The 66,689-nt window shown below is 43.7% G+C and overlaps 1 protein-coding gene across 5 annotated transcripts; it reads right to left on the bottom strand.

Annotated features, from left to right (window-relative positions):
- Nucleotides 1-15,485: 15,485 nt before the first annotated feature.
- On the bottom strand, nt 15,486-58,326 carry Gxylt1 (glucoside xylosyltransferase 1). Of its 5 annotated transcripts, none has more exons than XM_076556642.1 (9): nt 58,074-58,326; nt 52,542-52,685; nt 46,994-47,086; nt 40,360-40,531; nt 36,772-36,897; nt 30,947-31,108; nt 26,129-26,252; nt 25,608-25,780; nt 15,486-20,816 (listed from the first exon to the last, which is right to left on the bottom strand). In XM_076556642.1, the coding sequence occupies exons 1-9, from the start codon at nt 58,283-58,285 to the stop codon at nt 20,655-20,657; spliced, it is 1,368 nt and encodes a 455-aa protein (XP_076412757.1). In that variant the 5' UTR covers nt 58,286-58,326; the 3' UTR covers nt 15,486-20,654. The 5 variants fall into 5 exon arrangements, with proteins under 5 accessions (XP_076412757.1, XP_076412756.1, XP_076412758.1 ...); XM_076556641.1 differs by having other exon boundaries at nt 30,947-31,198; nt 58,074-58,324; XM_076556643.1 differs by lacking the exon at nt 46,994-47,086 and having other exon boundaries at nt 30,947-31,198; nt 58,074-58,323.
- Nucleotides 58,327-66,689: the final 8,363 nt, after the last annotated feature.

Genomic DNA, 66,689 nt, shown 5'->3' on the forward strand with positions numbered 1-66,689 from the left:
CGCGGGACGGAGTGCACAGGTCCTGTTCACAGAGGGGTCAGCACTACATGACCATGGCAACATTTATAAAGGAAAACATTGAATTGAGGTGGCGGCTTACAGTCAGAGGTTCAGTTCATTGTCATCATGGCAGGGAGCATGATGGTGTGTAGGCAGACATGGTGCTGGCTACTTCTTGATCAGAAGGCAACAGGACTCAGATACTGGGCAGTATCTTGAGTACAGGAAACCTCAAAACCCACCCCCACAGTGACACACTTCCTCCAACGAGGCCATAGCTACTCCAACAAGGCCACACCTCCTAATAGTGCCACTCCCTATGAGCTCATGGGGCCAATTACATTCAAACTACCACAGGCACTCAAAGTTCAGTGGGTCTCAGATTGCTGATTCCATTATCTTGGGAGTGGCCGGGTACTTGGGGATAATAAAGAAGTTGTGACCTTGCATAAGGAAGGGATTCTGAATTTTAAATGTTCTCACATTCAGTCCAACAGGAGGCTGGAGAGGGGCTGTCTGCTCAAGAGCAAGGACATATGCCTGTCCTGTCCCAGGTCTGTTGTGCCTTAAAATATAAAAATGTCTCATCTGGATCTGTAAGCAGTAGGAAGAGAGACGCTGGGCCTGGCCTGGGCTTTTGAAAACCTCAAAACCCACCTCCACTGACACCTTCCCCCAACAAGGACACATCTCCTAAGACTTTCAAATAGCGCCACCTCCCTGGTGACCACACACTCAAATGTATGAGCCTCTGGGGGCCGTTCTCATTCAGACCACCGCACATGCCATTGTGATTAACAACTTAGTCTCCAAAATTCTAAAACAAAATGTCCACAGATAAATTATCAGGCAAACAAGACCTCCTAACCCCAGACTGTAAAATACAACTTGGGTCAACAGGACTCCAGGGGCAAAAGTCAGCAGGTATAAAAAACAGGCCCTCAGAGACTTCCGCTGCTGGAAACATCAGCTTAAAAAAAGAATGCACAAAAGAAACGTGCACCAGTAATTTGAAATAGAACACAGAGGGGTATAGAGAGGGGTTTGGAGAGAGGAAAGGGAAGGGGGAAATTATGAAATTATAATCTCAAAGTAAAGAAAAATATTTTTAAAGAAGAAATATACAGTGGCTCCAAAGTGAAAAATCTGGAAATGAGTTTACGGCAATGGAGTAACACGCACGCACGCACGCACGCACGCACCACTGAAAATAAAATTGAAACTGAAGTAACATACAAATACTTCTGAAGGACTTCTGAAATTTGTCATTTCCAAACTGGATCTTACAGAATGAAATTTAGATACCACGAATTTTAGGAAAATTAAGGATTTTAGAATTACTTTTATTAGCAACAAAACAGCCGACACTCTACAGTTGTCAATAAGAACACCCAGGTAGACACCAGGCCCTAAGAGCTGTTTATGTTTAGACAACATGGCACCAACTTGGGTATCCTGTAGCGGTCAGCTAAAATGTGACTGACACCGAGCATCAGGGGACTATGAATCAGCACGAAATGGTTGACACTGGGTGTCCAGGGATCCCCCAAGGTAAACAGTGATGCAACTATTATATGTAACTCTTCCTGGCAGAATGTCACTTTTATGTGGGTCCTGTATAAATATGGCCTTGGGGCCAAAGACCTGGACCTTTGCTATCAGCAGTCTGTTTGTATGTCTATCTTTAGGCCTGTGAGCCTTCCTCCATGAGTCAGTATGCCAGTTTGCATGGATGTCTATGCTTGCCTGTGTTTGATCCTGTGTCCCTGTGTGCCTGAGTGCCTGCCTATGTCTGCCTGTCTTGGCTGCTTTTGCCTGGAGTGAATAAAGAATGTCTTATTCACCCATGGCTCCTCCCAGCCTCCTGTGACCCTTCTCCTTCCCCGCCATTGGAGTGTGGACCTCACACACATTCTGGAAAGAGCTTCTGTTACAGGAAAATTAGAATGGTCCTCAAATTTCTGTTGCAAACGGCACAAGTCATCAAGAAATAAGACTAATTTGGCTCACAGTTGATTCAGCCTCAGGGAGCCCCAGCTGGTAATGGGTATCTTGTTGGCAGAGTCCCAGGCAGTGCCCAGGCTCCCGTGGCAAGTGGCAGGGAGTATAGGAATGTGTACTTGTTTGGTTACAGACCTACTGGGATTCAACCACAGGAGCCCAACACTGACAATGTCTTCTGATCCCAGGCACTTCCCAAATTCCCTCTGAGCATCATCACTGGATAACTGGGTTAACGGTCTGCTCTCTAGATACCGCACAGCAGAGATGGGATTGTAACTTGAGTTTCAGAAAAGAGAAGCACAGAGGAGGAAATCCCTGAGGGAGTCTGTGCCAGCACCACATGGCAGTCTGCACAGCAGGACTCTCCTGCATTCAGGCAGAAAGTGCCTGGTTTGCATCCTGGCAGCCAGTGAGATCTGGGCCACAAGAGAATGAGGAGCTTAATCCTGAGTACTCCCAGGCAGGGACCTCCGTGCTGAGGACTGCAGAACCAGGCAGCATGTGCCCTCTGCTGGAGGATTGCCTCTGCTTCTCGGGGACAGCCAAAAGAAACTGCATTCTCAGCCAGAGAGGGCCGGAGGGCTTGTCCTTTCTTCTCATCCCTTCCCTGTGTTTGAGGAAGAAAACAGAAGAGTGGCGAGCCCTACCAGCACTGAGGGAGAATTTTCTTCAGGTATGAGAATGGAGTTTGTAACTGTTCTAAAGTGAGAAATAATAATAATAATAATAAAAAATGATGAGAGCTTCCCAAGGTATTGTTTGGAGGGCAGAAAATGGGATTTAGAATAAATTATTAAAAAACCACCTTATGCCTCCAACTTATTCTGCATCTCTATAATGCAGTTACACGCTTGTGCAAACCGGAAGCACACTGGACACCAGCTTCAACGACCAGGTGACGATTATCAGGCTTGCACTGGAAAACCAACTCTATTCAAAGACTGAAGTGTACCATCTAATCCGGGAGTTGAGGAATTCCAGCTGACAATGGTCATGCAAAAAACAAACAAACAAAAAAAACCCCACCACATAGCCAATGAGGGAGTGCAGAGCGTACAGCACAGACTATGACATGGGGGGGCGGGGGCGCGCCTGGGCTGCTGAAGGTTGCTCCACAGACACACAAGACGTGCACTCGCTGTGCCTGGACAGACACACACCAGGTGCACGGATGGACAGCCAGCCACAGAGTGAACTTTGAAGATGGAAGGGATCGTGCAAGGAGGGTATAGAGGTGACAGCCCCGGCGTCAAGGTCTACCTGGCACTGAGGTAGTCATGTAAAGGAGCAAAAGTCACCTGCTTGGAAGAGTCAGAGGTCAGGGTTCAGAGGCTGTCCCCCACCAGCCAAAGGAACTTGGACCACATTGCAAAGGCACTGAGAAAACCCTAGGGCTTTTCCAAAGTTGCTTCTGAGATGATTGATGATTGTCAACGTAAGGCTCAGAGAGAGAAGCATTTAAAAAAGAAAAAAAGTATCTTTTCCGAGAGGGCAAGAGTATCATACTTCAGAAGTGGCTAACCAAACACCTAAAAGGGCTTAAACAAAAAAAGCTACACCCTTCCCCAGACGACCAAACCCCTTCCCCAGACGACCAAGCTGATGTCCGTCTGTCCACAAGGGAAAGCAACTGCTTTCTCCCACGGTTGAGACAGTCCAGGGCTGAGGCATTCATTCCTTCACAGCAGGGCAACTAGGAGGTGGAAGACGCTTCGCAGCAGACAGTCTGGGTTTGCTAGCAGGGCCCCCCCAGTGTGAGCGACCTGGCTACGTCTGTTTTCCTCTGGTTGTCATAGGTGACGTGCTGGGTCACATGGGGCAAAGTAGGCTGTCACTTTTGCTTCTGCATGATCAAAGCAGGATGGAGGCCAATACACGAGACATGTGTGTGTGTGGGGGGGGGGGTGTCGTTGTGGGTCAGTCAGCTGATCAAAGGTATATCACACAGCAGCAAGGGTGTCACACGGAGATGCTATCAGCCCCGCCAGCCCTTCTCAAGCTGATATTCCTCCTCTGATAACTGCCAGTTAATTAATCCAACCGTGGGTGTGTTCTGCAGTTACTATCAACAAGACAAATGATAGCAGCTTCATGGGTAGGAGCTATAATTCAATTATTCTTAATTAGGCAGTGCTTATCTAGGGAAGGGTCCTCCTGCAAGATCTTTCACACACACACACACACACACACACACACACACACACACACACACACACACGTAGGGGGGACATCTGTGTCACTGTTAGTGATCTGGCTTCTTTGTTATGAATTCCAAAACATGGTTTACTCTTCATTTGCTACCTTTGGGGCTCCATCGTGAACTTAGAATGCACAATGGGTACCCCATTACTATGTCCTTTACCTGAATACAGAAAGAGAAAAGTGAAGATAGAAATATGCAACTGGATAATGTCACAGTACTTCAGCCATTCAAGGCTTCCGGCTATTTCTGCTACCTGGCTGCACCTGCTCCACACCGATGGAAGGAACACTTTCAGAACCATGGCAGTGTTTGGTCTTTACCTGTTTTCCACCCCGCCTGAGATTTTCACCTAAGCTGATTGGAGAATAATTTATTTTTAAAATATATAGTGACACCATGGCAGAAGGGAATCACTCCTCCAACTGGAGTGGAGAGCTGAAGTCAAGTGTGCACATTATATAAATTTTATCACGGCATCCTCTCGTTTTTTTGCTGTTCCTTTGGCATTCTGGGAACAGGGTCTCACTGTATAGCCCACACAGGCTCCATGATACTATGGTGATATTTTATTTGTGCTGAAATGTGATTTTATTTGAATGTTATAAATAAAGTTGCCTGTGGGTCAGAGCTAATAGCAAGCCGTAGCAGAAGTCGGGCGGTGGTGGAGCACACCTTTAATCTGATCATATGGCAGGCAGAGTCTGTGTGTTCAAGGACATAGTCAGCTTGGAGACACACGTCTTTAATTTCAATACCAACCATAGAGACTTGGAGGTCTGTATAGACAGGGAGTGATGAGGACGTCATGTGGTTGGGTTTACAACCAATGAGAAGGCAGAACAGAGAGTAAATAAAAAGACAGACACACAGGAAGTAGGTCTCTTTCTCAGGGAAGGACTTCAGTGGCAGCGAGGGGTAAGAAGGCGGGCTTGGTCTCAGCTCTTGGCTACTGCTCTTTGACCTCTGGGGCTTTTAACTGCATTTGGCTCTGTGTTTCTTATTTAATAAAACCATTCAGAATTACATCTAGACACCACTGCTTCTGCCTTGAGTGCTGGGAAGACAGGCGTGTGCCAGTGTGCTGGACCAGCCGGCTCCATCCTAACCACTTCTGAGTGTTAAACACAGTCACGCCACCTTGCCGACAACCCCCAGTGCTCTTCTCTGTGGGCAGAACTGAGGGTTCACACCCACTGAGCATCATTACTGGCTCCACTCCACGAGTCCATGAGTTCCTCCAGTGTCTCCTCACGTCACTGCCAACACGACACTGCCTGTGTCTCCTCTCTCAGCATCCGCATGCACCCCTGCTCTCCCTTACCATCACCGTCGCCCTCTGCACCTCCCTGTGCACAGCTTCCGCTTCAGCCCCGATGGTGGCCAGGGGCCACCGTTCTTTCTCTTCCCCCGACGTCTTTTAGATTCCCAGCTTTACCTTTATTCTTTAGCATCCTTTGTGTTGTGAAGTTCCATTATTGTGTTTTGTTTGTGAGCTCTTGCTATGTAATGTGGGCTGTCTCCCCCTCCCAAGGACTGAGATTACAGGTGTGTGCCCCACACTTGGTTCAGTCTGGATTTTAAACAAAGGTCTTTGGCGTTTCCCAAAGGCCGTGCTAACTACTGCAAAACAGCAGTGCTGTGGATAGATGCAGCAGAAAAGACTTGGGAGACACTTGTTAGACCTAAGTGAAATGAACGTCTTGAAACTGCACCTTAGGGCTGGAGAGAGGGCTCAGTGATTATATACATGCTGCTCTTTGCATAAGACCTGGGTTCAGTTCCCAGTACCTGTCATTCATTTTTTTAAATCTCAACACAAAAGTGACCTAACATTCACAATAGGAGTACCAAGCACACACTATCTAGCTGTTTAAAGGCACTTGGGCTGGGCAGCTCCTGTGTGCCCCCTACCCAACTCCACCCTCCTCCAAACTCCTCCCCAGGTGTGAGGTCTGGGATCAGACAGCAAGGGCTCCATCATGGGCTCCCTGCCAGGCTCCTCCTAGCTGCTAGATGATGCTAAGTTCTGGAACCCTCTACCTCCGAGTAGGTTAGGATTGGGTAATGACTGCCCACTGCTGTGAGATCCCAAGTTGTTTCCTTAACCCTGACTATTTGGAAATACTTGTTTCATTAAATACCCCATTTCAGCATCTGCCTCCATCACCCTGACACTCTCCCACTCTTTCAAAGGTTCTAGTCAAACAACCAGCACAAAGCTAACTTAAGGGATAATTTCTAGGCAATTCTGCACAGTGCATTCATGGCACCCCTAATTTTTCTGATTTCGTGTTCCTGCATCCTTTCCTTTTTTCAGTGAGAGGTATTTATGCTCAGCAGGTGCTGTTATTGCCAGTTAATCTCTGCACCATTTCCAAGGACCTAACTCTACTGTTCTTTCCAGAAAGAGGCTAGCACTGTTGCTGACCTGGCCTTGGTCCTCAGTTTCTCCTGCCCACCCAGTCTTATTGGATATACTGTGGTTCTTTAATGCCAGCACTGTCACAATGAAGTTCAATATTCCAGACACTGGGTATATTATGGCTGAAGTGTGGTCTGTGCTTCCTAGATGATCACAATGCTAAGCAAAATACAAATGAGTAGTTAAGTAAGCTGCGATGGGATATCTTCAGTCACAATCTCAATCAAGCTGCCACCCCCAGCCTCCATTTTCTGGCCTTAGAGTTTGAGCATCAATATCCTTTATTGTCCTCCACATATACCCGAGAGGTCCCCAGTGGGCCACTTCCCAGGTGTCTGGGAACAGGGTTTTTGCTCTTCTGCTTTGGTCTCCTGGGGCTCTTGTGCTGCAGTCCTGGATGGCAGTGATGTTCCTAAGATCAGCACAGTATTGTCACTCCTGTACCTAGAGGAACTGCATCCCCCCTTAACTTTGCAGTAGTACCTCAGGAAAAAAAACCTAATAGATGTATTAACTTTATTTACTTATGTGTGAGACAGAAGGGTGTAAGTTTCTGCATGTTTGTTCATCTATATGGGTGCAGACATGCACGGCATGAGTGGCATGTGTAGAGGTCAGAGAACAAGCTTCTGGTTCCACTCCTCACCTTTCCATCTTCAAACAGGGTCTCTGCATCGCTGAGTAAGCCAGGCCATTTGGGTCACAAGCCTCTAGATCCGTGGATCTCAACCTTCCCAATGCTGCGACTCTTTATGTGGTGGGGACCCCCAGCCATAAAATTACTTCCGTTGCTACTTCGTAACTGTAATTTTGCTAGTTATGGATCGTAATATAAATATCTGTATCTTCCAATGGTCTTAGGCAACCCCTGTAAAGGGTCCTTTAACCCCCAAAGGGGTCGAGACCCACAGGTTGGGAAACACTGCTGCACTTGCCATTTCCCCATAAGGGCAAGCTTGAATTAGACTTGCAGCACTGCATCTGGCTTTAGTGGGTGCTGAATATCTGAACACAAGCCATCAAGCTTCGTTTATCCACTGAGCCATCCCCTGAGGCCCAAATATGGCAAATTTCAATGAGCTTACTTGGGACTGTGGTAAGTTACAATTCAGCAACTCCAGTATGCTGCCTTGCTGTCTTTCACGTGACTAACTGCCGCAGTTCATCACAAGCACGGAACAGGGAGACCCCAGTGTAGCTGCTGAATGATCAAGAAAAGTGAGAGATCCACCAATCACTGCTTCTAAATGGGAGAAGATGCAGACATCAAGAGTTATACTAAAAAAAAAAAAAAAAAAAAAAAATCATACTGATAATGTCCAGCATTTTAAAGTCTACAGACACTCTCTCTCTCCCTCTCTCCCTCACTCCCTCCCCCTCTCCTCTCCTCTCCTCTCCTCTCCTCTCCTCTCCTCTCCTCTCCTCTCCTCTCCTCTCCTCTCCTCTCCTCTCCTCTCCTCTCCTCTCCTCTCCTCTCCTCTCCTCCTAGCTTCCTTCACTCACATTCTTTCTCCAACTTTGCTAACATGGAAAACAAATTCCACCCCATACTCTGAGGAGGGATTTTCAGTCAGATACAGTGACGACCTGAGACAGAATCCCCTGCAGGTTCTATTTGGTCCTGGCTTTCCATTCCACATCCAACTCTTCTGCTTCGGTCCCCTCTGAATGCCACAACTCCTGAGGAGGCAGCAGCACACAGACAGTGGTGTCCTAAGATCTGGCCGCAAGCTCCTCCTTTCTGGTGGGACGTGACGGGACTTCTCATGTTTCCCAGGAAGTTCCAAACTGTCCACCCACGCCAGCTCTTCAGGACAGCTAGTTAGTAGCTAGCTTTCTTGGTCCTCCCACTCACCACTATTGGAGAAATTATTTTGGCCACTCCACGTAGTTAAAAGGATATTTATTTAATGGCGTAACTCACAAATTAAGTGAAAGGTAGGTCACGGGGGTCTGGGGAAGGTGTATCGCAGTCCAGCAGTGTTCTCCGGAGCTCTGCACAGTCCACCTTCACCGTTCAGCGTCCCGGCACAAAGAGAGCGCAGAGAGAGAGCGTGGGCCCATCCAGCTCTCTGTCTCCAGGCGCCTCCCCTGGCCCCGCCTTGTAGGCATGACAGTTGCCAGAGTCTCAATGGGGGCTGGAACTTCCAGATCCAAGCTGGAATGGCTACCCACTACACACCACTTCCAAAGAGTCCTCTTATAATTGGCAGAACCTCCTTCTTACAATCAGTCCCCACCCTGTTACCCTCCTGGTGGCTACTTTCAGGACTGAACCCTAACAGATAAGCTGTAGAGGAAACACTTTTACTCTGCCCTCCTGTCAACCGACAAAAGACAAGTCATGGGGGAAGGACAAATCCTGTTGCAAATTCCTACCTCTCGTGTCCTTGGAGGCCTTCATGTAGGAGGATATAGACTGGATAGGCAGAAAGGCCAGAGTTTCTATGGTATTTCAAGAATGATGAATTGAGAGGGGCTATCCCAAGGTGGTAAATTGTGGGAAGGGAACTATGAAGTAATGAGAGAAGGATTCACCACGTTGATTTTTTTCCTGGTCATCTCTAGGTTATGAGTCTTCTCATGTACTTAAGACAGCCAGTATAGTTTTTCCCAGTCCCATAATTTACCTGCAAATTTAATTCTTTATAGCTGAGTATTATTCCATTGTGGGCATGTATCACATTTCCTTACCCACTCATCAGCTGATCGATATCCAGGCTGGTTCCATTTCCTAGCTGCTCTGAAGAGTAGCCATGCCACAAAGACAACTGTTACACGTCCTCTGGAATATGTGGACGCCAGACTCAAACCTTCCGTTTTCTGTGTTAACTTAGAGTAGGTGTAGAAGACAGGAAACCAGAAAGGACTGTGGGTGGTGGGGGAGATGCAAAACGGAAGTAGAAAGGGGAATGCTGGGAGAAGGGCTCAAACGGGTCACAGTGACGGGGAGGGGGAGGGACCAAAGCAAGGCTTAATCATGAAGTATGCATCAAAGAAGGTACTTGGGAATTTATGATATTGCAACCCAAATAAAATATATAAGATGAAGAATAGAACACATGTGATATAAAAGGCAGAGTGTGGGGGACATAGGGATCAAAGGTTTACAAATAGGGGGGCCAATAGGGTAAGAAAAATGAGGGTAGGAGGTAGATTAAGCAAACCTAAGAACGTATGAAGAAGCCTCGTGAAACTCATTAGTTTGTAAGATAATTTGTATTTGTGTGTGGGTGTGTGCCATTTTTTAAAGGAGTTTGAACAAAGATGCCCAACCTACATTAGTGAGCCATGCTGCTCCCAGATGTGGGTAATTAAAAAAAAATCAGTGTCAGGCATAGGTTACTCTACAAGTTAGTGGTCAGGGAGGTCCCAGAAACACCCAACCCAATACTGGTTATTGCCAATGTACTTGGGCACCCATCATAAGTACATGGTAAGACCCTACTTCTGAATATATCACACACTTTGGTTGCACTTTGATTCAATCCTGAACTGACTAGGTAGCTCTCTCCTTGACAGTGGCAGGAGTCTGGGGGGAAAAAACTACCAATAGGCTTGTCCAGTGCCAGACCCTGCATAATACTGACCCATCAGGCAGTATGTGCCACTGGTACGATAGTGGCAAGACTGTTTGTGGGGGGTAACCAGTCACTCTCTTGATTGGATTTGAGGTCTGCTTTACAGCAAGGAATCCATGCCTAGTACTGTACACATGGTCAAAGCCCATTGCTAGGGAAGCCATGGGCTCTAGGGGAAACTTTCTATTCTTTTCTAAATGACCACTGTGGTCTGAATGAGAATGGCTCCCATAGGCTCATAGATGTGAACATTTGCTTCCCCAGTTAGTGGAACTGTTTGGGAAGGATTAGAGTTGTGGCCTTATTGGAGGAGTGCCACTGTGGACAGCCTTTTGATGTTTCAAAAGCCCTGCCATTCCCAGTGTCTCCCTCTGCCTCCTGCTTGTAGATCAGATGTCAGCTACTGCTCCAGTGCCACGCCTGCCCACTGCCATGCTCCCTGCTATTACTGCCATGGACGATACTAATACTCTGGAACTGTGAGCCCTCAAATTAAACGCTCTTTTGTAAGTTGTCTTACCCATAGTGTTTACCACAGCAACAGGAGAGTAACTAAGACAAGTTGTTTACCTCTTCTAAATATTTATGTTTATATCCACAGTAATGAACTGCTCCTGGCCTTGGTTAAAGAATCATCTTACTGCGTGGATAGCTGTTAATACAGACTTGTTACTGTTCAAAGTCCCAAGAATAAGTGGCCGTGAGTCCTCAGCTGCACACACTCCCTCCAAGGTTCACGGAAAGCTGCAGGACAGGCAGAAATAATGTACAGGCTGGAACACAGGGAGCTGTGCTGTGAACTGCTGTCTTCTAGACAGGACATGAATGCTGTAGTCATGAAATCACAGCAGCAGTAATTACCTCCACCAGACCGTCACAAGATCAAGCCAATTAAAGGGGCTGGGGTCCCCAAGGCTGGACCCCAGAGGAGATGTTGACAGTTGATAGCTGCTGGGGAGCATATTTTATGATTTGGGGCTAATAACAGCATTATATTCATCAGGGAATTCTAATAAAACTTTTGACTAAAAAGCAAAGAAACAGAGTAGCTAGGGAAATGTGATTCACTTATACTAATCATAAATTATCAAGATAAAGAGAGGGAGGTGGGAGAGAAGGATAGAGAAAGATAGAGGGAGAGAGAGAGAGAATACAAACTCAAACTCTAAGGTTTAATAGCATCCAAGAGACCACTGAGCATTTGACTACTAGCTTAAAAATTTGGTGATATAGAACTTCTACCAAACCAGATAAATATTTCTCATATTGGCTATCTACTCTTAAAAACCCTTAATAGAGAGGGTGAAGAGGCAGCTTCAGTGGTTAAGAGTGTTCACTTACTTACACTTTTAATCTCAGCACTCAGGAGGCAGAAGCAGGTGGATCTCTGTGAGTTCAAGGCCAGCCTGGTCTACAGAGGGAGTTCCAGGACAGCTGGAGGCTACACAGAGCAACTGTCTCAAAGAAACAACAACAAAAAAGAGTGCTTACTGCTCTATTGTGAAGACCAGATCCCAGCACCTACACTGGGAAACTGATATACACAGATGTGCACGCGCGCGCGCGCACACACACACACACACACACACACACACACACACACACACACACACACACACACTGTGTATAATTTTAGGTAGACATGATTCCTTGAGGCTTTCTCAACCCTGCAGTCACTTCTATCTCTTTCTGTACTGACATCCCTCCCTCCCCCCACTATTGTTTCTCACTTCATATCACTTATACCCAGCTGTTCCCCTCCCAATGCTTGACCCCCTCTCCCCACCCTACGGTCCCTTTATATTTTCCTGGTTTCTCAGTAACTCCACGTTGTATACTCACATTTGAAGATTTGAAATTAGGAAACTCAGACGAGGGAGAACACATACTTGCCTTTATTTCCTTCAATATGATCTTCTCTAGTTCCAGCCACTTACCCACAAATTTCAAGTATTCCATTGTGTACATCTATCACATTTTCATCATCCATTTATCTGTTGACATTTAGGTAGTTTCCACTTCCTGGTTATTACGAATAGGGCAGCAAATGAACATGGCTGAGCACATACCTACGGAGCATGTCAAGTCCTTGGGGCATATGCTTAGGAGTGATAGAGCCGGGCCATATGGTATATTCTTACTCCTTTTTCTCTTTTGAGGATTCTCCACACTGATTCCACAGTGGCTGCACAAATGTGCACTCCGACCAACAATGAATGAGAGTTATTTTCTTCACAATCTCACCAGTATTTGTGGACAGTTGTTTGAGTGATCTTAGCCATTCTGACTAGGGTGAGATGAACTCTCAAAGTTTTTTTAACTTGCATTTCCCTAATTGCTAAGGATGATGAACACCGTTTGAAGTATTTCTAGCCCATTTTTTTTTAACTGGGTCACTTGTTTCCTTGACTGCTTTCTGAGCTATTTGTATATTCTGGATATTAATCCTCTGTCAAACATGTAACTGGCAAGGATTCGCTCCCATGCCGTGGGCTACTTTTCACTTGCTTGTTTTGTTAGTTGTACAGAAGCTTTCTTAGTTTTAGAAGGTCCCAGTTGTAAACTGTTGGCCTTAATTCCTGAGCAAATAAACGGGACAGTGAGAAGGCTAAGCAGGTAAAGGCACTTATCACTATACCTGACAACCTGTCAGGGTTTGAACCTGAGACCCACACAGTGGAGAGAATAGACTCTAGCGAGGTGTTCTCGAATTTCCGCACATGATGGTGACATGTGTGTGTGTATGTGTAAGCGTAAAAAAATTTTAAGTGTAAAAAAATGTTTTAAAAAAAGGGAAGGGTAAAAGAATGGAAATAACAGGCCACTTTTACAAAATATGGTTACAGCAACTTATTAAAACTTATCAAGTAAACTTGACTTTCAATGTAGAACAATTTAACATTTACTGGTGCACCTGAAGTAAACTACAGCTCTACGCACAAACTAATGTTCCCTAAATAAGTCAGCTCTAACTAGACAAGTGAGAGAACTGGCTAATTACTACCTCCTCCAGAAAGCTAAATTCAATCCCTAACACTGTGGTGGCCCACCAGTTTGTATACTAATATTAAAGACACTACCTGGAAATGACAGGAAGCTATAAAAATGAGGAAAATCCAAGTCACGAATGTGAAAGACAATGTATGGACACATAGGAGTTTTTATGACCATGTCTGGGTGTCTCACACATGTGCACTGCCCAATTCCAGAGCTAAAGTACATACTTTGTGGGAATTCAATCCCACAACCAAGAAGCAAAGTAAAACATACACCCAGGAGGGCAGGCACCTAGTGTTCTGAATGTACACAAATAACAGAGGGTTTCCAATTTTTTTCCTGCTTTTTATACTAATTCTCTTTTTCAATTTCAAGGGATATTTCACAGCTTACAAAGTAATTAAAAAGGGATGTTACTAACATTTTCATCACCAATTTATTTAAATGTTTTTAGATTTTATGCTTGTTTGCCTGCATGTATTGTCTGTGTACCATGTGCATGCAATAACCATAGGGGACAGAAGAGGGTGTCATAATTCCTGGAACTGTAGTGATGAATGGTGAGCCACCATGTGGGTGCTGGGAATCAAACCCAGGTCCTCTCGAAGAGCAGCCATCTCTCCAGTCACCTTTATCACCAACCTTAAGGAACATTTCAAGTCTTCTCAGAAGTCACCATCAACTTAACAATCTCCCCAACTCCCTTACATTATGACACTTGAGAAAACAGTCAACCGACCTGTGCTGTGTAAGAAATAAAACACAGGAAGCTGAAGGCTTAGATCATATAGATTACAGGCTTGCTAAATCAAACTCTGTCCCTGGCAGAGTCTGGGTACCCTGCTGTGGACCTGGCTTTTAGCATGCCATTAAAATGATAGGAAACACTCACCAGTAAAATAAAATAGGGTGTGTGCCCACCCAGCAGCTACTCCCCAGACCCTAGCCTCCTACCCTAGCGACTTCGCCCAGAGCTCACGGTTGCTCTCAGGGGCCTCTTCAAAGGGAAGCCATTCTTAAATCTAGGGGCAAACAAACCTTCATCGTCTGAGCCAACCAGGTGAGTTTCACTCCCTTTGCCAAGTGTTTTAGAAAAATTGCTGTAACAAGGAGACCAAGGAAAAGCTCCCTCTAATTGTCATCTGCCACCCGGACCATCTGCTGTGGCACTGGAGTCCTGAGAACAGCATCATCGGGTAAGAGTAGCCATGGAGACAAGGTGCTGGGCAATGGATGTCTTGCCTTTGCTGAATTAGCCAATCAGGAACTGACCCTTCAGAGATTACTTCATCAAGCAGCCCAACCTCAAGATTCTAACTGTTGTTCTCTGTAGTGGGTAGCCATTCCAGCTTTGGTCTGGAAGTTCCAACCCCCATTGATGCTTCGGTAACTGTCACGCCTACAAGGCAGGGCCGAGAGAGGACCCTGAGGACCCGAGATCTGGATCCACCGCCTCTCTTGGTTCTGCCAGACTGTGCTATATCTTTCCCAGACCCTGCAACCTACCTATCCCTTCATTTCTAAGTTACACCACTAAATAAACCTCCCTTTTAACTACGTGGAGTGGCCTTAATAATTTCACCAATAGTTCTCATTTATTTTTCCTTTCAGTGCAGGAGGCTGAACATGGAATTTTCTTAATGCTGTGTGTATCTGTGGTATACATGTCCATGCACATTTGCAGACAAAAGGTTCATGTTGGGTACCCTCCCCTGTCATGCTACACTGTTTTGAGACTAGGTCTCAATGTGTAGCCCCAGTGGCCTAGAATTAGAGGTTAGCATCACAGAGACCCACCTGCATCTGTCTCCCAAGTCCTGGAATTAAAGCTGTGTGCCACCATAGCCAGGCTTTTTTTTTTTTTTTTTTTTTTAATTTTTCGAGACAGGGTTTCTCTGTGTAGCTTTGCGCCTTTCCTGGAACTCACTTGGTAGCCCAGGCTGGCCTTGAACTCACAGAGATCCGCCTGCCTCTGCCTCCCGAGTGCTGGGATTAAAGGCGTGCGCCACGCCTGCCCGGCCAGCTTTTAAGACAAGGTCTCCCTGAACCTAGAGTTCACTGGCTAGACTAGCTGGCCAGTGAGCTCCAGGGTCTACCTGTAACCCTCACCGGCACTAGGGTTACAGGTGTGCATCAGCATGCCTGGTTCTCAGGTGATGGGGATCTTAATTTAGGAATGGAACTCCAGTCCTCTGCAAGAATACCAAGTGCCCAACTGCTGAGCCATCTACTCAGCCTGTAAAATGGTTTTGCCTGGTAAAATAATTAAAGACACATGAGAAAATCCAATATTTATTGAGTACATATTTAGTAACAGCAATACAGTTTCTCAAGAAAAACCTGAGCTGAATCTCTCCAAAACAGAATAAGGCATCTTCCAATACTGGTAAACTAGACCCCAAATCTATAATTTTATACTCCCCTTTAAGAATTTCAAGATACAAAAGTAACTGAAAGATATTCACATTATTATAAAACCAAAATAGTTTAAGGTAAAAAGCAGTTTCGAGGCAGTAATGTCTACACAGCAAGGTTCATCATGATGCTGTCTACAAAGCAAGGTTCATCACGATGCTGTCTACACAGCACAGTTCGTCATGATGTCTTCCTGCAGCTTCAGACAACTCTACTCAGCACAGTAATAGACTCATGCAAAATGCCTGGCCAAAGTAAACACCTGCACCCGTGCCCAGGTTCTGAATTCCAGCTCACAGACCTCATACAGTGCTCACAACACTGCTGATCCAGCTCTCAAATGTCAATGGTGATTCATGTACTATGAAGGCATGTTCTGCTCAATTCTGAATGGACAACACAGTCTACAGCAATGCCACAAGCTATGGATTATTTTATATCATTTCGGTATTCCCTGAAAAGATTTTATACAAAAGTTGAAAACAGCTATTATAGTGGGGGAAAAAAAATCCACTGTAACAGTTCAAATGGAAGTATCCCTACTGAGCTATCACAGTGAAACAATTGAGTTTTTAAATGGCATATAGGTCATCACATTCTCTTCATGAACTGTTAGGAGCTGTCATGGTGTGAATATGCTCTCATAGCTCAACTGCATACATAACCTACACAGTTGGTCAAAGGCTCCACACAGTTCTCGAGTTTGGTAGTAAAATAGTTGGTATTTTAATTCACAGTATTACTAAGAGAAATTCTCTACAAAGCTCCTGGTTGTTTGAAACATCAATTTATGGAAAAACCTAAGGAAATCCCAGCAGATACTTGCAATTATTAGCTGGGGTGAGGTGACAGGTTTTCAAAAGTCAACTGTCACTGATATGTAATCAACTGTAGATTGCCCAGGCCACTATGCTATTATACATTTTCTCATAATTCTCTAATTATATATTTGAATAGCACATACTTCTAGCTTTTTTTTTTTTTCTTTTTGAGACAAGATTTCAAGAAAGGCCATACTGGCCTTGAAAGTACCTCACTTTCCCAAGTGTTGGGTAACAGGTCATGTGCTACCATGCCCAGTTTTAATCCTTATAACAGCTTTTAGACAACTGTCTTAAATCTCTATCACTTAGTTTTTTTTAAATCTACTTTCATCTTCAATGAAACAAATATCAGAACAAGTTAGCCAGGATTTCGAAGACAAGAAGGGCTGCTTTGGCAATGGAGAAAAGGATGACTACCCCGATAGTAGTCACCTTAGTCACCTCCATTAAATATTAAAATGTAGTAAGGCAGCTACTACTTAAGACACTTGAAATTACACCTAACAAATGGATACCTGGCCCCACACCTGACATATTGCACATCTATTTTTCTTCTTGAAAAGACAGCTCAATGAGCTTTCTAAAAACATCTCAGAGGCTCCGACTGTGCCTGTATTACTTGTGACAATGTAAGCAACTGAAAAGGAGAATGAGTACTTTGAATTTTTTTGGATTATTTTATGTGTGTTCTTTGCCTGTGTGTATATACATGCACCACATGTGTGTCTGGTGTCCACAGAGGTCAAAAGAGAGTGATGGATGCCTTGGAATTGGAGTTACAGATATTAATGGACTACCATGTGGGTGCTGGGAATATGTGCTCATAACCACTGACATAACTCTGTCTTGACAATGAATGTTCTTTAAGGTTTTGCTCTTACTGTTTCTACCATCTCCCGTCCTCTTGAATCCACTCACAATAGTTCAACTGAGAGTACCCCCACTGAGGATTAACTAGATTGCCCATTCTGCCAGCCAACACCCAAGGCAGGGTGGTGAGTCCCCTACTGGCCTCCCACTTACAGTGCCAGGGAAAACTGCTACACCAGATGTCGACACAACGAAGCAGTTCCCTTCACACAGCCTTCCCTTGGAGATGATGAAGGACCCTGAATAGAAAGTCTGTGTGTTTCCACAGGTCCCAGCTCACAAAATGGGACCCAGGGAGAGAACCAAGGATGTTGGACATTTACTCCTAAAAGACCACTGAGCAAAGTGACCAAGAAACATGTCTGGTATCAACAAACCAAACAAGGTTGGTTCTGCTGTCCCCACCCAAAGAATCCAGGCACCTGTCCTGGCTCTGTCAGTACACGGCAAGCAGTGGCCTCGGCAGGGAGAGCCCATATTTGTACACGTTTCCTCCATCTCTCCTTCTCCACTTCCCCACTGTCATTCCATCTCTCTTCTCACTCAGCCGTTCGTCATTCTTTACCCCTCTCTCTTTCTTTCTTTCTTTCTTCTTAACTATTCATTTGCATCACCCTTCTCTTCTCCACTTTCTCTTCCGTAAAATACGGGCCGCCTTCCACATACCATCAGCAAGTCTACACTGGAGGACAAGGCAAAAGGCATCGGCCTCAGGAGCTGGCCCTCAGTAAACCAGCCTCCGTCAACACACTGGTGTAGCTGCAGAACTGCACCAGCCCTCCAGTCGCCCTCCCAAGCCGCCCTTGCCCTTCTTAGGCACTACACAGGCCCAGCTGCCAATCTTCTTGTCACTGCACTGGAGACAAGAAGTACGGAGTGTCCACGACAAGCGACGACACACCTCTGAGCTCTTCTGCACACGGGAAAACTGCATCTTCTTAAAATATACTTTCTAGAGGTTTTCCAAAATCTTTTTATACAAATGAAGTTCCCATGCATTTTAGCGTCCTTCCTCTATACCACCTCAACCAATCACACTGAAGCCCACGGGGTTGAGTGTCTCCAGGTACTGAAAAAAATAAAATCTTAAGGAACTTACTCATATCAATTCCTATCTTGTCAATAACCCCAACTGCTCCCTCTATCCAAAAAAATGGCACTTTAAATTTAGCAACTGTACCAATAACTGTGACCTCAGCTTCAACCTTAAAGATGGCAAATCATTTCCAGGAGTTCCCAAACTATCTGATCTCAAACCTCCTGAGGAACTCATGAAAAACAGAACCACCATGTCACATGCACATCTAAGACAAGCTGGGAAATTTGTTTAAGGATTGGCTAAGAATGAGACCAAAGGGCAGCTGCCACTTTTGCCAGGTCTGATGTAGTTACTGTAATTACTGAAACATTCACTGCAGGGACCTACAATGATGCCTGAGACTTTAATAGAAGAAAAGGAAATGAATGAAGTAAGCGTGGCAAGATGCTGATAGGTAACAGATTGGAACCATGAGGACCACTGTGTGAGACTCTCAGTTTCTTGTCATTTTTACTGCTTTTGTAGTGCTGGGCCTAAGCTCACTAGGCAAGCACTCTCACTGTGGAGCTATAGCCCTAGTCCACTTTCACATAATACTTAATATCTTCATTTAAAAAATTTATCTCTTTATCTTCATTTAAAAATTAGTCTCTTTGAATTAAAACATTCTTGAAGACTCCTAGTTACAGTATACACAGGCTATTTGTTTTTAGCAAGCTCCCTCAGATTATCAGCCAAACTTCAGAGGAGACCTCTCATTTTTCTACCTAACATGTTAAACATTAATACAGTTCACAGGTTCTTACTTCACCATGACACTCTGCCAAGGAATCACGGCTGCTGCTCTCTCAGCCAATCTGTTTGAGAGTACTGAGCTGCCTAGCAATCCCTCCTCTGGGCACAGAAAGGGGCCAATACTTTTGTTGTTTTTAATCCTTCTCTCAGTCTGTCCCTGGCTGAGTTGGGACAACTGTAATGACCACTTCTTTTGAATAGTCCACTGCAGAGGATGCAGGATCTTCACAAGTGATACAGTTCCTTCATAATTTCCCTTTCTCCAAACAAGTATTAAAACCCAAGAGAAGAAGACAATAACCTAGGAGCGATGGGCAGGATGAGACAATGTGCCCCAGCACAGCACATGCTACCCACTCTGAACCCACAGCTACATTAGCTGTCAAGACAAGAAGGACACGGAGTAATGTTTCTCATCTTCCAGATTTTCAAAAGGCAACTGTCTTCAATGATGTTCAGAACAGGAAATATGCACATTACCCAAAGTGAAGCCACTTTTTCTACAGCTAGATATAAAAATCCACAGCCACCTAATCTAAAGTAAGGCTGTGCATTTGTCTCTTCCAAAGGATCCTGGAATGCACTTTGAGGTAGAAGGAAAGTCTAAATGGACCACTCTTTAATCTCACAGGCTTATACATTTGGTCCGTTGCATTTTCCACCATCCTGTTAGTGTTTCGGTTTAGATCCTCACTTTATTATCAACATAATATAGTTTGCTTCCAGAATGCCCAGTAAAGCTGAAATTTTTCACTTAAAGTGATTTTTAAAATGTCCCCAAATATCTTAGAGCTTAGGTTTGGCAAGACAGTTTAAAACATACAAAACGAAAACACTTAATTTTTTTTTCTACACACACACACACACACACACACACACACACACACACACACCCCACATACAAACACCTCCCCAAGTTTTCACTATTTCTCCCTCTTTCTCATACAGCTAATTTTTAAATGTGCAGCTTACTTAAAAATCTACAAATAATTTTAAACATGATTGTCACAAAATATTGTAGCAGAGAGATGAAATGTATGCGGGTACATAGATTGTCAATGGTTACATTGGTTATATCACATTTCTTGAGAAACAGAACTTCTCTGCTCCTGTAAACTTTTTTCCCACACTTTAAAGTGAGGTTAGTGCTGACATACGATTATTGCTATACTCACAGCTTGAGTGTCTCCACTGTGTTCGAGGTACATTTTCTCCATCCATCCCCCCACTGTTCTTACTTACTTGATTCAAGAGCCAACACAGCTCCACTGGCCACACTGTTCAATGTTTTCATTAACACTGGAATGACACCAAGTAATGTTACAAAACATCAGACCAAACTTGTCTTCTTACTGGACAAGAGTTTAACTTATTCTTCATGGCATGAATATAACACTCTTTTAACTTCTTCAGAAGACGATTTATTTTTCTGGAGAGAGAAACGCCTTCTGAACTCCTTCTCCAGTCCGATTCCTTCACATCTCCTCTGCTGCTCTCCAGCAGATCACCTTTCCTTTGGCGGTGTGTCATATCGGTTTCTTATGCTTTTCGTCAACTGCTTGATAAATACTTTGTACGTTTTTCCACAGTACGTGTGAACTGTCTTCTGTAATTCCAGTTCTAAAGGTTTTAATAAGGAACGGACGGCATCATCTTCAAAAGAACACTAGAAAAACAATACACACAAAAGTTTAACTATTTTCCAAGGAAATGCTTCAATCAGTTAAATGTTAACAACTAACTCCCATCTACTTTTTCACATGGAGTACACACTCAACAAGATATTTTCAGTGAATAGTAGAGAAAGGCGGAGTCAGTGACGGCAAATCTGTGAAGACAGGGAAAACTTGAGAAAGGGGCAATGGGAAGAGCCATTCAGGAGCAGAAGAGAGGCAGAGAAAGTGGTGTCCAATGGCTAACCCTTGCTAACGGCATCTGGGAGGAACTAATAAAAGCTACACTCATTGAAAGAAAAGGGGGCAGACTTTCCATACACTCCACCTCCATTCCTGAAAAGCGAGCCCTCAGTGACAGTGCCAAAGCTGGCCTAGACATGAACAGGCCAGCCACAGAGCAGGAAGAGCGCAATGTTTCACTTTCCAAAGAAACTCAGCACTTATTATAGTTTGGCTGTGTGTCTTCAGAAGATCCACATGTTGGACTGGTCCCTATCATGGTGATATTGGGAAGTGGTGGTATCTTTAGGAGGTGGGGTCTAATGGAAGAAGTGAAATCACTGGGGACATTCCTTACAAGGGGACACAGGACTGCAACCACCCCAGTTCCATTGCTTGCTTCCTCAGCTCTGTTCCCACCATGATGGAATGTTTTACCGCAGGTAATAGGACCAGATGAGTAAAAACTGAAATTTCTGAAACTGTGAGCAAAAATCCAATCTCCCTACACATAAACTGACAAATCTCAGGCATTTCTTACTATAATGCAAAGTTTGTTAACAAACTGCACAAGGGGACCCAAGGATAAACACACATGAGAACTGCTAAATACCACATACTTTTCACAGGGGCTCTAATTGCACATGAATGTCTCTCAAGTAAACCAGGAAACACATCAGTTGAAAACTGATAGTCCTAATAATTTCAAAGTGTGTTTTTGACCAGCTCCCATCTATAATGCACAACATATAAATCTCCAAGTGATACACTTTAACACACTGTAGAAATAAGTAGAAATAACTTAATATGGGGCTGGAGAGATGGCTCAGCGGTTAAGAGCACTGGCTGTTCTTCCAGAGGTCCTGAGTTCAATTCCCAGCAACCACATGGTGGCTCACAACCATCTGTAAGGAGATCTGGTACCCTCTTCTGGCCTGCAAGGATACATGCAGACATTACACTGTAAAATAAATAAATAAAATCTTAAAAAAAAAAAAAAAGAAAGAATATGTATATCTTTATTTAGTGTTTTCAACTGTTTTCTATTTAAAAGATGGATGGGTCTTGAAAATAAAACATTTTACATTAAAGTCTATAAAGTTAATAAAAACCAAAATCATAAGGAAATTTAACTTAAAATCTGAGAAAAAAATTAACCAAGATTACCCCTGAGGGGTGATTTCACCATGGGAAGAAACCAAAGCCCCAGATCAAGCTGGGACTGAACTAGAAGCTACCTCCCTGCTGGCTGAGCTTCAGCGGAGCTCGAAGGTGCTGTGCAGACTGACGGGGAGAAATGTTACCGATTGCTGACCTGCTAGGCAAGACACACCCACCGGGGCAATAGCAGCATGACTATTATGGGGTAACCAACTACGCTCTAAGAGGATCTAAGGTTCCACCACAGGGAAGGATTAACATCTAGTACTGGAAATAAAACCTCTCAGAAGACCACAGGAGGAGAGGTCACAGGTGTAGAAGGAAAGCTACTAATGCTATTTTACTAGATTGAAATAATGGGCTGCCTCTCAAACTGCCTTCCCAGGTGTGGTGGCGTAGGCCTGTAATCTCAGCACTCAGGAGACAGGCAGGCAGATCTCTGTGAGTTCAAGGCCAACCTGGTCTACAGAGTTCCAGGACAGCCAAAGCTACACAGAGAAACCCTGTCTCAAAGAAACAAAACAAAAAAGCCAAAGCCACCACACTGCATGCCAGTCTGTAGGGTGCACAGCTGTGTCCCACAGCCTGCATGCGGGCATCTCTTCTCTCATGTCCTTATCTGACTGCAGGCCTTGCTCTACACTGCAGTGTCTGACTGGTCCTTACCTTTCCTAGGCCTCAGGTCAAGTGTCTTCTCTGAGAAGCCCTTTCCAGACAGTACCCAGACACACAATGTTTAGAAAGGTCTTGCTGTATGTAAGACTGTCTGCTACTAAGAGGTAAATAAATTGTGACCCTATGACAATCACAATTGGGCATTTGAGGCATTTTCAAAGAATACAGTATACCTTAAAAGTACAGAAAACTATTGTTCAAAATACAACAGATCCTGAGTACAAGGTACTGTGGAAGGTTTGAGGTGTCTCTAAACAGCTGTGCTAGCGTGAGGTAAGTGAGCAGAGGTGGAGCACAGGCAGCATGGAAGCCAAGCAGAGGACGACTCAGAGAACGCCTTACAGATGTTCTCATCCGGCTTTAACTGTACACAGCAGTTCTCCTGCTGGGCAGCACTAGTTCACAGATGGGCACAAGTGTCAGGGCTGACTGCAGCAGGCACAGCTGTGCCCACGGCTCGGAGGGCTCGGAGCCTTAGTCTGCTATTCGCGGCAGTCCCTGGTAAGGCCTCTCTCTGAAACTGATGGAAACACCCTCACGATTTTATAAAGCTGCACCCTTGCTGAACTATAGATAAGAAAGATAGAACACAAAGCGGGAGCACTAGAAAAGTCCGAATAACTTCATTAAGGCAAAAAATAGACATATATAAGCTGTAGTTAGTAAAGACCTGACACAAACATAACACTCATTAATTCAGTATTTGAAATCGAATGAAATAGAAAACCTACTTCTAAAATTACATGTAATTAATCAATTTTAAACTATTACTGAAATTTTAAATGGTATAGAAGGCAAAAGAAAAAATATCAAATAAAACTAGGGAGATCTAATTCTCTAATAACAGATTTTTTTAAATGCTCAAAGGAAACAAAATTGCATTTTTATAAGTACTAAAAGTTCTAGAAACCCAAAAGTACCTTTCTTCATTTTTATCTGTTTCTGATAATCCATAGTAAGGCATTATTAAAATGATACTGATTTCTGAAAGCACAAAAGACCTGCGACATTAACGTGAAAGTTAACACTAAAATGTACACTTCTTCCATGCATACATCGTATTTTCATAAACCAGATTACTGACTAACTAAGTTTAGTGAACAAACCTGAGAAAATTCACAAAGAACACATGTAAAGCACAGCCTGTGGTGCCAGGAGTGCGTGTCTACAACTGCACTTGAGGAACACTGGTGTGCTGAACATGTTTCAATTCACATCAGCAAGGCACACACCCACCTTCACCCCACCTCGGCCTCCTATCACCATCAGCCAAGGCCTAGGCTCTCCAGACATAAAGGCACAGCCCAGGCTTGCCCACTCATCTAGCAAACTGCCCCTCATTTTTCAGGGCCCACTTCAAATAACCTTACCAGTCCAAGTACACTCTGTCACAAGTGATTATAGTTCAGTGTTAATATTTCTCCTGCTATCAAAGTTATACAAGCCCAAAACTCAAAGTCACTAGTAAATAATGAGAACCCAGCAAACAGGCCACAAGTGGTGGCACCTTCCAAGGACAGCCAAGATAGAAATTCATTTGTGTCCTATACCCCCTCCCCCACCCCCTCCCCTCCCCCACCCTCCTCTGTTCTCTTCTTCTGGAGAACCCTGACTAATACAGAAGCAAAGCAATAAATGTACCCAACATCCAGAGGACATCCATTAAAGAGAACAAAGCACCTCTGTCAGGCGGCTACCTGCAGAGCTACCCAAGCAAGGATTAAATAAACCTCGACTATTCTGTTAAAGCAGGAAACAAAAAGGTAGTCTAAGAAAATGAGAACATGTCAAAAGTGTACAAGAAGTAGCCAAAGAGGCTCCCAATGGCCAAATCAGAAACACCTGCAGCATCAATTTCCTCCAGGAAATAGAAATAAGAGGAGGGGTAAGAACCCTCCAATGTCCATAGTGATTACACTTAAACCAGTAAGTGGTACAATGCTGGATCCCAGATGTGAACTGTGGACACAGCATCACAGCTGTGGTCAGCTAATGTGACCTGTGGACACAGCATCACAGCTGTGGAGGGTAATGTGAACTGTGGACACACATCACAGCTGTGGAGGACAATGTGAACTGTGGACACACATCACAGCTGTGGAGGACAATGTGAACTGTGGACACACATCACAGCTGTGGAGGACAATGTGAACTGTGGACACAGCATCACAGCTGTGGAGGACAATGTGACCTGTGGACACAGCACCACAGCTGTGGAGGACAATGTGAACTGTGGACACAGCATCACAGCTGTGGAGGACAATGTGAACTGTGGACACAGCATCACAGCTGTGGTCAGCTAATGTGACCTGTGGACACAGCATCACAGCTGTGGTCAGCTAATGTGAACTGTGGACACAGCATCACAGCTGTGGAGGACAATGTGACCTGTGGACACAGCATCACAGCTGTGGAGGAGGCTGAGCTACTGAGGAGGTCTGATAAGATTAGAACACATGGAGGACAGACCTGAGTTAATAACTGTATAATGGTTAATAAAGAAACATCCTTACTAAAAAAAAAACACTGCAGTTTTTAGGGGTCAAGACGATATTATCTACAATTCACATTCATAAACGTACAGAGAGAGAACCATGACAAACCACAAAGCCAACTTTTGGGAGCCCATGACTCCACAATGAAGGATAAGGAAACCCTTTACACTACACTTGCAATCTTCACAATGCTGCAAATCTCAGTGACAACTTCAGGGAAGGCAAGCTTACATTTCTCAGTGCTTCATACACGGCTCTGAAGGCTGGCTGCTTGTCATCATGGTAAACACCTCTGTTTCCATGAAGAATGAAGACCCCTTCCTCCTCTGCTCCTCGGCAGTTGCTCCCATAGATGCAGTGGTCTGGTCGGTAGTTCCACTGGCACGGGAAGACAAAAAGGCTTTCTACAACGAAGAGAGCCAACGACAGGAAAGCGGTAAAACACAATGGAACTGACAGAATTAACACTTGCAAACATTTTGGCTAAAAATTAAACTTGGTACTTAGATTTCTCCAGCCAAATCACCATTCAAGTCTTATTCTGCCTCAAATGAAAATACCGACAAACATTAATATAAGCAAAAATCAAAGAAACGTGTTTCCCACGGTACCAAGAACTGAACTGAGGGCATTGTATACGCTAAGCAAGCACTCCCCCAGGGAGCTAGGCCCAGCCCCGTGGTTCTTGCTTTCGGATTTTCAATGTGATTGTTTTTACAAATGCAAATAATAAAAGGAATTTAGATGGTTACCTGGATTATGGAAGAACATGATATTTAACAGGTCCTGGTCACCCCATGTGATGTTCAGTTTGTATTTTTTAAGCAATGGCATGAGTATGTCACCCCACTGCAGCCGGGCGGTTGTCATGTCATTCTGTCGATAAAGCATTGAAGAATCTTAGCATTCAGGGTTAAGCAGCAGCATGACAGTCCCCGTTCTTCCCTTAGCAGCCATCACGAAGCCACAAAGAGAAAGGGGAGCCCTCTGCTGCAGAAGCGTGTGTCACTGACCCCCCACATCTGAGGGGGGCTGCCAGCGTGAGAAGGGCGGCAGCACGGGAGCAGACAGCAGTGATAACCGAGACAAACGAAAGAGAGGCGTGGAGGACAGCTCACCCCCGTCTTCACTTAAGGTAAGGACCAGGAGAAGTGCTTTCTGTTTTGTTTTGGGGGGACAAGGTTTTGCTATGTAGTGCAGAGCTCATGACCTTCCTGCCTCTGCCTCTGGAATGCGAAGATTACAGACTGCACCATCACACCCATCTTTGAAAGGTGACAGTTTGGTAAGGCAAGGTCGCTGAAGACATCACTGGCGCCCTATCTGGGGTAAGGGGACATCTGTTCACACAGCAGCCCAGCCTTTCACTGAGGCAGTCACCGAGGGTCTTGTCACGCATTCCCCTCAGACGGTGGGGGAACTACTGGACCACAAGGACACAAAATTCATTAAGTTTTCATTCTTTGCTCTTTAATTCCAACCCACTCCAATCTATTTTTGACAAGCTTATTGCTCTTTTTTCCTTTTTCAATACACAATCTTATGTAATCCAGGCTGGCCTCAAACTCGTGGCCTAAAACCTCTTGCTTCTCTGTGCCTCCTAAATGCTGGGGAAGAACAGTTTTCCAGTGTTAAAATTTTACTTGTGTTTTATTTATTAATTTCCAATAATTTCTTTAAACTTCTAATTGTAAAAGAAACAGTGGTCCTGGTTTAAAAAAAATAGGTGCCAGACACTCTACTGAGCACTTCTTACCATCTACCACAAAGACATAAACACTAAACCTGAGTCCATTTTAAGGACACAGTCTTCATCATAAAACGTACACATGTATGTGTGTACATGTGCATGAATACACATATATGTGTGCACATATATAATTAATATGTAAATGTGTGTACATATAACTAATACAGATACATATATGTATGTATGTAAAGCAGATATTCAAAACAGGAAACAGAAATGACTACAAATTATATTAAAAGATTTTCAAGGAGCTGGGGAGATGTCTCAGCATGTAAGAGCACTTGCTGCTCAAGAATGAGAGCCTTAGTTCAGATCCTCAGTATCAATGTACAAAGGCCATGCCCACAGCGCTGCACAGGGGCAGGAAACAGGAAAATCACCCAGCCAAGGGTCAGTGAGATCCTGACTTAGGGAAGAAGGTAGAGAGTGACGGAGCAGGGCGCCTGCTGTCGTAAGAGCCTTCATCTTTAGAGCAGCTGTGATCACTTGCCACAGACTGTCACAATCAGCCTTGTCAATGTCCATCACAGACCAGAAGACAGGGACAGCATCAGCCCTTAGCTGAGATTTCCTCTGCTCACTCCCTCAGCTCTGAGCCATCTACATGCAATTCTGCACCCAACCTTGTGGTCTTGGGAGGTCTTAGCGCATACAGGAGGGGAAAGGTTCCCTGAAGGGGGACTCTGACGTGTGTAGCTATGAGGAAACTGTCATCTGTGCTGGGTGAGACTTGCTGGTGGTACAATTGTTAGGAGTCATTCACTCTGGGAAAAACAAACGAACTCTACAACTATGCTTTGTAAGAAAGCTAAACAAATTCTGGTTCACCAAGTTTGATTTTGGTGACATCACTGTGCAGTGCTTTGTCATCAGAGTCACTTTAAGACAGAGGTGGACATTTATCTCCCCAAGGAAGAGTTCCCAGAACAACAAAAGATAAACCCCGCACTCATCAGTTAGAAAAAAAACAGATCAAAACACCCTCCACAATGTAACACATGGCACGGTATAGAATACATATAAGAAAAGAACTCAATTTAAAGTATTTTTTGTTTTTCTAATAAATAAGATATGTTAAGTAACACACTCATCATTTTCTAATAAAGAAAAGATCTGAGTGTGATAGCACATACTAGTAATCCTAGTATTTGGGAAGTTGAGGTAGGAGGATTACTGGAAATCTGAGGTTACCCCTAAGCCACATAAGGCCATACAGAGACCCTGTCTCAAAAAAGAAAAAGGCTGAAGAGATGGCTCAGCCATTCAAGACCAGGTTCACAACGATAAGAGAAAGAACTGGGTAGATGGCTTAGTGGGTACCAGGCTTGTTACACAAGCATAAAGACCAGACTTGACATCCCCAGGAGGTAGATAAAAGCCAGGCAAGTGTGGCAGCTACCTGTCACCCCAGCACTTGGAAGCACAGAGGATCTCGGGAGCAAGGAAGCCTAGTCATGATTGTGAGCTCTCAGGAAGACACTAAACATCAACTTTAGGCCTTTGAATGCTTGTGCATGCACACATGCAAACATATAACATGTATATATACCACACATGCATACATATGCAAAAAACAACAACAAAAGATTCAACATTGCAAATATGATCAGGACACAAAATCCAAATATATCAACAGCTTAACCAACACAGTATCACTGCTTACCAAGCAGTGAGAGACACATAGAACAAAGAAGTTTTATTGTTTAAATTTTTTAAATGCTACTATAATGTAGCAGATTGGAACTGCACAATCATAATGGCATGAACAGGGTGTAAGCCACACAAATAAACAATTTAAATATGGCCTTTATTATAAACAGGCACTCTTCTGGCTTTAATGTAATAATAACCATGATGCAACATTCATGGATCTGTATGGGACAGTCTGGAAAGTGACTGCAAGTCAAATGATAAAGATCAGAAATTTATGATCTGTGCCAAAGTTATGGAACAGGGGAACCAAGGCAACATCTGCTACAGATAGATGGAAAAACTCTGTAGAAAAATATACATGAGGAAATATATTTAAAAATAAGACCATCTGTTGTAGAATATTATTTTAAGGTGTGTTACTTTTGTTTATGTTGCATTTGTTTAACTATGTGGAGCTGTGTTACTGTGCCCGTCTGAAACACCTGATGGTCTAATAAAGAACTGAACTGCCAATAGCAAGGCAGGAGAAAGGATACGCAGGGCTGGCAGGGAGAGAGAATATACAGAGGAAGAAATCTGAGAGAGAAAAAAGAGAAGTAGCCAGAGAAGGACTCCAGGGGCCAGCCACCCAGCTACACAGCAAGCCACGGAGAAAGAGTAAGATTTACAGAGTAAGAGAACGGGAAAAGTCCAGAGGCAAAAGGTAGATGGGATAATTTAAGTTAAGGAAAGCTAACAAGAAACAAGCCAAGCTAAGGCCGGGGAATTAACAAGTAAGAATAAGCTTCCATGAGTGATTTATTTATTAGGCGGTAAGCAAGCTCCTGTACAATACTAAAGAACAATGGGTTTGTGCCCATCAGCGTAACTGTGTGAACACTCGGACAGTGAATGCAGTCAGTTCCACCCACTCAGTTTTATATATGCTCAATCCACTCATCTCTTTCTTTGTAAAGCCATCAGGCTGGAGGGATGGCTCAGTAGACAAGAGCACATGCTGCTCTTGCAGAGGGTTGGAGTTCAATTCCCAGTAGCTAACAACTACCTATAACTCTAGCTCAAGGGGATCTGAGAACCTTCTGGCCTATACAAACATGGTGTACATACAGTCAGGAACAAACATAAATAAAAATATAAAAAAATCTTTATAAGAAGGAAAAAATTCAAAGTTTAGATATTATTTAACCCCTCATATCCACATCATGGTATGTCTGGCTTCAGACATACCAGAAAGAAGAAGGGCAAGGATGAGACAGGATCTACTCGAGTGGCTGAGAGTAGGCGTTAAGCAAAAAAAGATAAACTAAGAGCAGTCATGAACTTGAGCTATATAGCCCAATTTTAAAAATCAAAATTATTTCCACAGTGTTTTTGCAATACTAAACTCATAATTTTACAAGACTCAAAGGCAGCCAGTGAGAAGTCCCATAATTCTTAGCAGATAATCTTACAGCACCATCTTCTGGCATGGCATCACCAAGCACAGTCTAACAGGAGGAAGAGTCATCCTGTTGTTACACTGGTTCCACATAAGAAAGCTTATGGTCCATGAAGGTAAATATTCAATATGCAAACTAAACAAAACTGTCATCTGCTCTATCAGTTCTGTTTCTCTAGAGAACCCTGACTAATACATCAACAGAGCACTGGTTGCACTCAGTTCTGGGAGACAAACTGAATTAAAAAATCAAGATTGGCCGGGTAGTGGTGTCGCATGCCTTTAACCCCAGCACTTGGGAGGCAGAGGCAGATGGATCTCTGTGAGTTCGAGGCCAGCCTGGTCTGTAGAGCAAGTTCCAGGACAGCTAGGACTATTACACAGAGAAACTCTGTCTCCAAAAATCTGAAAAAATAAAAAATAAATATCAAGATCTTTGTAAAGACTCAGAAAATGGAAAGCTAAAAAGAAAAAGTTTACCTGATGGATATAATAGAATATAGTGTGATACGCACACACCCGCAAAACACAGAAGAGGGACTCAGATCCCCTGGAGCTGGAATTGCAGGCAGTAGTGAGCTGCCTGATATGGATGCTAAAAGCTCCTCACTGTCTAGTATAAGAGTTCCTAATCACTGGGCATCTCTCCAGCCCCCCAGTGTAGTTTAGGTCTTAAATGATTTCAGGAGAAAGGGGAACTGCAATCGACCGCCGTCATCATCCAGTTACCTTAAAGTACTTCCTCCTCATCCGAGTCAAGTTCATCAGCATCACTCCAGAGTTCACGCCCGTCTTCCCATAGTACGGATGCCGAGCAAAGCGATTATACCATCCAATTCGAGGCTCCTCATGCTCTGGTGCCATCGCAGCAATTTGTGTGGAATTAAATTTCTTTAGTAATGACCAAATATCATCGACAGGTCGTAAAAAAAGGATATCAGTGTCAACATACAACAGTGAATCAACTTCTTTCAGGATTAACTATGAGGAGAGATATTTAAATAATTAGTTATAAATATATCTATTTAATAAAAGCATAGTAACAGAAATTATACCTAACAAGCCAATTTACAATGTTTTAAAGTAATTTTTCTGAAATTCGTCATTTTTGATACATGCATATATACTTTGCTAATTTTTTTCACCTTTTTAAAGAAAAGTTAGAAAAACAAACCCTAATTTAAAAAAAAAAAAAAACTTCAACACTTACAGTGAGAATAAAAAGAATATGAAAAGTCAGGAGAAAACCATTTTTCAAGTAACAGAATACACTAAGTTAAGGTAGATTCATACCCTGAGTCTTAACAGCAGGTAAATACAAACACAAATAAGGCAATGTAACTGAAGGTCTCCTAGACCCGTCCCCTCCACTGAACACTGGCACTGCTCACTCCAGGACCACTACCAAGTGCAAGGACAAACTGGGCCCAAGACATCTGCTCCAGTCTCTGCTCCTGTTTCTAGACACACCGTCAACATATCAAAACCACACACTCAGGAAGAACACAGAGAGAAGCAGACTTTTATTTCAAAACTGAGACTGACTCTGTTATACTTGTAAAATTGTAAATCTCCACTTTGTAAAATTGTAAAGCCCTCCATGAAGATTTTTCAAAGATAAGTTTTCGTTTTTCCTTACAAACTTTTAAAATATGACTCTTGCAAATTTAAATTTGTTGCCTATCCTGGTATATCCATAAAACTCAATGATTAGGTTAACCTAGTAGGAGTGTCCAACCTTTTGGCATGTGCAATATGACATCATCCACCAAGTTCACACACTGGAGGACCATGTGATCCAGTTATCAAAAGTGAAAGAAATAGTCTCATAATGTTCTATGCAAGTTTATAACTCCATAATGGCTGTATTCATGGCTAACCCCTATTCATATACGGCTGATGTGCCTGAAACATTTTAGTTAAGACACAATGAGAACAAGATTTGATCCTCCTTCTGCTACTCTGCAAATCTGTTACCTTTCCTGAAATCCCCACTCCTCTCTCAAGCTGCCACAGGCTAGTTTAGTAGCGAATAGAGAGAATACCTGACAGTGATGGCTGAACCTTACTGGGGAAGTCCCCTTCCTCAGAGACCACAGTTAGAGGAAATAAGCAAGGCTGTATCTCCCCACTGTCGGGAAGGGTGGAAACTGTTCTTGGGGGTGCTGATGGCTTTTGTGGGTTTTTGTTTTGTTTTTGAATCTTGTTATAGAGTCCTGGTTGGCCCTGTGCGATAGTTCATCTCGGTTGTCAATATGACTGCATCTGGAATCAACTAACACCAAAGCAGCTAGGCACACCCGAGAGGGATAGTTTTTGATTGGACCACTTGAGGGTGAAAGACTAACCCTAAATCTGAGCCATACCTTCTAGAGGTAGCCTACATAAAAGGACACAGAAGGAAGCTTTTGTGTTTTGTTTGCCTGCACTCACTCTTGTTGGCAAGTTCATCTGCCCTGCTGCTGAGGCATTAATTTACAGGCACTGAAACCTACTTCTTTGGAATTCCAATACAGACTCAAGACCCGCTGAGACATCCAGCCTTCTCGACTGAACAACTACTAGATTCTTGGCATTTCTGTCAGGAGACGGCCATTGTTGGACTTGCCAGGTGACAGGCATAAGCCACTCTAATACATTCCCTTTTAATATACACAGATTTATTATTATTATTATTATTTTGGTTTTCTCTGTGTAGCTTTGCGTACAGATCTTGCTCTGTAGACCAGGCTGGCCTTGAACTCAGAGTTATTCTATCAGTTAGATTCCTCTAGAGAACCCAAACTAACACCCTGGAATTCAATATATAGCCCAGGCTGGACTGAAGATCCCTAGGCTCTTCCTGCCTCAGCCTCCCAAGGAATGCTGGATCACAGAACTGAGTATGCCAGAATACACCATCTGTACAGATGAACATTCGAAGAAAACTACAAAGACACTACTTAGAACTTCAAAACCAGGCCTGGTGCTATGGGCCCTATAACACCCAACTAGCCAAGAAGCTGATGTAAGAGGATACTGAATTCAAGGCCAGCCTGAGTAATTTGGGGGGACTCTATTACAGTAAGTAAAAAGAAGGCTTCAAGTACAGCTCAGTGGTAGGTTACTTACCTCACATGTGTGAGACCTGGATTGTTCCCCAGCACCACAAAAAAAAAAAAAAGAAAAGAAAATGTGTGTGTGTGTGTGTGTGTGTGTGTGTGTGTGTGTGTGTGTGTGTGTGTGTAGAGAGAGAGAGAAACATGAATAAAATCAAACAGCTTCAAGCTCAACACCAACATACACAATCTCATAGTGACTGTGTCTAGGTTCTCCTGGGGTTCCTTGGGCATAGAAGGTATGGATACAGGGTACATTGGTGACTATCTAGGTTCTCCTGGGGTTCCTTGGGCATAGAAGGTATGGATACAGGGCACATTGGTGACTATCTAGGTTCTCCTGGGGTTCTTTGAGAACAGAAGGTACAGACAGGTACAGGGCACATTAGTGACTGTGTCTATGTCTTCCTGGGGTTCCTTGGGCATAGAAGGTACGGGTACAGGGCACATTAGTGCTTTCTTCTACTTTAAAGGAAAGGAATCTCAGCAAAAGTTTGTCATTAGGAGATAAAAGCATCAATTTACTTAAATCTTGTTAAAAAGATCAAGTAACAGTAAGGTATAAGGACAAGTAAAGGTTTCAAATAATTTAGTGCTTAAATTCCATGCAAGACTCTAACCCAAGAGCATGAAAATGATCCAGTAAATTCAGTTAAAACATCAGCAATAAAACTTAGTAAGTACAAGTAGCAGAGAACTCCCTAACCATGCTTTTCTTTCATCAGGCACTATTTTCAGTAATGAACGTGTGTAACCACCTGTCTAATGTCTACGTCTTCCATCAGACAATAAGCTTCATGGAAACAGGAAGCCTGTATCTTTCCAATATATCCCCATGCACCTTGACACTTAAGCTGACCAGGAGAAACTACCCAGACTCACATACAAAATAGCTGTGACAGTGCAGTAACTCCATGTAAGACTCACATAAAGCCAGGAATGGTGGTGTACACCTTCAATCCCAGCACCCAGGAGGCAGGGGCAGCTGGATCCCCAAGTTCAAGACAAGCCAAGTCTACATATTGAGTTCCATATCAACCAGGACTAAATAATGAGACCCTGCCTAATAATAATAATAATAATAATAATAATAATAATAATAATAATAATAATAATGTTCATATTAAAAGCTTACAAAGTCTAAAAAATCTTAGATTTTTCCTCATTTGTGTGTTTTAACAGCAGAAAGGAAAATAGACAAAGATTCTGGGATATAAATTTTTTAAGCATAGCCTCAAAGGTCTCTGTTGAAGCCAATCTGACCACCAGAATCCTAACATGAAACCTAACCTTGTGACCCAACACACAGAAGGCTGAGGCAGGAGGATCACCTCCAGTTTCAGACCAGTCTAAGTTACAGGAGACCATCTCAAAACAAACAAAAACTCAAACAAATGGGCTGAAGAGACGGCTCAATGGTTAAGACTGATTCCTGCTCTCCCAGAGAGCCTGAGTTCAGTTCCCAGCATCCACATCTAGCAACTCACAATCACCTTAACTCCAGCTCCAGGGAACCTAATGTCCTCTTCTGACCTCCAAAGGCACCTACATGTACACACACACATATACATGTGCATAAATAAATATAAAACAATAAACATTCAAGAAATACTCAAATAAAAATAATCACAACTTAAATGTATAGTGGATATGTTTGGGGATGGTAAACTATATTCCTAATTTACTCAGCTGCTTTGACCACTTAACAAGCAGCAGGAACTGAAGGTTCTTCCCTATAAGTTTTCCAGGGACTTACACCTTTTTTTTGGAAACATAGTCTATTATGTAGCTCTGGCTATCCTGTATCTATGCAGGCCAAGCTGGCCTTGAAACCCCAAAGATCCTTCCTGCCTCTGCCTCAAATGCTGGCACTAAAGGTGTGCACCACTCCTGGCAGAACTTACACTGTTAACATCAACATTTGTACTACCATAAGCTTGCTCTATCTATCTATCTATCTATCTATCTATCTATCTATCTATCTATCTATCTATCTATCTATCTATCTATCTATCTATCTATCTATCTATCCCATCCATCCATCCATCCATCCATCCATCCATCCATCCATCCATCCATCCATCCATCCATCTATTTATTTTAAGTGGAGCAGCTAAATGTTGTTTGTTGACTGCTTTTCTTTTCTTTCCTTTTTTTTTTTTTTTTGAGACAGGGTTTCTCTGTAGCTTTGGAGCTCGTCCTGGACTTGCTCTATAGACTAGGTTGGCCTCGAACTCACTGAGATCCACCTGCCTCTGCCTCCCAAGTGCTGGGATTACAAGCGTGCACCACCACCGCCCGGCTGTTGACTGTTTTTCAAAACAGGAGTTCTCTGTGTAGCCCTGGCTGTCCTGGAACTCATTCTGTAGACCAGGCTGGCCTTGAACTTGAAGATGCACTGCCTCTTCCTGAGCGCTGGGATTAGAGGCATGCGTCATCACTGTCCAGCTACTACCATAGGCATCTGATTTATTTTTAAACTGAATATCCCACAAGAATTTTAAACATTAAGAGTTGGAAAAACTACTGTGAATTTTAAATTTTAAGTGAAATCAATTCAAACTTCAGGTATCTTTAGACTTTACCAAGGTCACCGAAGAAGTGCTCTAGTAAGCAAATGGCTCCCGCTGTCTGAGCTCTCCTGCCTTACAGTTGTATGACTCAACTATCACCCAGGAAAGGGAAGCTAACTGGGCCTAAGACAGAAATGTCATCAGTGACTTCCCAAACTGCACATGCAGCCGGAGCCTGCAGGTCACACTCTCTATTGAGACCTGACCAGCATTCCTTCCCAAAGTTAAAACAGCTCACAGCAACTATGTGTAAGAAATGCTGTTTTAACAGAAATTACAAAAAACAAAAACAAAAAAAAACCCTCTGTTTCTCAGTGTTGAGGATCAGCTCTACCACTGAGCTAAATCTGAAGCCCCCAACTTTTCACCTTTTAGGTCCTTATTACAGCCCTGACTTGTTCTATGGAAACTTTTTTCTCATACTGACATGTGTCTTTGTTTACTTAATGAGGTTTATATGTGATTATTCAGAAACTCTTCTGTGGAGGTTTGAATAGGAACGCCTCCACAGGCTCACAGATTTGAATGCTTGGTCCCCAGGGAGTGCACTATTAGGAGGTGTGGCCTTGTTGGAGGAAGTGTGTCACTGGAAGTAGGCTTTGAGTTTCAGATGCTCAAGCCAGGACCAGTGTCTCTCTTCCTGCTGCCGTCAATCCAGATGCAGAACTCTCAGCTCCCTCTCCAGCACCACGTCTGCCGGCACTCCGCCACGCTTCCCATCAAGGCGACAATGGACTAAACCTCTGAACCCGTGAGCCGGTCCCTGTTAAATGTTTTCCTTCATAAGAGTTGCCATGGTCACGGCGTCTCTAAGACATCGTCTGTATAAAATTTAGTTTCAAATTTAAAATAGGAAAAGAAAACACTGGGAGGGACCGCTCACCGGCAAGAAGAGCCTCTGGGAAGCACACGGCTTAAAGAGCTTCTTCCACTCCACGGCGCTGTCGCTCGGGAAGGTGATAGGGTACAGCGTATAGTTAAATCTTTGCAGAAATGACCAGCTGTCAAGCTAAAAACACAAACAGGAATTAAAGTTAAAAACACAAACCAATGTAGATTTGTTTTACTTTCAACTTCTCTGTGACGTCATCAAACAAAAGCCCCAAAACAAAAATGCTAAAACTTACTCCACATTTTAAGTCACACAGTTAAAAGGTTCTTTTCCATTACTTCCTCTGTTCCCATTTCAAATCTGAAAGTCTTAATGGTATGCTACACTTCACTGTAAGATCTAAGGCAGAATGGATGTTTTAAGTCACTGTTCAGGGTCACTGAGATGGATCAGTCCATAGAGCACAGAGTGAGAATCTGGGCTCAGGTCCCTAGCACAGTCCTGGGAGGGGACAAGGGTGAGAATCTGGGCTCAGGTCCCTAGCACAGTGCTGGGAGGGGACAAGAGGGCAACCAGGGCTTGCTCAGTAGCCAGACTGCCTCCCTCCCTGCCAAAAAAAAAAAAAAAAAAACCATTGAATTCCAGGCCGAAAGTGGCTGAGTGCCCACACAGGTGCTTGTCGCTAAGCCCAACAGTCCAAGTTTGATTGCCCTTCCTTTCACTCATGTGAATTTTCTCAATCCTAAACAAATTAAAATCAGAAAAATTAAACACTCAATTACCATAGTATATATTATACAAAAAATGTTCACATTAAGGGTCAGACTAATATAACACTAATTTAGTCCACTTAGGTAACGTTTAGATGTGTCCTGGTATTCCTAAAAAACTATTCTGATACATACTTATCCAGTGCCAATTTTAAAAACCATTAGACACCCAAAATACATTTTAAAAAAATCTACATTGAGTATTGCTCTTTAATGTCCTGAACTCACTTGGAAACACTGCCTTGGTCCAGACTCGGTTAAATATAATCTACCACTGCTGCTTCAACAGCACAGCCTCCCGACAGGCTCAGGCTCCTGTGGCTAAAACAAGACTGAGACCCCAGAGGCAAGTCTCAAATCCCGGGCTCCTGCCTCCGCCTCCTAACTAACTGCAATGATGAGCACAGGGCAACAAGCCCAGCTTTAGAATTTTCAGTTCAAATTACCCAAAGAGCACAGAGAAATGACCAGGGGGAGATGGGGTATAGTTTACACCAACAGAAATGACTGGGGGAGATGGGGTATAGTTTACACCAACAGAAATGACTGGGGGAGATGGGGTATAGTTTACACCAACAGAAATGACCGGGGGAGATAGGGTATAGTTTACACCAACAGAAATGACTGGGGGAGATGGGGTATAGTTTACACCAGACAGAAAATCTCCCTTTGAGTTACAACTGTGCTCAAGTACTTCTGAAAGCATAAGCATCTTCCAACATAGTTTGAGAATGCTTTTGTTGCAACACCCTGCTTTGGCGTCCCTGTTAATTATTTTAAAAAAACAGCCATTTCATTTCTCTTTCAAATTACAGATCCAGATCACTTCAAAGATCTTTGCAGTACTAACTTCAAAATGAAATCTTTGACATTCCTCATTTAATATTGGAATATTTTGCAATTTGGTCCATCAAACATCTGATATTCTTTCATCAAAATCAGAGCCAAATGTTTAACTTGAAAAGATATTACAGTCCTATGTAATCCCTGCACTCAGGAAACTGGGGCAGGGGGATCAAGGAGTTCAAAGCCAGCTTCGATTACACAGTTGAGACCCTGTCTCAGAAGAACAACAAAATACCAACAAAAGAAAATTATAGTTTAAGAAACAATCTATATAACGAGAATAAGATGATAAAGAATGAATAAAAAAAACCCAAAGATGACCAGAAATATTTTAAAGTGTAGGTAAACCTTTTATATCTCTTAGAATTAAGGCTCTTGGCCAAAAACTAAAAAGGTACAAATGGTATTTTTCTTTCAACATGGAAATAAATTAATTTAACTCGGAAAACAGAGAATCTTCACATATAGATATGTTGTAGAATATTATTTTAAGGTGTGTTACTTTTATGTTGCATTAGGTTAACTCTGTGGAGCTGTGTTACTGTGCCTGTCTAAAACACCTGATGGTCTAATAAAGAACTGAATGGCCAATAGCAAGGCAGGAGAAAAGATAGGCAGGGCTGGCAGGCAGAGAGAATATACTGAAGGAGAAATCTGGGAGGAGAAAAAAAAGGAAGAAGCAGTCATAGAAGGAGGAGGACATCAGGGGTCAGCCACCCAGCTACACAGCAAGCCAAAAAGTAAGAAGTAATAAAAGGTATATAGAAATAGACAAAGGTAAAAGTCCAGAGGCAAAAGGTAGACAGGATAATTTAAGTTAAGGAAAGCTGGCAAGAAACAAGCCAAGCTTGTTTCTAAGAGATATAAAAGGTTTACCTACACTTTTTTTTTTTTTTGGTTTTTCGAGACAGGGTTTCTCTGTGTAGCTTTGCGCCTTTCCTGGAACTCGCTTTGGAGACCAGGCTGGCCTCGAACTCACAGAGATCCTCCTGGCTCTGCCTCCCGAGTGCTAGGGTTAAAGGTGTGCGCCACCACCGCCCGGCGGGGTTTTTTTTTTATTCATTCTTTATCATCTTATCCTCGTTATCTAGATTGTTTCTTAACTATAAGCCAAGACATTTTATAAGTAAGGATAAGCCTCCGCATGTAATATATTTGGGAGCTGGAGGGTGGGCCCCCTAAAAGTGCAAAACAACAAACAACAACATAGATCAAACACAGAAATCCATAGCAGCTTGAAAGCTAGACTCAGCAGAGACAGTGAGTGGGGTGAGATGGGATGGGGACACATCACACAAGAATCATTTCCACTCCTCGGAACACACGGCTGGGAGATGCAGGTCATCTTCCTTTGCATACAGGATCTGTCTCCTCTTTGAAATGGACTCCTAATTCCTCACGGGCATTTGTTGTTAAGCAGGTTAGGCTGCCCTGAGCAGATAGTCTTTTCTCAACTCTAACAGCTAGCTATGATCAAATGACTAAACTCAAAGTAAAAGTAGAAGAAAAGTCACAACTATTAATGCACAGTGCCCTTAAAGGAAAAAAGCATTTTTCCTTCTTCATTCTTCCTTCTCCTCAAATTGGATACAATATGGCTGTGATGGTTGGAGTTTAAATGGCCATTTTAAACCATGAGGTAGTCTTATATTGAAAATGGCCTGACCACAGATAGGAAAAAAAAAAAAACAAAGAGCCCCTCCTTATAGATGAAGAACTACCATGTAACAGAGTAAGTAAATAGACTCTTCATAGTAGGCAGAAGACTTGAGGTTGCCTATTCTTCTTCAAAATCCAATCTTTCTTTACATTGTATCTGGATTCCTCAAAAGCACTCTCCCTACGAGGGAAGGGTGCCGAATGGAGAGTTCTACTAGAGCAAACTATAGATAGTCACCTCTGTGATCTCGTCCATGTGTGTCAAGCACTCTCCCTAAGAGGGAAGGGTGCCGAATGGACAGTTCTCCTTGAGCAAACTTTAGATAGTCACCTCTGCGATCGTCACTGGGTGTCAGGTACTTACTCTGTCTTTAAAGCTATCATGCAGTTGGTCTTCAGCAAAAATATGGACCTGCAGTGGCTTGATGCTGAAAATGAGAGCGGACTTCAACATAGTCAGAGTTTCTTCCAGTCTTTCACCACAGGCAACAACAGCAAGGTGCATTTTCTCCGTGGGCTGCGTTTTCAGACTGTACCTATCAACAAAGAAGAGCACATTCCAACAGGTCAACATAGATTTACTACTGAATGATATTTCTACCATGTTTAAAAACAGAGGTTTACAACTTTTTTAAATGTAAAAGAAACATCAATAAATATTACAGTGCTGACTCCATCATCCAATCATTTATGCCTATACTCTCAAGCAGTTTTCCACAAGCAACACACCTCGTGAGGCAACCGCCCCAAGAACACATAACTAACTTCACTCATCATCATACTGGGTGTCAAGAAAGGAAGCCTAAGTAATCGGAAGGCCTTCCATTGAAATATTTTTTGAAACTTCTCCTAATGCCATTTAAAATCCCTTTACATGCTTCCTCCAATCCACAATCACTATGAAGCAAGTCAGCTACAATTTCATCCACACATATTTCAGTATTACATCCCGTCTTAAGCCAAGCTTATCACAAGACATCTGTTCGTGTAACTTTTCTCAGAGGCAAACATTCAGTTCCACTTACCAACTACTCACCAAGATGTGTAAACATTTCTGAAAGGCCCTCACACACACTGATAGGGCTTTTTGGAAGGAAAGATCTCCTGTCACTCCTAACCGAGCAGTGGTGTTCGGGCTGAGGAGCCCTTTCCTCCCTCTGGTGTGGGCATGAGCTCCCCACACTGCTCCACTGAAGGCACTGGACAGAAATGGCGCCTTCTCCCCATCCACTCCCTGAATCCCTGGCCCTCGTATCGTTAAGGCCTTCATTTCCTAACAGGGAAACTGTATGGGTACCACTCACGCCGACAAGGAAACATGAATTCAGTTTATCTCAAAACAGCAGAAGCCACAGAATACAGCGAAGGCAAGCGAGGCACACAATTCTAGAGAATGCTATCTCATCTTCCTGTTAACTGTATTCAGATCCTACTCCTCACAGTGGTTCTAAAACAGTCTCCATCAGAACATCAGCCTGGGGATGGGCAGATGGTTCCGTGGTTAAGAGCACCTATTGCTCTTGCAGAGTACCAAGCAGATGCTGGGACTGGCAATCTTCCTTCCTTAACCTCTCAAGTTCTTAGGAGTAGAAGTCTGAGTCACCAACCAAGAGAAGATTTTATCTTCACCTCAGTATTTTTAACAAGGCCATCCAGAATTTCTGGTTTCCTACATGGTCTCAACTGTCACTGTCCACAAGCTGGTTCACAACCATCTGTAACTCCAGAGCCAGGGCACCTGATACCCTGTTCTGGCTTTTGCAGGCACCAGACATGCATGTGGTACAGACATAGAAGCAGGCAAAACACTCACACACATAAAGTAAGTCTGAGAAAATTAAAACATCACAACCAGGCAAGGTGGTGTAAGCCTGTAATCTTAACACTCAGAAGGCAGAGGCAAGAGAATCCAGTTTGGCTCCATAACAAGACTATCTCTGAAAAATAATGATGATGATGATGATGATGAGACTAATAGGTTCAGGTTGCTTAACTGGTCAACAAGAAGAGTACACCCCAAAGTCAGAAGTCAAGAGCAGCTATGAACTGACCTGTAACAGTCACATGTTGCTCTGCCCAGAACTCTCTGCAGACAATGTTAACTGACCTGTAACAGTCACATGAGCTCTGCCCAGAACTCTCTGCAGACAATATTAACTGACCTGTAACAGTCACATGAGCTCTGCCCAGAACTCTCTGCCGACAATGTTAAGAAACACAATACACCTTAGGAAAAAAGAAAAATGTTCCTCAAGAAAGGAAAAAAAAAAAAATCTGTCTAAAAGCAGCCTCAAGGGCCAGTCATGACTAATACCAGGACCTGAGAAGCAGAGGCAGATGGATCAGTAGTCCAGGGTCACTCATAGCTATACTGCATGTCTGAAGCCAGCCTAGGTTCTGCAAGATCCTGTCTCAAAAGCAACAACAAAGTGAAAACAAAAACAATCTATTCAATCCCCCAAGCACGTTAGTGAGGCCAGTTTAGCTGTGGGTCTACCAGTTCCACTGTGACATCTCTCCACAGCATTCTGCAGACTCCAATACCCAAGCCGACAAGACGCAACACGCACTGAAGATGTCTCCACCCACCAATGACCCCTCCACTCCAAGGACAGAAAGTACAACTGCAGATCAGAAGAGATCTAAAGGAAGCTTCCAGACTGCAGGAACTGATGACTAATTTCCTAAGCATTCACAGGGAATCAGCCATTCCAGTCATTCTGGCCAATTGAATGTTAGGATCTTCATCGTGGGCTGTTAAAATGTGCTTTATCTTAACTAAAATCCCTGCAGAGATAAGGAATCTTACCCAAAAAGAATTCTGAAATCACACCTACTTTCCCGCACGACAAGAAGAAATCTTGAGGTAATTCAAAGAGCACCTGTGAGCTCTTCTAATTCAGTAAAGCATAACTTCCGGAGGGAAGCCCAGCAGCAGCCGCCTGTGAGTAGAGGGACACCTCACAGAACGGCCTCAGGTGGGAGCGCGGCCCAGCAGGAGCCCTCAGCCCACTCACACAGAGAGGCAGCAGCTTAGTCATCCAGAGAGGAGCCCTGGACTACAGAGGGGCTAGACTGTGGTGCAGGCTCCCTCCGGCAGGCTTCCTACCCAGCTTCATTTTTTATCAAAGATCCTTCCAATATCCCTCAAGTAATTCTAGGGGCAGCTAAAATTACTGTGTCGTAAGTAAACAGAAGAAGGTTGTCTGCGATGTAATGGTCGATTTTGATTGTCACCTTGACATGATGGACAATGAAAAGGGAAGGGAGTCTCGATGAGGAAAAACGGTCTAGGGTAGGTTGGCCTGTGGGCATGCGCTGTGAGAGTTTCTTAGCTGGGTTTACCGACCTGGGAAGACCCACCCTAACATGGGCAGCACCAATTCAGGAACTGGGTCCGACTCAGTAACAGGCAGAACAAGCCAAGCACTAACACCAACAAGCAAGTCACTGCTGTCTCTTCCTGACCGGGTGTGTGACGGGTTTCTGCCATCCTGACCTCCCACAACAGACTATAACCTGGAATGTGGAAACCAAACAAACCCTTTCTCCTTTAAATTGTTTATGTAGGGATATTTTATCACAGCGACAGGAAATGGAAGTAACTATGTGAGGAACGACCTCACTTTAGCAATTGCCATCACTGTAGAGTCCTTCCCAAACTCAGTGGCCAAGCACCTGTTAAGGGCCCGAAGCAGGGCAAACAGCCATGCCTTTCCTAACCTGAGCAGCGCCTAGGGGTCTTCCACAGATCCGCTCTCATTCCCAAAGCCCTCTAGTACCTGAGGAGCCCGAGGCTCACAAAGAAAGGGAGAGCTGGGGTGTGTACCTCAGTGCTAAGGCTCCTGCCCAACTCACTCTGAGTTCAGTCTCCAACACCACCAACAAAAAAAAACAAAGTATGACACTAATGACCAACATAATAAAATTAAAAATTGATTCCATGAGTGAACCTAAGTAAAAGGCGAAGGGGAAAAACTCTTCAAACTCTGCCAACAAACACAGAGTAAGAGAATCACCACACTCACTACTTTGCCAAAGAAGGGTATTCCCCACACATACTTCAGAGTGGATTACTCAGATTACTACTGAGCGGAAGTGGAAGGCCAGTGCCGTAACCATGTGATAAAACTTGGCCAACAATGCCCCGTTTATGGTACCAGCTGACTCCTTAGGACAGCATGAGCAAGAGCCTAAACACAGCAAGCCTTGATCCATTCACAGGGACACAGACAGATCCCAACTAAGGGTCATTCTACAAAACAGAAGTATCACGACACAAAAGATGGGCCCGGTGGACTGGCTCAGTGGATAGAAACGCTCGAAGGCAAACCTGACAAGCCGAGTTCAACCCCAAACCACAGTGGAAGGAGAGACCGTAACCTTCTCCTTGGAAGCAGACTGCAGAATCCCCAGAATGTCTCTACTGTATACACAGCCTGCTTCATAAGGTAGACCAGCACCCGAGACTACCCTCTGACCTCTATCATGGCGTGACACATGCACCTGCATGCAGAATCACAGAACATACATCATCACCCACACACAAAACTAACACAGAGCGAAATGACGCGGCATCTGCATTGTCCACTGTCTGTCTGATGTAGGGTCACTGGATGGAGGAGGATTTAGCGCTACGTAAGAAAGTGAGTTTAAGGGCTGGAGAGAGGGCTCAGCAGTTAAGAGCACTTGTTCGCTCTTCCAGGACCAAAGTTCTGTCCTCATCACCCATGTTAGATAGCTCACAACCTCCTGCAACTCCAGATCCAAGGGATCTGACACCCCTTCTGGCCTTTGTGAGCACTAGGCACACTTGTAGACATTTAAAGAGGGGGGGAGGGAGGGAGGGAGGGAGGGAGGGAGGGAGGGAGGGAGGGAGGGAGGGAGGGAGGGAGGGAGAAGAAACTGAGTTTAAGATACTTTACAGAATATTGACATACTGCAAAATGGTTTCTCTCTTTGTATTCACGTAGTATAAACAGATGACAATATTACAAACAGAAAGTATAAAAGAGGGGTATGACTTAACATCTCAAATTTAAGAGCCTGGTGTAATAATAGTACATGCCTGTAGACTCAAGCTAATTGAAAGGCCGAAACATAACAATTACTGGAGCTGATAAGCCACGTATCAGTCTGGGACCTTTTTGACAGGTGGAAATCTATCACACACAGACATACACAGAGAGAAAATCTGCTATCAACTAACCCTTTCCACTTGCTTACAGGATGCACAGTTGAGAACCTGAGACTTTACGCATACTATTACAAATATAAAAGAAGCAGCTTGTATTGCAAGCAATGAACACCTGTTGAAGGGGAAGAATTAAGTCTTCCCCAGGGACGAGCCCTCTAACTGACTCTCCAGCACCAAGTGGTCACTTCTTAAAACATGCACACAAGCTACTCAATGGACGCAACAGGGTGTGTGCGTGTGCGTGTGCGTGTGCGTGTGTGTGTGTGTGTGTGTGCGCGCGCGCACGCGCGCGCACAATAATTAAAGACAAAGAGGCCATAAATTTGAGGTAGAGCAGGGAGGGATAGGAGGGGAGTTACAGAGGGGAGGAAATTATGTAATTATATTTTACTTTTTTTTAATTACGGGGGAAAAAAAGAATGTGGTAACCAGCATGGTCACTGGCAAACAGAACGAGAATTTAAATTAACCATAAAGAAGTGTAGAAACAGAGGAGCCTCAAATGTTGTTGCTCCTGAAATGAGCACGTCGGGTCATTCCCACGAGCTCCAGCACTCCCGTCTCAGGAGAACGACCCTCACCCCTTCCTACCAGCACTTGACTCTTACCCTGAAGGCAGCAACAGCACAGGCTCTGGTCCAACGCCTTCTTCCTCACGCAGGGACTTAAACAGTCAGTAAATAATGGCTTCCCTTTACTCCTCAGTGGGATGGTCTTCCCCTCCTCGTCCCCACAAACCTCTAGGCTAATGCTAACACAGTCTTTCCTCAGCTGTCACATCTCCTACAGAATGTGTTTTTGGTACACTAGCTTTTTGGTTTTATCACATTTTATTTGTTTGGGGCGGGTGTGCACACACAGTCTACACCTGAGGTCAAAGGATCATCTGTAGGAGTCACTTACCTTCCTCCACTCAATGGCAGGCTTGGCAGCAAGTGTCTTTACCAGATGGACCATGTCATCAACCCCAGTATTTAAAATACTGGACGTTTAATAGCCAGTAGTGAAGCCCCTACCTTTAAATTAGGTAACTGACAAATGTATACACACATGTATATACACATACATCAATGCACATGCACTCATACATATACAATGTTCATGTTATCTGTAAACGTCTAGTGGAAGCCTTTTATCATCTTAACATAAATGTGATTGTCAAGTTGACACAGCTTAAGAGTTATCCAAGAGAAGAACTACCTGGATCAGAACGGAGCACGGGCATGTTTGGGAGAGACTGTCGTAATGATTGATGTGGCTGTGTCCAGCCCACTGTGGGCGGTACCATCCTGAGGTAAGTGGGCCTGGGTTCTATAGAAAGGAGAGCTGAGCAAGCCAGCCAGCCAGCAGACAGTATTCCTCCATGGTTCCTGCCTTGAGTTCCTCCCCTGACTTCCCTTAGGAATGGACTGTGACCTGGAAGTGTAAACCAAGCAAACCCTTTCCTCACAAGCTGCATTTCTTCAGATTATTGTTATCACAGACAGAAAGCAAACTAGACCATACCTACTTATCAATTTATTAGTAAAGTTCAATCATAAACTCCCCTAAAATTTACACTTTATCTTAATAACATTAAGAAAAATTTAAAGCATTTACATGTAATATGTATTAAAATTTAGTAATAACTAAAAGATGAGATAAAGAAATAGAAAATCCAACCAGAATATCAATTATTTAGTTATATGATATTGAATTACAGGAAAAGAAACACTGCTATGTTTTATTACAGTGAAAGGTTTGTTCATGTACTATCTAATCTTACCTACGCTGATCTACCAATTAAATAGTAAGGGCCTACCTAAAAGCCGCTTCCCAAAAGCAGTTCATTCCACAAACAGCAGAGGGCAGCATCCAATAGGGATTCCAGTAACACAGAGAGGAACCTTTACACCTGACGGTGAGAAGAGATAACAGGCCTGTGTGAGTGGTTAGACTGGGCACTACCAAGGAATCTACCGAATACCACAGTAACTTTATGTTCAATTTTACAGCAACAAACTGCAAATCCAACTGCTATGGAAAATCAAAGCATTTTTACAAAACTGATTTCTGCTTTACTTAGGGCACAGTGTTAAATAAAACCTTAAGATTAATTAGGTGAGACTATCCTACAACTGGAATTTTTTCTGGTCAGGAACTCTCTGGATACATTAAAATCTCCTCCGCTCTGATGGCATATACAAGACATTAATACATCTTATCTTTTTCTTCACAGACTATGCACACTATCCTAGAAAATTCATTTAGCCTACATGTTCCGTTCACCACAAACGTAAAAAGTCACAAATGCAGGTGTAATGGGAAGAAAAGATCATTAAATACATTCAAATTAATCAACTCAAACTATTCATATGGTGTTTCAAGCTGAAAAACAAGACATTGTGCTGATAGTCATGACTGTTTCACCCTGCATTCTGTTTCAATATACTACCAAAGCTGAGGCGAGGAGACCGGTGGGCTTTCGTAAGGCTGGGGTTAAAAGTAAAAATGAATCTCAAGTTGCACAAATGCTTTTCACTGTCATTTCCTTTTGAAGCACCATCTGACACTCACTCATTACCCTGCAGGCCTGATGCACCATGTCACTAACCTAGGACACTCCAGCTCTCAGCCCCACGGAGCTCTGTTCTCCATGGAGTCAATTCAAAGTTGCTATTCTAATATCAAAAGGTCCAGGAAATTTCAGACTTTCAAAACTCTTATGTCTAACTTCCCAGAAACTTCTACGATCCATGACACAAGACAGGAGTCCTCCACCTGAAGGCATAATGCCATGATTAAAGAGATGCACACCAGACTAGTGATGAAATAAGACTCTGGCCAGGGTCTGACTGGTGAGTTTTTAAATACTGGCTATGAAATTCTCTATGCTATTGCATAAATATAACACTGGGGTTTTAAAATCACTAAGAAAAGTCATACTGCTCTTTGGTTTTCCTTTGAGAGATACATCAAAGTCTACAAAGTTGTATATTTTAATTTTTAAAAAGATTAGTCAAGAAAGTAAATGCGTACCTAACAGTAATGCTTGCCTCTTGACTAGAAACTTCATTTGTCCCTACTAGGGATAATTATTTGTGTTTAAAATATAACATTGCTTATTATCGACAGCCAAACTCAGTGGTACCCTAACAAATAACACATATACATCTTTCACATTCAGGTGCTTGCACATCCGTTTAAGCCTTACAACAAACTTTTCAGATAAAGACATTCCCAGTGTTATTTTAACACAGTTTATTTACAACACCTAGCATGTACCTTTGTTCTTGGCGTGGGGGGGGGGGGGGGGACGGGGACGGACGGATGGACGACGACTAACCCTATTATTCCATTTCTCCTGTCAAACTGCACAACAAGGTAAGAGAAATGAAAACGGAAATCTCAATTTTTCAATAAAAATTACTTTGCAAAGTTGGGTATAACAATGTAATTTTCTACTGCAGCTTTTACTCCATTTTACATAACAAACAATTTGTGCATTATTTCCTAAATCTGCCTGGTCCTAAGGTCCCTTACTAGAAATGCAGATGCAGGATCCTATCTTCAGCCTGGCTAATCAAGCATCAGCAGAGCAAGAGGCCACAGTGGCTGAAAATGTAACTAAGCCTCAAAGCCAAACCTGAATGAAAACAGTGTCTCTCAAGTAAGAGTCCACGTGGGACTAAGGTGTGGAGGGAAAGCCTGTAAGGAATCCTTAGCACTCCGGGGCTGAGGCAGGAACTCTTCAGTTATCAAAAGTGCTACCATGGGCGTGCCATGTACGCATAAGGTATGCGGGCTGTTTCTTGTACCCATTCACCCCCTCAAAAAAAAGTTATTGATAAAAATGCTCATACAATAAATACTGTTTATTTACAGTAACAACCTAAGGTTCTTCTTTTTTTTTTCTTCTTTCTTTCTTTTAAGAAACAAGGTCTCACTATGTAGTCCTGGCTGCTGGCCTGGAACTTGTTATCTCACAGAGATGTGCCTACCTCTGCCTCCAGTGTGTTAAGATTAAAGGTGGGTGCTCATGCCCAGAACAGTTTAGATTCTTAAGTTTGGATGTTTCAATGGATCCATGGTCACCAAGCACAATTTAAAAATGTTCAAAGCCTAACAAATCACTCATCATTGCTAAGATTTGTATGTCCTTACTACCCACACTTTTAAGATATCTGCCTGCCAGGCAGTGGTGGCACACACCCTTAATCCCAGCACTCAGGAGGCAGAGCCAGGTGGATCTGTGAGTTCGAGGCCAGCCTGGTCTACAGAGCGAGGTCCAGGACAGGCACCAAAATGACACAGAGAAACCCTGTCTCAAAACAAACAAACAAACGAAGTTCTTATATGTGTTGCTTACTGCTCGTAATTATTCACTCACACCCTGAACTACATGTAAGTGAATCCTCCTCATCTCCATTGACTTGCCCACCTCTAAAAGGAACCCAGATTACACTATTCACCGACTTTGGCCTTAAGCTACTTATGGTGGTATTTTATTTGTACTGAAATGTGATTTTATTTGTATGTTAATAAATAAAGTTGCCTAGGGGTCAGGGCTAATAGCAAGCCAGAGCAGAAGCTGGGCAGTGGTGGTGCAAGCCTTTAATCCCAGCACTTGTGAGACAGAGCTAGGCAGATCTCTGTGTGTTCAAGGATACAGCCAGCATGGAGACACACACCTTTAATCTCAATACCAACCATAGAAGACCTGGAGGTCTATATAGATGGGCAGTGATGAGGTCATGTAGTTGGGTTTACAACCAATGAGAACGCAGAACAGAAAGTCTATATAAAGACAGATACACAGGATATAGGTCTCTTGGCTGAAGAGAACAGCAGCAGCAGTGAAGGGTAAGGTTTTTAGCTCTTAGTTCTGACCTCTTAGCCTTTCATCTCTGCACTGGCTCTGTTTCTTATTTAACAAGACGGTTACATCTACAGCTGCTTGCTTTGGCCAAAGTAACATGATGCTAGAGACTAACCCTAGGTCCACTGTACATCCCCAGCCCTCTCACTCAACTTTCCATGAGACTGAGCACACCCAGGGTAAGAACTTCAGCCTTGGTGTTAGAACGAGATGTCCAATGCAGAGGCAGAGCCACAGGCCTGGAATGTTTAAGAAACAGTTACTATTTAGTGTTAGTTTATAAACTGCAGAAAAGCAAGGAAGCCTGACATAAGCCATGATTCCCTTTTAAAATACAAATTTAGGGACCAGCAAGATGGCTCCACAGGTGGAAGGTTTGTTGCTGTTTATGATGACCTAAGTTCAATCTTGGGAACCTACATGGAAGGAGAGAACCAGCTGCTGCAGGTTGTCCTGTGACCTCCACATAGTTACTACAGTGCACACACAAGTTTAGAAAAAAACAAAAAACAAAAACCTAATGGTTTCAGCAACCACAGCCCACAACTTCCACTCCCAATACTCCTGACTCAACAGCACTAAAAACACCTATGCTCATAGGAAAGATGTATATGGCAGAGTGTGGAGAGACAAGAGGGAGAAGGAGGTCACTCTGGGCCATACCGTGAGCTTGAGGCCAGTCTTAGCTACAAGAGACCCTGCCCCGAAACAACAACGAAAGGAAATATAAATGTCTGTTCATAGCACCATTATTCATAACAGCCAAACAGTAGAAAACCACCCAAATGCTTATCAACTAATGAACAAAATGTGTCAGATCCATTTAATAAAATAGTATCATAATAGTAACATATTACACAAACCACGGATGAACCCTAAAAACACAACCTAAATGAAAGAGGTCAAACTCAGAAGCTCACACTTAGTATGACTCATTTGTAGGAAATGTTCTGGGCAAGAAAATCCATGAAGACAACAGATTTGTGGGAGTCGAGGGTCACAGGACTAAGAAACGGAGTGGGCAGTTCCTACTCCTGGATACAGGGTTCTTGGTCAGGTAGTCATTACACTCTACTAAGAGCTACTGCATACATATGGAGACGGGAAGAGCCAAGTTTTTAGGCTGTTTCTTGGTTGTAACACCATGTTGAAAAACACAGTATTTAAAGATTCAGTGAAGTGCTTGAAAAACAAGCATAAGGCCTGAGCTAAGATCCCCATCACCCACATAAAAATCCAAGATGGCAGTGCTATATGGGTAGAGTTGGGATGATCCCCGGGACCTGCTGATCAGAAGCAGTGAGAGACCTGTCTCAGCAGGTGATAGAGAAGACACCAAATACCAGCGGAGTCAACCTTTGGTGTACACACACACAAACACACACACACACACACACACGAACAAAAACACACACAGGCATAAACTACACACACAAGGAAAAATCTATTTATTGGATCTGTAAGAACACACATAGAAAGAATACACACACCACCTACCATCATGGAAAAACCAGAGGGCTGTAGAGATGCTTTAGCAGTTAAGAGGATCGGCCGCTCTTGCAGAGGACAGAGTTTGGTTCCCAGCATCCATATCAGGCAGTTCAAACTGCCTATTACTCCAGTTCCAGGGGATCTAACACCATCTGACCTCAACACACATGCAAACACTCACACAAACGCACATATAGACTCATAAATAAAGATAAATCCAGAAAAAAGAAAATACTAGAGATATCCTGACAAGAAGTAGAATTCAAATATCCATTCTCCCACTTTTTTAGGGGAGGGATCATGGCAAACACCTGCAATGCCAGCATTCAAGAGGCTGAGGGATGAAGATTCTGAGTCTGAGGCAAGCATGGGCTCTATAGCAAGACCCTGTGGAGGAAGGAGAGAAATGGAAGTGTGTTTCTACAGACTGCAGTGTTACTAATCGCAATAAGTAAAGGGAATGATCAATATAAAGTTAGACATCAGCTCTTCTGTCAATGTCCTGCCTACATGCAAACTGAGATTTGAAAATCTTGGAAAGCAAAGGAGCTTGCCCAGCTTACAACTGCTCACAAGGTATACCAGACGTTTAATACTCAGAGCAGTAACTCCAAGTCATCAGCAGATGTGAAACTGTGAGGGAAGAGGCTAGGCTATCAGTAAATACAGTGAGGTCCCTAAGTGTGCTACTGTGCCTTGTTTGTTACCAAGGTTCCTAAGGCTTCGTACACAAAGTCCTAGGCGGCTGAATATAACTAAACTAATCAAAGGGGTCGGGAAAGTCACAGGACTTTATATGTGACTAAAATGCTCCAAACTACACACACACACACACACACACACACACACACACACAGAGAGAGAGAGAGAGGGAGGGAGGGAGGGAGGGAGGGAGGGAGGGAGGGAGGGAGGGAGGGAGGGAGAGAAAGAGAGAGAATATTTCACTAAACACGTTGTCTGAGTGCGTTCTGGAGACTACAATGGATATAAAGATACTCACTCTAGGGACTGGAGAGATGGCTCAGAGGTTAAGAGCACTGACTGTTCTTCCAGAGGACTCTGGTTCAATTCCCAGCAACCACATGGTGGCTCACAACCATCTACAATGAGATCTGGTGCCCTCTTCTGGCCTGCAGACAGAACACTGTATACATAATAAATAAATAAATCGTTAAAAAAAAAAAGATACTCACTCTATGTAAGATGTTACTATTAGGAAACAGGGTGAGAGATACATGGGCTATCTCTAAACTTGCCAAGAATTAGTATTTATTTCAGAACAAAAATTTTTAAGGAGAAAACTAATTTAGAAAAAAATACATATTTTCAGGGCTAGAAAGATGGCTCAGTGGTTAAGAGCACTGGCTGCTCTTCCAGAGGTCCCGAGTTCAATTCCCAGCAACCACATAGGTAGCTCATAGCAATCTGTAGTGGGACCTGATGCCCTCTTCTGGCACAAAGGCGTACATACAGAGAGAGCACTCGTTTACATAAAATAAATTCATTTTCAAAAACACATTTTCAAAACTGTCAGTAGTTATAAATTTTTCAAAATTACACTCTGGGACTGTGGCACACACCTGCAATCCTAGCACTCGGAAGGCTGAGGTGGAAAGTTTAAGGCAGCTTATGCTACACGGAAACCCTGTCTCAAAAAAGAATAAACACAAGAGGCTGGAGAGATGGTTCCACGATGAAAAGCACCCGGCTGCTCTTCCAGAGGACCCGGGCTCATCTGCAGCTCAACTCTCCGGGGAATCTAACCCCCTTATGGCCTGAGGGCAGCAGGCATGTATGTGGTGCACAACACACATGAAGACAAGCCACTCATACACATAAAATAAAAAAGAACGCATCTTTTTAAAAAGGACATTTCATTCTCTGCATTTAAAAGAGCATAGAGCCGGACTGGATGGTGGTGGTGCATTACCTTCATCCAGCATGCAAAGGCAGAGGCAGGTGACCGCCCAGAGCTCCAGGACAGCCGGGGTTCAAAACAGAACAAAAGTGTGGTATTAGCCACGTGGGAGGCTGAAACAGGAGAATCTGAGTCTAGGAGTTGAAGGCTGGTGTGGGTTACAGTGAGACCGTGCCAAAGACAGACACCAACAGCAGCAAAAGCACTTAACAATATGCTCTCCACAGCAACACCTCTCAAACTTGAGGCAGATTTAAATCCAAGATGTCTTCTGTGGGGTGCTGAGGAGACCCTGAGTGACTACGCAAAGAGCAGAGGAAGTCCTGAGTGAACGTCAATCATTGACATGTCAAGGACCCCATGCCTCAGACCCTGGGAACCGCAAAGGCTCTCCCCCTCACACCCACCCCCACGAGGCTCAGAGGGTCAACAAAGCCTCCCTCTGGCCCCGGTGTGATTACTGACCGTGTAGACAGGTGTAACTGACCAGTGTGTGCAAAACTACCAGCTGCTTGCAGCTTCCCCCTCCCTGACGTTTACGGCCTATGAATTGTCCACTACAGACACCCACTACAGGCACCGCTCCCGGATAACTCTTTCCTGTGCGCCGTGGTCCCCCTCCATCAGAGGACACATCCCCTCGGGCCCCCAGCTTTTCTGTACGTGTCTGTGGGTCTGTCCTTTCTTCATTCCCTCACACCTCCAGTCAGGTTTCCAGGACCAAGCCATGGAGGACACAACAGTCTTCTGTATTAATTAAACTAAAAATGGTCTGTTTGTTTGTTTTCATTTCAAAATGTCCAAAATAATCACAAGACTTCTGTAAAATTTATATACAACATAAGTTTTCCTTACTCTATAAAGAGTCAAGGAAATTTTCAGGCAAATCCACTGTAAGAATGTGCAGGGCTGAGCGCAGGGCTACGAGGCAACAATACAATAACAAGACAATCCCAAACCATGGGCACCTGTGACATGCAAGAGACCACAATTCCAGCCTGTTAGAGGAGATTATTCTCAGAATATGGGCAAGTTATTGGGCTCTGCAATCTGCCCGGGCAACTCACCTGCAAGTGCTTTGCATCTAGACCACTTAGCTTCTAGCTCTCCATCAGATCCTCCCATCTTAGGTCTCTAATTTCATGACCACTCAGAAAGTGAGGAAAGGGCAGTTACACATGCAGATGATCCTGAAACAATTGTCTCACTACCTCAGAAGTGTGCTGTGGGATGTCTTTCTGTATGCTGTGAATATGTGTTGCTCTGAATGGTTGATAAATACAGCTGCATTGGCCTATGGCAGGGCAGGATAAAGTTAGGGGGTACATTCGAACTGAAGAGGAGACTAAGAAAGGTGGAGTCGGGGAGACGACAGCCCACCACCCAAGGAGCAATAAGATGACAGTTGACTGGTAATGTCACGGCCACTTGGCACATATAGATTAACAGAAATGGGTTGAGTTAAGTTATAAGAGCTAGCTATCAAGAAGCCTGATCCATAGGCCATACAGTTTGTAATTAACATAAGCCTTTGTGTGTTTACTTGGGACCAAGTGGCTGTGGGACTCAGGTGGGAGAAATTAGTCCCAACCCACCCAGGGCCAGGTAGGAGCAGAGAAACTTCCGGCTACAAAAGTGATCACAGAACACTCTCTTCCTTTGACAAAAAGTAAATCTAGATTACAGATTTAAATGCTTTTTAAAAAAATGTGTGGGAGAAGGAACTCTGGAACAAAAGTTGTTCTGTGCATAATGAAGATTTAAAAAATGAAAAAAAAAATAGCCAACCTGAAAACAAAAATTTTAAAATTCATGCAACATACTTTCCAAACAAAACTTAAGTTATTATTCAAGGAAAAGAATTTCAACAGACATAACATGGGTAACAGTGTTTAATATTTAGAATAAAATCTCTAAACCAGGGGACAGTGGTGGCCTTTGATCCCAGCACTCGGGTACAGAGTTCTAGGACAAGCAAGGCTAAAAAGAGAAAGCCTATCTCGAAAAGCCAAAAACAAAACAAAAAAACTCAGCTAAAAGTACACCTTTTAGTCAAACGAGTATCTCCAAAGGCACATATTAATCACTAGCTTTTATTAAATATTATGCTAAGTATGTGGACTGTTTGTATATGCCCCCCCTCCATCACCAAAAAATTATCTTTGATGTGAAAACTGATGTCGGGGTGCCCAGGCCTTTGGTGACTAGAACAGAGGGCAGTGCCCCTAGAATGACATTACTGGCCATGTGAAAGAGGCTCTGGCTATGTGAGAACACAGAAAGAAGGTGTAAGAAATAAATGACTCCTGCCATTCCCAATCAATCCAGTCAGAAGAGTTTGGCTATAGCAGCCCAGATAACACTCAATAAAGATGTGAAGTCAATACCACTACTAAAACACAAGGTGTGGCACTGGTGTTACACACCTCATTTATAAGGCGGAGTAAGGGGATTTCAACTTTTCTCTGGTGTTCAATGCCCCATCCCCCTCTCCTTCAAAGTCAGATTCGGGGGAGGAGGGGAAAACAGTATTGCAAAAATAATGATCAAATCTCTCAACTGTATCAGTGGTTCTCACTGTGTATTCGAATCTTGATAACAGCCTATGGTTCAAACACAGGTTCCTGGAATTCACTGTCAAGTCTTCTAGTATAGCAGGTTTCTTACTGGGTCCCAGAGAACAGAATTTTTCCTCAAAGTAAAAAAAAAAAGAAAAGGAAAAAGAAAGAGGGGAAAAAAGGGGGGGCTTACACTTTAAAATTAAAACAATCACCATACTGGCTACAGTTTTACTGTGCCAGGTACCATGCCAAGTAATCCATGTAACTATTGATGCAATCCTCACAAATGGCCCCTATCTAATGAGGAAGTCAACACCGCCCGGATGTGTCGGAGGTCAAGTCCAGGACTCAAAAGCCTCACTCTTCCCAGGGTTTAAATTCCCAGGGTACCCCCACCAGTGTCGATAGTATTCAGCAAAAAAATGAACTTGATGTCCAGCCAATCTGAAAAGGAGGAAGTGACAATCATCTCTGAATGGGCACCGAAACACCAAGTTGTCAGGATTAAATACACACAACTTTTATCTGTCGATTATACCCCAAGCGTGGCTGAAAATTTATTATCTACATTTTATAGTAGAGAAATGAATACACAACCAAGTAACAAGGTGGTCGAGGGATCCTGCACCAGTTGTGAGACAGAGGGCACAGGTTTGTCTTTAGCTAAAACGTAACGCAGTCTCTGTCTACTAAAACCCTGGAGGGAGGAAGTCAGCACCTGGCGCCCAAGCCCTTCACCCCTGGGGTACGTAGCCAGCCCTTGGTCTGTTGAACCTGGGTCTCACTATGTAGGCAGGCGTGATAGTTATCAGAACCTCAATGGGGGTTGGAACTTCCAGACCAAAGCTGGAATGGCCACCCACTACATCTCACTATGGAGGCCAAGGCTGGCCTGGAACTCACTATGAAAACCAGACTGGCACTGAATTTTCCATCCTCCTGCCTCACCTCCTGAGGGCTGAGAATACAGGTGTGGGCCACCAAGCCTGGCCTGACATAATCGTTTCAAATAGTATACACTAATGGAGAAAAGATTTCTCTGAAATACTATTCTTACCATTTAAAAAGTTTTACTTTATGGAGTTGGAAAGATTCCCCACACACACACACACACTCCAAGAACTTCTTGTTACGTAATTCTGGGCAATTAATACTTTTTTAAAGATGTGGACAATGGAAAATATTGAGAATAAGCCTGAGGATATACCTAGATCCCACATTTCTCTGACTACAATCAAATCATAAAACAGTAACTCCCAATGCCCATGCTGCTTTTCGTTTGTACCCCCTTCCCTCTGGAAGTGGCCATCAACTCTCAGAGGCTACACAACAGCTCGAAGCGGATAGTACTTTTCACAATCCCCTCCCAGTCTTCTATTCTCCAATATGTTGGTCTCAGAATTGTCCAAAAATACAGGTACCCCTCAAGGCAGTGCGAAACACTCAGACTGTTAAGTGCACTGCCAATACAGTTTTCCATTTAAATTTCATAATTCTAACCCTGGCAGTGATTTATGCAAATCCACCAAATCATTATGCTGTGTCATAAATATCCAGTTTTTAAAAGAGTGATATCTTCATTCCACCCCTCCCATAAAATATGAGCATATTAAGTATCGTTCCTGTTTCTGAACTTCCTTTAAGTTTCCGGATAAACCGAGTATTTTCCAAAACAAAAATTCATAGCACGCTTTACGCCTCGGCTAGATTTATCTAACCACCACGGCTGCTGATGAAAATGCTAAGATTTAGGATGAAAATTCAGGCACCTGGGAAGTGGGGGGGACTCAACAAGGGCGCCAGCCTGATTCTTAAATAGCTCAGCTTCAACTCCATGGAAACGGGAGGGAATTCCCACTAGCCGCACTGTAATCAGGATTTTTGTGGGCCACCCCTTACTTCCAACGAGCCTTTTAGAAAGTTGCAAATCAATTCAATTTCTAACTGCTCTAAACACTGGGTCTGAAGCCAAACAGAAAGTGCTCGGTGGTGGGAGCGGCGCGTCCCGCCCCGCGGACTCCCAAAGCCCCGCGCCCGGCACTGCGGCCCGTACCTGCCCGGCCGGCCCGAGCCCGCGCTGCCCGCGCCTCTCCCGGGGCCGCCGCGTTCGCCGTCCGCCAGCCAGGAAACCATCGCCGCGGCCTGCGGCCTGCGTCCTCCGGCCGCTCCTTCCTCCAGGGACACTGCGAGCTGGCTGAAGGCGTACAGCAGCGAGCAGAAGCCGCAGGCCAGGCACAGCCCTACGACCCGCAGGTAGCGCCGCATCCCGGCCCGCGCTACCGCCCCCGCCGCCGCCTCCGCCGCCGTCACCGCCGCCCCGCCGTCGCCGTGCCCGCCCGGGCGAACTGCGAGGAGCCCCAACGCGCAGCCGCAGGGTGACCAGCCCGGTTCCCGCCCCGCCCCGCCCCTCCTCCCAATCCCCGCCAGGTCCCACTCCGCCCCGCCCCGCCCCAAGCCCTGCCCCCTCACGCCACGCCCCTTATCTTGTCGTGCCACGCCCCCACCCCCGCCTCCGCTGTCTGCCACGCCCCTATCCCCGCCTCTGCGTCCCGCCACGCCCCCTAGTCTCTCCGAGTCCCGCCTCTGCGCCACGCCCCAACTCCCGGCCCCCGCTGGCTGGGCCGCGCTTCCGGAAGCGAACTTGCACCGAGGAGCGGGCCCGGCCACCGCGCAGAGTCCGGAGATGGACGCTGGCGCCTCCTTAGAGGTTGTCCAGCTCTGAGCTGCGGAGAGGTGTAGCGAAAGGAACGGGGCTCCAGGCCCTTGACCTAAATCTGCGACTCTTCCCACTGCGTGGTTTGTGACGCTGTGCAGCTTGAATTGTAAGATAATCGCTGCGTGATTAAAAAGACAACGTGGTTTTCCGCACTCGCTAGCTCTTCCTCGCCCCATCCTGCTCCCCACGGACCTCAGCCTCGGGTCTAGATCGTCTGTGCTTCGTGCGGCCTCTTCATGCGGCGGTAGTTCTGGCCGCTCTGCCTGCTCCTGCCCCTCCACACAACAGGCTGGGAGGCAGGGGTCCTACCTTTTTACGTTTTTGGACTTTGCTTACAAACTCATTTGCGTACCCAAAGCAAAATTGGTGGTCTCCCCACGGAGCCTCCCTTCCTCCTCCTCCCCCGACTTCCTCAGCTGCTTCCACGCCGAGCATTCATTCGGCGAGCATGTGCACCTCCAGTACGCCTGCCGATGCGGGAGACCTGCGGTGGCGATTTTACAAGGCAAAATGACTAGCTTAAACTTCATGATTATTCTTAGATATCTTTAGTCCTTGAATAAAGCATTCGTGGAGCACCCGTGCCTGACCTAACATCCTCATGACTCAAAACCAGTGTACCCCTGGTTTCCACCAGTTGGAAACCTAAGAATATCATCAGTTAAAGATCTAAAATCTGTCAGTTTTTCCTTAGTTTGCTAATCATCAACCTGGTGATCCAACCGGTGTCTGAAAAATGCTTTAACTTCTGACTTTCTTTTATTCTGTTAGTATAATGTAAATGCTTCAATGTCAGAACATGTTATTCCAGGTAACCTGAATCCACGTTCCCCCTCACCCCCCATTTCCCTGCCGCCGCCATGCACAGGTCACTCAATTGGCTCAGAATAAATTCTCTTATTCCCTTTCGAAAAGGGCTGTTTTACACGGACAGGATAGCCATCTGTAAGGTTTTGGACACGCCCAAAAGTTCAGTCAGTTGTGCCTTCCTGTATAGTGGAGATTTCTTAGCAAGGGTGGCCTGAGTAAGGGAGGGAATTCTAGACCGAGTGAGCAATGAAACCAGCTCTTGTATTCAGGAGACTGTGAGAAGTGTGATGCCAAGATAAGTGAATGCAAGAGTGGACCCGAGGAGTGTGATAAGACTGCAGAGAAGGATAGCAGTTACAGTGCCTTGCCTCAGCAAACTCCTGGGAGTTTGAACTTGATCTGCGTGAAGGCTTTTTTAAGGAAGGAAGTAACATGATCACATTTGCATTTTAGAGAGCAATTCTGGCTGCAGTGAAGGTTGGAACAGAGATTGGAGAAAGTGGATTCAGAGCCAAAATTGAGGCTTAAACACACACTTTAAAATGTACTTTAAATGCACACAAAAATACATTTAAACACACACTTAAATAACACATTTAAATAGCTAAATACTTTAAAATGCACACATAGAAATGCACACACTTAAAACACAAACATTTAAAAAATACAGGGAAAATGCACACATTTAAAATATATAGACACACACTTAAAAGCATACACTTAAAATGCATGCATCCTTAAAAACATGCTTAAAATACACACACACACACACACACACACACACATACACATACACTGCATGAGAAAAACCACACTATTGAATTGTTCAAGTTGCATCTGGGTCACTGAGAAGTTTGTCCACAAAAGACAATGTGTGGGCACAGCAGCTTTCAATCCCCACACCAAAAGCTGGCTCTGCAACCATGGGGAGTCACTAGATGAACCGTGGGCTGTTTCCTCGCTTTAAGGATTAAACTTCTTGCCTTACCTAAAAAAATAAAAAAGAAATCCAGTGAACTGTCAAGATATGTGAAGACAAAGAAAGCATACATTTGTTCATTCAATAAATATTTATTGCATATTTTCTACATGCCAGATAAGAGGCTCAGATGCACAGTATTCAGGAATAAAAGGAGTGTCCTGCCCTCAAAAGGGAGACAGGCCAGTAAAAACGCAGAAAGTACTACATCTTTCTAATACACCTTACAATTCTTAGAGAAATAAAGGTTTTTAAAAGTACAGAAAATTACAAGGGCACTAACGAGATTGGAAAATGGGAGGATGTGGTGGTACTAGCTAGAGTACCCAAGCCAGTAGAGCTGGCTTGACGATTTGCATATGTAATTCCTGCACCCTGGAGGCAGAGAGAGGGGTGCTGCCATAAACTCAAGGCCAGCCTAGTCAACATAGTGAGTTCCAGATCAAACTGGGCTACAGAGTGTGGCCCCATTTTAAAAAAGGAAAAAAAGAAAGAAAGAAAGAAAAAAGGTTGGTAAGAACAGCTTTTTTTTTCCCCCAAGAAGAAACTACATGTGGGAAAAATGAGGAGTGATCTCTTGACTCAGATTGTTAAAGCCATGGAACACTATAAAGGGAAGGCAGCCAACAATCTATAGCATCCAGAATAATCATGTGCTTGACACAGGGGTTCAAGACGATGCCATGGCATCTTTTAAGTTCCTTCTAAAAATAAAAACCTTTATACACCTACACACCAAGTCCTGGTTAGCTGGAAAGGGTAGGAGTCACTGGCCAGGATTCACTCACTACATTTTTATATTCCAAAACTGACTTTTGTTACTGAAAACAACTTTACCCATTTGAACATCAAGTGGATTTCTTTCATTTACTGTATGCATGTGTTCCAACTCTATCTCTAGAACAAGGATCTTTAACTTTCCAGTGACACGCTTCAAAAATCCAAATTCAACTCAAAAGAACAAATGTGAGTGAAGAAAATGAAATTTAAAATTAGGCATATTTGAGGTGCTAATACTGTAGGCAAGGACAGAAAATGAAATTTGAAAGTGGTAATTTGTTAAGTTTTCTTTTTTCTAGAACTACACAAAAGATCTCGGAGATAGAAAACAGACTGTGGACTTGCACCAAATTTTACGACTTCTATTTTAGAAGAAAGATGACTCAGAGGTTGAGTTCATACTGTTCTTGCATTCTGTTCCCAGTACCCATTTTGGGCAGCTCACAACCACCTGTAATTCCAGTTTCAGGGGACCTCGTACCCTCTTCTGGACTTCACATGCACACAGACACACACACACACACACACACACACACATAATTAAAAACAGTTTTAAATGTTGGTGTTCTCTCCTCTCGTTCTTTCCATTCAGCCCTCTCTTCAGCCACTCAAATATGTATACAGTCCTGTCTATTATTTCCTTCTCTGTGTTTATTTGAAAAGAAAAAAGCAATCCTACCGGAGAAATCCTCTTGCCCAAGCCTCCCAAGTGCTGGCTAGGGTTACAGGTGTGCATCACTGCCTCTGTTCCCCCATATTCTTTTCATATCGACATATCAGTATTTTAATAAAGAGAAAATGATTCTTAGCTATCTGTGGGAGTGCACACCTCTATTATTAGCATTGCAGAAGCTGAAATGGGAGGTTTACAAGGTCCGGGCCAGCTGGGTGATAAAACAAGACCCTGTCTCCAAACAAAGTACAAAATTAAAAACAAACATTTGGCTGGATGTGGTGAAGCGTGCCAGCCATGGGAAGGCTGAGACAGGTATCTCTATGAATTCAAGGCCATCCTTGTCAACACAGCAAGATCCAGGACAGCTACAGAGATTGAACCTGTCTCAAAAGCAAGAAAAAGTTGAGTATCCCTCAGACTATCTCATTCGGTACTAGATATATCCTCTTTATTCTGTACGTTAGCCCTCCTGGGCCTGACGCTATCACTGTGCTTTGTTTCTGAAAACTCAACTTGCTCCATGTGAAGACGTGCTCACTGTTTTAGTCTTCCTTGCTTCTCGATCCTCCCAAGCTAGTTTCCTACTGTCCAGATAGTCCCATTTTTGCTTAATTCCCCCACCCTCAAGCAGGCACGGGGCCATCTCATTGCTGCTACAATTATGAAGTAAAGGGAGGGAATAATGAGAACAACACACAGGGGGAAGCCCCAATTATTAAACCTTGGTCCTCAATTTAGCTTTTGAATTTTCCTATTAAAAGTTCACAGAAAGGTGATGACCAGAAGGTAGCTCGCTTCCTTCTACGAGTCATCAGGTGAAAAGATTCAACCTCAGGCCCTGGGAGTCACTCCTCAGAAACCGCAGGGAAAGGAAGCAGAGGCACCAGATTCTTGCCCCAAGTTTACCTTTGCCTTATCCTCACTCTTAGGAATAAAACAATTTTTAATTACTAGTATAAAGGAGCTGGAGAGACGGCTCAGTGATCGAGAGTTGTTGCTCTTGCAGAGGGATGGCTGGGCTCAGGTCCCAGCACCCACGTGATGGTTCACAAGCCTCTGTAGCTCCAGTGCAGGTACAAGGGATCCAGCGCTCTCTTCTGACCCCCACAGGCTCCAGGCACACATGAGTGCCCAGACATACACATAAGCACACACATAAAAATATTTTTAATTACTAACTTTAAATCCTATTTATCCCCGGGAGTTGAGGCAGTTTAAAAGAACAAAAGAAATGCATAAAGTCAGAATTGGTAACATATATATATATGTATGTAAAATAAGCTAGACTATAGACAACCATTGAGTCCTACATAAATTATTAAAACAGCCAATTTTAGCTAAAATTTCTTATCAAAAATTGAGAATAATCAATTAACAATCTGAATTGCCTGCAAGAAAATGGCAAACTGATTTCTCAGATGAAGTAAACTAGCTGAAATCAATCTGAGTAAGATTTCTAACTGGACAGTAATGCAGTAGCTCTCTTCAATACTTTCACAAAAAAAAGAAATGAGACCTTCCTTTCAAAAATTAAGGGGAAAAATGGCTAGGGGGGTAAGAGAACTCAGTTCTTGCAGAGGACCTGGGTCTGGTTTCCAGCACCCACATGTTGACTCTCAGCCACCTATTCCTCCAGTCCCAGGGGATCCAACGGCCTCTCTGGCCTCCTCGGGCACTGCACGCGTGTGCACCTACACATGCAGGCAAAATAACCATACGCATAAAAGTAAACATAGTCAATACATTAGAAGAAAATGATTCCTCTCAAATTACATTGCTTACAAGGGCAAAGTTTTGACAATCCAAGCTGGAGTAACAAACCACAGCTAGTTCAAACAACTGGTCACACGTGTGGAACCACAAGCACCAAAATGAGGCCCAACACTCTAGTGCAGACTTGCAGTGATGTCTCAGGCCTAGGGGAATTTTCTCAGAAGAAGGTTCCAGGCACTCCTTCCCCTATTTCTGTGTCTTATATTTTTTTTATTGTTACAGGGATAACCTGCATTTATACATCTCAAAAATGTGAATTTTTTTAGCCTCTTTGTAACAGTAACTAAAAGCCAAAATATATTTAATAAATTTCCTCAACTAAATAATACCGATGTGACAAAAATCTAGATCAGAAAAATTCAGGCAAGTACTGGATGGTAAGCTGAGGCCTGTGAAAAGACGCAGAATGTAGAGCCGGGGAGCTGAGGTGAAAAGGTGCTTGTACTGAGAGAATGGATGGGGATTCATTTGAATCTCCTGAACCTACAGCTAAAAATAAAAAAAGAAAGAAAGAAAGAAAGAAAAAGAAAAAATTCAGTGAGCCACACTGGTAACTCAGTATTGGCAGTGGAGACAAGCAGTCCCTTGGGCTCACTAGTCAGCCAGCCTAGCCGAGTTGGTAGCTACAGACCTCTAAGAAACCTTGACTCAAAAAAACAAGGTAGGGGGCGAGAAAGTAAAGTCAGTGGGTAAGAGCTGATCTTACTGCTCCTGCAGAGGACCCAGGTTCGAGTCTCAGCACTTAAATGGTGGTTTACAACTGTCTGTTAACTCCAGTCCCAGAGGATCTGACACCACGGTACATGAGCACACATACATATAAAAGAAAACCAGACAAACACAGGCACACACCTATCATCCCAGCACTTAGGAGACAGCGGCAGGCAGACCTCTTTGTCCATGAGCTCAAGGCCAGCCTGGTACAGAGACAGTGAGTTCCAGGACAGCCAGGGAGACATTGAGAGGCCCTGTCTCAAACAATTTTTTTTAATTAAAAATTTAAAAAAATTTTTTTTAAAAATTAAAAACCACAAAACCTGGTGGGTAGCTTCTGGGGAATGACACTGGCAGCCCTTGCACAAACATACTTTACGCACACACACACTCACACACAACACAGAAAGCATAGGGAACATCTCGAAATACTGACACCTTCCAGAACTCTTCCATTTTCCAGTGAAGCATCTGGTCTTCTCATAGTATTTCAAATGGTCAGGAATTGGCCCAGCTCATAGAGACGGGATGATCTACACTGACTAAGCCTAATTAGTACACTGGAATCCTAACATTTAAATCGTCTGGGCTAGTAGCTATGTGTGTTCTGAAAATTATTCACATGAAGAAAACTTGTCTGCAGTAGCTTACAGTGAACCGGCGTGATGAAAAACCACTCTAAATTATTAAACACAGCGCTGCCCTACTTAAGAGCACGTGCCGAGGAAACTGATGACTAATTATGACGATGACTCAGCACTGCGTGTCACTAACATGTCCCCAGAGACTGGGATACTGCAGGTGTAGTCTGAAGCCTGGCCACCCTGCCGCTCTTTCCGCCCCTTTCCTTTGTTCCTGTCTCACTGTCTTCCAGGCCAACGCTTCCTTTCCTCTGCTGTCAGTAGAGCTTGCTTTCTGTCCCTCTTGGGGTCGGGCAGAAGCCCTCCTTGCCTTCTGATTTTGAAAACCATCAGTAACGTCCTTGTTCTCCGCCCCTCTCACTGCCTGCCTTTGGCCGTTTCTGTCTCTGATTTTTCCGTACAGCTTTGTCGCCTTCTTTGTTCCGGGCTTCTGCATGCTGGCGGTGGTGGAGAGGGTGGACAGCATGAAGTCGGGGCGTTACTATTTACTGCGTTCCTTGCCTCTCACACACATTCTGGTTTTTACTTCACTGTAAAACCACGCAGCCAAGGTTCCTTTCTGTGACTAGTTCCCACATCAGATCCTTACAAAGATTCCAAAAAAGAGGTGAGCTGCCAAGAAAGCCTAACAAGCAACTCAGTCGTTTACCATTAATGTACACGCTATGACAGAAGGACATCCTTTCAGGCACTGAGGATTTACACCTAAAAGAAAGTTGACATATGCCATCAACTTAGTTGAGTTTATCTCTTCTATTACTATGCTTCACCTGGTCTATTACCACTATAATTTTAGGAAAGCACTTAATAAAGCCTTTAATTAAACCTTAATTAAAGCCTTTAAGCCATTAAGTCATCCATCTTACAAAAAGTTGTAAGAGTTTGATTACCAGCACCCACACAGGAGCATATAATTGTCTGTAACTCCATTCCCAGGGAATCCAAAACCCTCTTCCAACCTCTGTGGGCACCAGGCATGCACATGGTACACACATACATATTCAAGCAAAACACTCATACATATAAAATAATCCAAAAAATATAAAAGAATACACTAATGAAACTATATTACAAATTTACCAAACAGCTACAAATATACCCTAAGCCCTGGCTCTGAATAGTCTTGCATATTTTAACATTAAGTGCATGTACTAATAGAATTTGCATGTCTTCCTGATATGAAGGTATATTTGAGGTAGACTGAAATAAAGGAAGATGAAAGGAAAACAAAATGCCACACTAGATAGCACAGTTCATTTCTCCAGTCTCATAGTGTAGAGGATTCGGGTCTCCAGTCATAGAGAGACAGTCTTTCTGGAAACAGAGCAAACATTGACAACACTGTTCTCTTAGATTATTATTAAGCATTAAGATAATGTGGTTATAAAAATGTATTTTAATGGCATTTTACCTATAATGATAGTAAAGGCTCACATTTACCAGTGTGTTAGAGAGATGTTAAGAATCTTACATGGGTTAACATTTAATGCTCGCTAGACCCACATTCATCAGATATGTTACCCCCGTTGTTACCCCCGTGTACAGACGGGAAGTAAGCTGGAGAATGTTCTCGTTTGCTC

Source organism: Peromyscus maniculatus, chromosome 20 (assembly GCF_049852395.1).
Source record: "Peromyscus maniculatus bairdii isolate BWxNUB_F1_BW_parent chromosome 20, HU_Pman_BW_mat_3.1, whole genome shotgun sequence".
Lineage (NCBI taxonomy): Eukaryota > Metazoa > Chordata > Mammalia > Rodentia > Cricetidae > Peromyscus > Peromyscus maniculatus.

Coding starts and splice junctions, on each gene's coding strand:
- Gxylt1 (XM_076556641.1), bottom strand. CDS start 58,285: ATGCGGCGCTACCTGCGGGTCGTAGGGCTGTGCCTGGCCTGCGGCTTC. Junction 47,087..52,541: donor CCATCTCTCCAGTCCCTAGA/GTGAGTATCTTT, acceptor TCTCACCGTCAG/GTGTAAAGGTTCCTCTCTGT. Junction 40,532..46,993: donor TTTTGGGAAGCGGCTTTTAG/GTAGGCCCTTAC, acceptor CTTTGTTGATAG/GTACAGTCTGAAAACGCAGC.